Source organism: Portunus trituberculatus, chromosome 17 (genome assembly GCF_017591435.1).
Source record: "Portunus trituberculatus isolate SZX2019 chromosome 17, ASM1759143v1, whole genome shotgun sequence".
NCBI classification, from domain to species: domain Eukaryota; kingdom Metazoa; phylum Arthropoda; class Malacostraca; order Decapoda; family Portunidae; genus Portunus; species Portunus trituberculatus.
Window position 1 is genome coordinate 24,190,375 of NC_059271.1, and position 67,500 is coordinate 24,257,874.

A 67,500-nucleotide genomic window follows, 5' to 3' on the forward strand; every position below is an offset into this window, starting at 1 on the left:
GTTCATTTTTGCTATTTAGAAAATAAGACGTTTAAGAATACAAATCACAGAAAGGAGTCAAGCATTGTCAAGTGAACGAGAAATGGAACAGGCCAAATATCCAGCACGTATTCAGAAAGGGACGTGGGAGACAAAATATTTTCAACCCATAATAGCACACAGTACATTCATCACGTCTAGCACACTTAAAACTTTGTTCATGATTAAAAGCAATTAATTTATTTTACGTTGTTAGATTTTTTTCCTTTTTAGCAACGGAGATCAGTTTCTTTCTATTTTTAGCGTCTCTAGCTTAGTTGTAATGAGAGAGAGAGAGAGAGAGAGAGAGAGAGGTATTTATCGTGTCTAGCTTTGTAAAAAATCATTCGTGACTAATACTGCATATTATCTTATCTCGCTTGGTGACATTTTGTTCGCTAATAACATAAAATAGTGAAGATTTGTTTACTTAACTTGAGTGATGGATCGCAGGGAATCGATCTAATTTTAACTGTGTTGTATTTTCTCTATACTAACAAGAAATTTATCTCGTATCTATTTTGTTTAATAGTAACGGGAGGCAATGAACTCTTATCGTAGCAAGCTTAGTCAAATAGCGAGTCAAGTTTTGCTCATTCCTTACAGAAAAGAGTAAATTAATCCTATCTCACTAAGCATAAACATTTGATACCACAAAAAGTCATATGAAAAATACCCATGTATGTACTCCCCCCCCCCTCTCTCTCTCTCTCTCTCTCTCTCTCTCTCTCTCTCTCTCTCTCTCTCTCTCTCTCTCTCTCTCTCTCTCTCTCTCTCTCTCTCTCTCTCTCTCTCTCTCTCTCTCTCTCTCTCTCTCTCTCTCTCTCTCTCTCTCTCTCTCTCTCTCTCTCTCTCTCTCTCTCTCTCTCTCTCTCTCTCTCTCTCTTTCCTGTAAGATGCTACGTTTCACCTCATCTGATTTACTGTAAACATGAAATACCACAAAAGCTACAGAATAGATACTTAAATACATTTTTTTTCTTTATGGATGGTAGTAGCGTTTCATTTACTCCTGAGACAAAATGAATTCACCTCATCTGATTTTGTGTAAACATGAAATACCACAAATACTGCAAAGGAAATACCCAAGTACCACGTTCGTCTTTTTTTTTTTTCTCTCTTTTTTCTTTCTTTTTCTCCTGTAAGGTGGAGGACCAGCAGACCCCTCAACTCCCCGTGGGTCCGCCCTGCGAGTTTAGTCAGCCATTAGCGTGCAATTATTGGCACAAAACACCGCTGTTCGTGTGATGCATCGCGCCATGCAAGTCTAATAATTGAGGGAGGGGAGCACTTTTTTGTGACCATGAACCACTGTCCCTCTCTGAGCCCAGCGTGCATGCTTGGGATGTGTGGAGAGGCAGTCAGGGATGGACGTATGAGAGGCGCTGAAATCGTTATAAAAATATGTGACTCGTGGCGGCGTTATAGCTTCCAGTGAACTGTAAAGCGTGAAATGCGTCCGTGATGTGCGTGTCAATCCCTCCACTCCTGCTTTTTTTTCTCTCCTGTAATCACCTTTAACTCTTTAAACATTTCTTTTCCTACTACAGTCTCTTATATTGTTCCTTTAGCGTAAAAGACAAAATCAATCTTAAGTATTCTTTTTCTCTGCGTCCAGTTTCCAGTGCTCAGGTCAGGAAAAACGAGCTTAGCGGTAGAGTTGAGTAGAAAGTGAAAATAATCAAACATACGAGGAACAAAGGATAGACCAGCAACAGGCACAAGTGGAGGAACAAAGCAGGACGTGTAATACTCAAGAGAACCCTGAACTACGTCGCATCAGTTCGGATCAGTATTGAAGATTGGTTCGAAAGATTTCTCCATTCCTATCTTCATATTAGCCAGCAAAGGCATGAAAATATATCTCAGAAGCGAAGTATTAAAGTCAGATCTTATTAATATCTCTCTCATATGCATATTTGCTAGCATGGAGAGGAAAACGTATTCTTCAGAAACGAGGAAGTTAAATAAAAAAAAAATATCTCATCTTCCTTATTTTGGCTTTAAGTTTATAACCCATACTTTGTTAATCCTTATTTACCTATTAACTAATCGGGACGTTCTACACAACAGCAGCACACTGAAGTAAGGCTTATATTTTCCTCATTTGAATATTAATCCTTAATTAGTATTTATAGCTATTTGATTAGTTTTATATATATATATATATATATATATATATATATATATATATATATATATATATATATATATATATATATATATATATATAGAACTATCCATGCTTTATTTGTCAAGATTGTTATAGAGTATCATGTGGTCAGTAGAGCTGTCTATCTGCCTATTTATTTGTCTGTTTATCTAAGAGAGTTACTACGGAGTTTACTAAAATGATCTAATATCAGTCAAATTAAAAATATGAAAACGCTGTCGAACTCAGAAGGTTAACTGGACTCGCGGAGTGCTGCAGGAAAGCCTATATGGTACAGGGCCCTCATGTTTAGCAGAGCTACGCACCACGCACCACCACAAAGGACGCCGTTTGCTGCACTAACCAAAGCCCGTATTCTTGAACGTAGGCTATTACCTCCTTGCTATGACAACTTTTAAAGCGTTCTAGTGAAAATCATTGTGGTGCATTTGAATAATGCTATCATTCATCGTAGTGGTACTTTAACAAGGTTTCCTCCGTACGGACAGTAAGAAGACACCCACGAAAACCTGAATGATCAATACAAAGGCATTTATAAAGAGTCCTTACGAACAAGCAGAGTGTTAAATGCAAACTCAGGGACGTAAGGTAAGGCGAGGTGAGGCAGCGAGGGACGCGGTGTAGGGATGACTCTGAGGTTGTTTTGTCATGCTTTTTTAATAGATTCTGACGTGTCGCTGGGAGTGGCAGGATAGGCAGGGTAGAGGTAGCGGGAGGCGTGAAGGGAAAGGAAAATGAAACGTGTGTGTGTGTGTGTGTGTGTGTGTGTGTGTGTGTGTGTGTGTGTGTGTGTGTGTGTGTGTGAAGGAGAACCAGAACGTGTCAACAGCTCGCCTATAGGGCCGTATACCTGGTTTACCTGCACGCACCTGGAGGGACAAAGGGGTAGGAAGGGCCGGGTGGTGGGGTTGGGGGAAATTGGGGGAGTGGAGAGGTTAAGCAGGTAAGTCTTCGTGACTGGATGGGGAAATACGATAAATAAAAGAATAAAAGAATGAACAAAAAAGTAATAAAATGAACACGAGCGGAAAATCAGAGAAACTAGCAATGGAAATCAAACTAAGCACATTTGATATGGGCAAAAAAGGAATAAAAGCATACATCTCTCAATTTCCATCACTGTTGGCTAAATGGAGAAATACGAAAACTTAAAGAATAAGCAAGAAAGAAATAGAGAAAAAAAAACAGAAGAATCAAAACAAAAGTGAAAAATCTAAGTAAACAAATTTGACAAAAACAAGGATAATAGAAAAAAAAACACGGGATTTGTCAATGAAAAGGAGAGAGAGAGAGAGAGAGAGAGAGAGAGAGAGAGAGAGAGAGAGAGAGAGAGAGAGAGAAAGGCATAGAAGCAAAACCAAACACAGAAAGACCAAAATTCACTCGTATACAGAAGAAATGAAAAATAGCGAAGATGTTAAAGAAAACGACGAATCGGCAAAACAAAAACGCATCAAGCAGTAAAACATGGCGCAAAGCAAATGGAGGGCGGATCAGGGGCAAACTGAGAAGGTATGACCGCATTCATAAGCAACATAAAAGGAGGAGTTGAAATATGGATACCTTGGCCGGGCTCAACACTCCTGACACACGCTAGCGGGGAAAGGAAACGAGAGAGAGAGAGAGAGAGAGAGAGAGAGAGAGAGAGAGAGAGACTTTATATAGGCTTTCAAGTTATATTTAAGATTGTATATGTGAAAAGTGTACACTCGTATTCACAGTGCAGACATTGTTAAGAAGACGAAAGGGGAGAAGAAGGATAAGGAAGAGGAGGAGGAGGAGGAGAAAGAGGAGGAACCGGTAGTGTAAAGAGGTGGTGCATGTGTGTAGAAGAAAAATAGACAGTGGTGGAGATAGAAGTGGAGGGAGAGAGTAGTAGTAGTAGTAGTAGTAGTAGATGAATGAAGAGGAGAGAAGGAAAGGGGGAGAAGAGTCGATTACCGAGAGGAGCATATGTGTGGTTGTAACTTGATCATGAGAGAGAGAGAGAGAGAGAGAGAGAGAGAGAGAGAGAGAGAGACCCATACATGCACACAAACAGACGGACAGATATGAAAAAAAAACAATTATCAACTCCGAAATGTTTAGAAATTACATGAATAATAGAAGCAAGAGAAAGAAGAAGACAGTAACATATATCACCATCATTTCAAAGCATCATCATCACTTGTTATTAAATGGAACCGAGTATTGTATGCACCACCGCATTACCTACACCCTCGTTTATGTTTGATTAGCACATGCGATCTACCCATACAAGTGAACCATCTGCACAGCTTACAGTACCTATCATCTTATTGCCTGGCTTAATGCTGATTCTCTCTCTCTCTCTCTCTCTCTCTCTCTCTCTCTCTCTCTCTCTCTCTCTCTCTCTCTCTCTCTCTCTCTCTCTCTCTCTCTCTCTCTCTCTCTCTCTCTCTCTCTAAATAATGAGTCGAGTGAATACATAATACGAAAAAGAGAGAGAAAAATGTATATACACTTTAATGCATTTTCCGCTTATTTTCTGTTTTTTTTCTTCAGTTTTTCCCCACGTGTAGCCACCTGTACTGCCTCCCTGCCTGCCTTCCCTGCCTGCCTTCCCTGCCTGCCTTCTCCCGGCGTGCCTTCATCTTCCCCCTCAGCCCCAACACACCTGGCCGGTCAGGGAAGCACAGGTGTTGCCCGCTGTGAGGCAGCAACTTTAGGATAACATCGAAAAAAGACGAAAACGCAGAGAGAGAGAGAGAGAGAGAGAGAGAGAGAGAGAGAGAGAGAGAGAGAGAGAGAGAGAGAGAGAGAGAGGTGAAGGCAAATAAAAGATAGAAATACTCAGAAGCAGGGAAAGACAAGCAAAAACAAAGACAGTAATAAGCGATATAAAACACATAAGAGAAAAAAATAACCATTTAAAGAAACAGATAAAGAAATCAATACAAAACAGATAGAAAGGCAGAAACAGACGGAGGGACAGGTAGGCAGAAAAAAGAAGCAACCATCATGATAAAACAAAAAGGAAGAACAGCTCTAGATTCAAATTTAATCAATATGTAATACGGAACACATGAAAGTGACATAGATAAAATGGGAAACAAAGAACACAGAGATGAGTGTAGCCAGGAGCGGGATTTTGGGAGGACAGGCTACTGATAAGATACGACGATAAGAGGATTAAGATTACCACTGCAAAAAAAAGAAAAGATTAAGGGGCAGAAAAGTGTGTGTGAATCGAGAGCTTTTAAAGATGTTTCAAAGAGGAAAATATGAAATGTAATTGTTATGGAAGATAAATATTTGAGAGAGAGAGAGAGAGAGAGAGAGATTTCTATTCCTCGTCATTGCAAGATAAGTGCTTGATAAACGCAAACATTCTCTCTCTCTCTCTCTCTCTCTCTCTCTCTCTCTCTCTCTCTCTCTCTCTCTCTCTCTCTCTCTCTCTCTCTGTGCGTCACTGTATTGCTGGCGATGATGTAAGCTGTGTGTGTGTGTGTGTGTGTGTGTGTGTGTGTGTGTGTGTGTGTGTGTGTGTGTGATGGAAAGATGCTGACGTCATGCATGTAAACACACCTTCAATGCCTACGCCCACCTAGCCACCTTCTGCGCCCACTCACCCACCCACCCACGCACTCCAGCCACGTACAACAGGCCGCCGCACGACCTTCCTTCACCAGCCACTCACCAGCCATGACCCGCTATCTAATACTATCTGAAGTCACGATCCCCACAAGAAAGTATTCTAACGCGTTTTCTTTTCTCCTGCATTCCATCATTATCATCTTTTTTCACATACTTTTTCGTCTCTTTTATCTTACCCACCTTCTCATCCCTGCCCTGTCCTCCTCTTCCTTCCCCTATCCTCCTCCTCCTCCTCCTCCTCCTCCTCCTCCTCCTCCTCCTCCTCCTCCTCCCCAGATTCCAGCCATAACACTTCCTGGATTCTCTTAAACTGACACTGGAATCTCAGGGAACGGGCCTTGCTCCCTCGTGTTCTTTAAATATTCAGAACGGCGCCCGAACGAAAGCAGTGATGCATAATAACACGAGGAAGGTTTGCGGCAGAGACTCAAGGAATGGGGAGGACAGCGAGGGTGGATGTCCGGAAGCTCTGAGTGATCCTTTCCGCCCTCCCTGCTCCTCTTCCTCCTTTGCTGGCCGTCATGTGTGGCTCCCGCTGACACGAGGCACCTGCTGAAGCGTTTGTTGTGGCGCAAGTAGCGAGGGTGACGGAATGTATCGAATTAGCCTTTGCCAGTGCCTGTTTTATTTATGATTATCACGAACCGATTGATGTGCTCGCAACAGCTTTTTTTTTTTTTTTTCTTTCTCTTTGTTTTCATTTTCCCTGAAGGTCAATGTCAGTTTTGCGTGTATACGGAATGCTTTTTCCTAGTAATCCTCGGCGTGTACATGTGTGCGTAGGTCATCCATCATCCCCTTGAATATCGACGCGTGGTTAATATATCAGTAGGAGCAGAGGGGCAAACACTTAGCGCGTCTCCACACCAACAACCTTTGGCCTCTGGATGACCGCTCGTCTTGGCCATCAAAAAGAGGGTTTCGGGTATGTCATGACCTTCCTTCCCTAGTTGATAGACAAGAAGGGAGTCGCCAGAAAAGATCTGAAATTTCTAAAGTTTCGCTGTATGGCATTTATTATGTTTTGGCGCGTTTTCCAGTACGCGAACGATCGATAGCAGTCTTCCCGCGCTTTCTGTCCAAACGTAGTGGTGGTCTCAGCTCGGCCTACCCGTCCATCTCCTATACCTCAAAGTGCGCCACTTCTTGGGAATACTGAGTGCATATCAACATGGCTTACCTTTCAGAGTGAAGCAGACGTAAATATCCTGAGCGAGAAGGGCAGTGCCAGGGGCCAGCCACTACGCACGACTGATACTGACTTACGCGCACACACCACCAGGCACCATCCGCGGCCCCCAGTGAGGCGGCTGTGAGAACTCTTGCGCATGCGTCCTTTTGCGATTACCTCCTCCCCTCCTCTCTCTCTCTCTCTCTCTCTCTCTCTCTCTCTCTCTCTCTCTCTCTCTCTCTCTCAAACGGGAGGAGAGTTTATGAGAGACAAGAGATGGGTGTGGCGACTGTGCGACGCTCACTGAAGCAAGAGCGCCATTCCCTGTCTGTGGCACTGCCGTTCTTGTGTCACCGATCCGCCCCCATCATCCGGCCACAACCAGAAACCTTATTTTGGTAGGCTACAAGTATGCAGAACTGACACCATATAAACACACACACACACACACACACACACACACACACACACACACACACACACACACACTTAGCATAAAACTTTCACATCTACCATGCCATCAGATTCGTTTTGTGTGTGTGTGTGTGTGTGTGTGTGTGTGTGTGTGTGTGTGTGTGTTACTAAACAGTGTATGTACGTACTAGAACTAAGATTATTCCACTCCTTCCCACTAAGTCATGACTACGCGGACGTATTAAGGTAACTACAGGCATGTGTCGTGGCCAGCATATAGTGACCTTATTTTATTTATTTTCTTTTTTTTTCTATATATGGAAAGAATCAGACAAATAACCTGTAAATAACAACAATTCGATCTGGCACAACATGGAACAGACATTTAAGGAACAATGCCAGTCCTTGATACGAAGATTGAATTAATGAACAAAAACTCGTGCTGAGCAATAACTATAGACAGACCAAATAATCGCAGTTAGAACCATCATTTACAACTATTCCAAGATCACTAAATTGAACTAATGCTATCTCCTGATCACCTGTGAGTCACGGCTTTATGCTAATGCATGTCTAGGGCAGCAATTCAAGGGTTTTTTTTTAATATAATGTTATCTCTTCTCGCCTTGTCGTGTGCCAACTTTTGATTAATTCTACTTTTAAGGTTTTCTGTACTATCTCTCCTCTTTTCTCTGATTACTTTGTCTATGTATCTCTTATCTCTCATGGGTCCTGTCTGTCGTGCAGTCTTTTCCGTCGTTACCTGCTCCCGCCATCTCCTTTTTCCATTTTCCGTTTCATTTTTAATTCATACATCTTTTTATGACATTCATTTTTATCTATTTATTTACTTTTCTTTTTGTGAAGTATTCTTTTTTTAGTGTGTGTGTGTGTGTGTGTGTGTGTGTGTGTGTGTGTGTGTGTGTGTGTGTGTGTGTGTGTGTGTGTGTGTGCAGTGGCGGAGCTAAGGGGTGTCCGAGCGGGCGGTCCACCCCGGGCAACATTTTTTTGGGGGGACGACAATTTTGGTCGACACAGTTGTCAGTTTTACGTTAATAGGCCTGTACGTGTTGTTGATCATTAGGCCCAAGCTCATATTCTTGATATATATATATATATATATATATATATATATATATATATATATATATATATATATATATATATATATATATATATATATATATATATATAGTTGCAGCAAACTCATTCCTCAAAACATGGCACACGCAACCACCATCAGGAGCTGAAGTAGTGATGGTGGTGGTGGTGGTGATGGTAGTAGTAGTAGTAGTAGTAGTAGTAGTAGTAGTAGTAGTAGTAGTAGTAATAATAGTAGTAGTAGTAGTGTTGGTGGTGGTGATGGTGGTAATAGTAGTAGGAATAGTAGTAGCAACAATTATAATAATAGCAGTGGTGGTGGTGATAGATTACACACACACACACACACACACACACACACACACACACACACACACACACACACACACACACACACACACACACACACACACACACACACACATACACACACATCACATTTACCAAACCTTCACCACACCTGGACACATTTTGCAAATACCTAAAGACACTCCATGTATTACATATAATGCTGTTAATTGTTGCATATCGCAGGATTTAAAGGTATACTAAACTAAATATTTTCCTGTTCTGACGCCTAGTGGTTACGTAATATTTAGTAGTAAATATTACGTAACCACTCGTTCTTTAAAGTTTGTTGTATTTAGAAATTAATAAATAATCTTCCAGGTCTTGCGATGTCGTCAGCTGAATAAAAATAATCCTATAGGACCGATTCGTTGTCCTTTTTTTTCCGATAGAAGGAAAGATACGGGCATGCAGACACACTGTTTATGTTTGCTTGATGGTTGTTAGGGGAAGGTGGAGTAAGACGGACCCATGGGGTAAGACGGAACATCCCTTCCAAATCCTAGCATAAAGGGCAAGTTTCAAAATTTAAATCCTAGATGTCCTTCACGTCGCCCAACAATGACGTCATCACTGCCAGTATACAGGCACGTAAAGTTTTCCTGGCGCTTCACAGGGAAAAATTTGTCATTTTATACAGTGTTGATTTTATTTGCGCAAGGTAAGACACTGCTTGTTTTATATTGAAATAATTATCATAATGATTTAGTACTTATATATGTTATACATGCCCATGAGTGTATACATGATATATAGATGCCGTAAATTGGCATAGTAAACATAGATACTTTGGTAAAAACTTCGACATTTGAATATTTACTAATGGGGTAAGATGGACTCCATAAGAGGGGAAGGATGGGTTTCTTGTGCAAATTGCAAAAGCTGGGCTCATGAGCAATGTGCAGGGATAGATGGTTATGATGATGATGCTGAGGAAGAGGTTTATGTCATTAAGTTGTGCAGGGATAGATGCTGATGAGGGAGAGTTTTTTTTATTTTGTTTTTGTTTGTTTGTTCGTTTAATTTGTACCAATAAATTTGGCTCATGGGCAATGTGAAAGAATACAGTGATAACAAGGAAGTTTTTTTTTTATCTGTCCTTGATGCCAATAAGGATTTGTTTCTTCATGTTCAGTTTGCGGGGTAAGAGGGACCTTTGGGGGTAGTAGACACCTACCGAAACAATAACTTACTCCCAGTGAGATCTAATAGCACTAGTTCAGGAGGTGCTGTGAACCTTCCATTAAAGCTAGTTGTGATCTCGTTGAATGTTTCCCTTTGTGTCTCACAACTCAAGGGGGTAGTCACAGCCTACCCTCTAAAGACAGCTCTCCTTCTTCACACAAAACTACATGCACTTCCCACACATACACCCTTCACTCCAAATCAAAATTTAAAAGAAAAATGTGACCCAAAATAAACAACGCCTTGGAGTCCCCTCTGGGAGGGACCAAAATGTCCCCAGGTCGGACACCTCTCCTGTTGAAGACCACAAATGCCTTGACACCTCCCTCAACTTTTTCTACATTAACTTCTGCAACATTCGCGGTCTTAGATCTAATTTTCAATCTGTGGAACACCACTTCTCCTCTATTAAACCTCATCTTCTTTTCCTCACCGAAACACAGCTATCTGAGGCAACTGACAGTAGCCCTTCTCTGTTCCCTCCTACTTTCTCTATTCTCATTTTCATTCCAAAGCTGGATGTTGCGTCTATGTACGCAACGACTTAACTTGCTCTCGTGCCCACGCTCTTGAGTCTTCCGAATTTTCCACCATCTGGCTACGACTTAACAGTCACTCTCAAACTAAATTCATCTGTGCTGTTTATCTCTCCCCTAACTCTTCTGACTATAGTAATTTCTTCGACTACTTAACTTCTAAAGTGGAGCACATTCTGTCCCTCTACCCTTTCGCTGAGATTTCCATTCTTGGAGATTTCAATGTTCACCACCAGCTTTGGCTTTCCTCTCCCTTCACTGACCACCCTGGTGAACTAGCCTTCAACTTTGCTATCCTCCATGACCTAGAGCAACTGGTGCAACACCCTACTCGTATTCCTGACCGTCTTGGAGACACGCCCAACATTCTTGATCTCTTCCTCACCTCTAACCCTTCTGCTTATGCTGTCACCCTTTCATCTCCGTTGGGCTCCTCCGATCACAATCTCATTTCTGTATCTTGTCCTATTTTTCCAATCCCTCCGCAGGATCCCCAAAGCGAAGGTGCCTCTGGCGTTTTGCCTCTGCCAGTTGGGGGACCTGAGGAGGTATTATGCTGATTTTCCTGGAATGATTATTGCTTCCGTGTCAGAGACCCATCTCTTTGTGCTGAACGCATAACAGAGGTGTTAGTATCTGGCATGGAGGCGTACATTCCTCATTCTTTTCTCAACCTAAACCTTCTAAACCTTGGTTTAACTCAGCCTGTTCTCGTGCTATACATGATAGAGGTTGCCCACAAAAGGTACTTGAGCCTTCCATCTCCTGAATCTCATGCACTTTATATCTCTGCCCGGAATCATGCCAAGTCTGTTCTTCAACTTGCCAAACACTCTTTCATAAATAGGAAATGTCAAAATCTTTCAAACTCAAACTCTCCTCGTGACTTCTGGCATCTAGCCAAAAACATCTCAAATAACTTCACTTCTTCATCTTTCCTCCTTTATTTCATCCTGATGGCACCACTGCCATCTCTTCTGTCTCTAAAGCTGAACTCTTTTCTCAAACCTTTGCTCACAACTCCACCTTGGACGATTCTGGGCTTGTCCCTCCTCTCCTCCTCCCTCTGACTATTTCATGTCTACAATCAAAATTCTTCGTAATGATGTTTTCCATGCCCTTGCTGGCCTAAACCCTCGGAAGGCTTATGGACCTGATGGGGTCCCTCCTATTGTTCTCAAAAACTGTGCTTCTGTGCTTGCACCTTGCCTGGCCAAACTCTTCCAACTTTGTCTATCGACTTCTACCTTTCCTTCCTGCTGGAAGTTCGCCTACATTCAGCCTGTTCCTAAAAGGGTGACCGTTCTAACCCCTCAAACTACCGTCCTATAGCTTTAATCTCTTGCTTGTCTAAAGTTTTTGAATCTATCCTGAATAGGAAGATTCTCAAACATCTGTCACTTCACAATCTTCTGTCTGATCGCCAGTATGGCTTCCGTCAAGGTCGCTCTACTGGTGATCTTCTGGCTTTCCTTACTGAGTCTTGGTCATCCTCTTTTAGAGATTTCGGTGAAACTTTTGCTGTTGCGTTAGACATATCAAAAGCTTTTGATAGAGTCTGGCATAAAGCTTTGATTTCAAAACTGCCCTCTTACGGCTTCTATCCTTCTCTCTGCAACTTTATCTCATGTTTCCTTTCCGACCGCTCTATTGCTGCTGTGGTAGACGGCTACTGTTCTTCTCCTAAACCTATTAATAGTGGTGTTCCTCAGGGTTCTGTCCTGTCACCCACTCTCTTTCTATTATTCATTAATGACCTTCTTAACCAAACTTCTTGCCCTATCCATCCTGATGATACCACCCTACATCTTTCCACGTTCTTTCAGAGACGTCCAACCCTTCAGGAAATTAACAGATCACGCGGGGACGCCACGGAACGCCTGACTTCCGATCTTTCTAAAATTTCCGATTGGGGCAGAGAAAATCTAGTAGTTTTCAATGCCTCAAAACTCAATTCCTCCATCTATCAACTCGACACAACCTTCCAGACAACTATCCCTCTTCTTCAATGACACTCAACTGTCTCCCTCTTCCACAATGAATATCCTCGGTCTGTCCTTTGCTCATAATCTTAACTGGAAACTTCACATCTCATCTCTTGCTAAAACAGCTTCTATGAAATTAGGTGTTCTGAGGCGTCTCCGCCAGTTTTCTCGCCCTCCAACTGCTTACTCTGTATAAGGGCCTTATCCGTCCCTGTATGGAGTACTCTTCGCATGTTTGGGGGTTCCAGTCACACAGCTTTGCTTGATAGGGTGGAATCGAAAGCTCTTCGTCTCATCAACTCCCTCCTCTGACTAACTGTCTTCAGTCTCTTTCTCACCGCCGAAATGTTGCATCCCTTTCTATATTTTATCGCTATTTTCATGGTAACTGTTCTACTGATCTTGCTAACTGCATGCCTCCCCTCCTCCTGCGGCCACGCTGCACAAGGCTTTCTTCTTCCTCTCATCCTTATTCTGTCCAACTCTCTAATGCAAGAGTTTACCAGTACGCTCAATCATTCTTCCCTTTCACTGGTACACTCTGGAACTTCCTCCCTGCATCTGTATTTCCGAATTCTTACAACTTGTCTTCTTTTAAGAGGGAGGTATCGAGGCATTTGCTGCCCTAATTCTGGCTGACGGTTTTGGCACTTTTGTATTCTTTGGAGAGCCAGCGCTCAAGTGGGCTTTTTTCTAACTTTCTTTTTTTTTGCCCTTGGCTGGCCCTCTTCCCTATGTAAAAAAAAAAAAAAAAAATCTTACCCCATCATTCTATTTCGGGCCCAGTAAGAAATATTATTTTGTAAATTCTTGTGCTTCATTGTTTTCCTTTAAAAACCGTGACCCGGGTGTGGACTTTGAAGATAACATCCCAAAGCACCACAACAAACCCAGAAATCCCCCAAAATCATAAAAATGTACTTTCTAGATTCAGTTCTTTAAGTGGCACGTCTTACCCCACCTTAAGATGAAACAAGCGTACAGTAACAAGCCATAGCCTGGTTAAGACATTCCTGATCAAAATGTCATATTATAGTTAAAGCGCGCGTAACAGTGAGGAACCAGCAGGATTCGCATTATTTAATTAATACCTAATTATATCATTCTTATTAGTACGAATATAAGTATAGGTCAAGTTGTACTACCTATCTATGCAGTAGTATCAATACCACTATGATGGCAAACTTTCTTTTTCAAGTAATATGCTAGTTAATAAGTCGACTGTAGCTACACAAAGACAGACAGTGGCGCCTCGGTGCTATCCACCCTCCCACTCCCACTGTCTCCCACTCCCGAGTCCCAGATACTCCTCAGTCTTTCGTGACGGCAGGAGGTGTACGAATTTGCAAGTACTACCACATTTAAAAGCTTCCAGTTGATTTGATACGGTATTGTAAGAGTGTTTTTATGATTCTAGTGACATATTGACATTTCTACACTCAGACGGCTCTGATTGAAGTGACTCGTACGGGATTTCATGAGTGCACATGTTTTTAGGGTTCTAGTGACAATAACAAGACTGCGTTGGTGTTTCCACGTCTCCAGTTAATCTAATTACTGGACTAAGTCAGGAAACCGAACCACAGAAGCAGGACTACGTTATCAAAGTGAGTGTTTATAAGGCGAGCCACAGCCAAGGGATAACTCAGGATAAATCATCAAATGCCTTTCGTGCCATTTTTAAATGTTTTTATGTGAGGTAGAGGGGGAGAGTCTACCCGGCCCCAGACCCCGCCGCCATCTTCAATCTCTATTTATTCGTCATTTCAAGTTATATCACTCATTATTATATCCCTGTCTTGCTACAACATGCAGCCGCATTACTAAGCTTTCATATCAACTATTGAGATATACCCGCCATGGGCAGATTTTGGTTTGGTGAAGGTTCAAGTGAGGCCCCTCGGCCCTGCCGCCATCTTGGATGTGCCTATCCCGGCCTGTCCAGATTCCAGGAGTATTTTCTTTCATTCCTGGGGACAGGTTATTTGAGCTGAATAGTAAGATTTTATGCTTTCTACAAGTATTTGATTGTGTTTGAAGTGTTTTTATTTTTCCTTTCGTGTGTGGGTGCAACATGTTGTTGTTTTTGTGTTAAATAAGGCTGTTTTTTGGCGCCAAATTTTCAGGACCGTTCTTGGAAAATATTTGTTAGAGGCAGTGTCAAGTTGTTAAGGTTTAAAAAAAAAAATAGTTGGTGTGTTTTAAAGTGTTTCGCTTTCCTGGTCAGTGGAATTAGTGGAAAGTGGAATTGTTCTCTAACGGTTTTAATGTTTCAATAATAGTTTTGCTGTTACCCTTGTGAATTATTTATTTCTTGCTCAAACTCTCTCAAAAGTGTTGAAAAAGATTGTTCATATTCTTTAAAGTGTGTTTCGTTCCTTTGAAGTGAGAATGGGGGGATATTTTTTTTTTTCTAAGATGTGTCAAGGTTCCAACATTTTATTTATAGTTCTTTTAAAAGATCTTTGATATTTACTGGGATTTGGAATCTCTTTATATTTTTGGTATTAGTTAAAATATGTCCCTAGTCAGTATATATAAAGCATTCGGGTCTGGCAGCGTTTTTTCGAAAGGTTATTTTTCAAAATTATTTGTGTAACGTTTATAAGCCCACTTTATTTTCCTATTTTCTATTTTGTTGTAATTGACTATTTTGTTTACTATTTCTTTCTTTGTGTATTTGTTTATTTATTTATTTGTATTTATTTATTTATTCATTCATTTATTTATTTATTTATTTTGCTGCTACCATTACAGGTAGTTTATGGGTTAGGTAAATATAATTATGCAGCTTCTGATCAGCGACACACACACACACACACACACACACACACACACACACACACACACACACACACACACACACCGGCCGGGTGGAGATATTTGTGTGTGTCTCCTTTCACGTGTAGCCCCTGTTCACCTAGCATTGAGTAGGTACGGGATGTAAATCGAGGAGTTGTGACCTTGTTGTCCCGGTGTGTGGTGTGTGCCTGGTCTCAGACATATCCGAAGATCGGAAATAATGAGCTCTGAGCTCGTTCCGTAGAGTAACGTCTGGCTGTCTCGTCAGAGACTGCAGCAGATCAAACAGTGAATTACACACACACCCTGTTCACCTAGCAGTAAATAGGTACGGGATGTAACTCGAGGGGTTGTGGCCTCGCTTTCCCAGTGTGTGGAGTGTGTTGTGGTCTCAGTCCTACCCGAAGATCGGTCTATGAGCTCTGAGCTCGCTCCGTAATGGGGAAGACTGGCTGGGTGACCAGGAGACCGAGGTGAATTACACACCGCGTAGTGTAGTGGTTAGCACGCTCGGCTCACAATCCAAAAGGGCCGGGTTCGAATCCCAGGCGCGGCGAGGCAAATGGGCAAGTCTCTTCATGTGTAGCTCCTGTTCACCTAGCACCAAGTAGGTACGAGATGTAACGCGAGAGGTTGTGGCCTCGCTTTCCCTGTGTGTGCAGTGTGTTGTGGATCAGTCCTACCGAAGATCGGTCTATGAGCTCTGAGCTCGCTCCGTAATGGGGAAGGCTGGTTGGGTGACCAGCAGATGACCGTGGTGGTGAATTACACCACGCAGTGCGTAGTGTATTGGTTAACACGCTCGGCTCACAAACGAAAAGGCTCGGATTCAAGTCCCGGACGCGGCGAGGCAAATGGGCAAGCCTTTTAACGTGTATCCCCTGTTCACCTAGCAGCATGTAGGTACGGGATGTAATTCGAGGGGTTGTGGCCTCGCTATACCGGTGTTTGGAGCGTGTTGTGGTCTCAGTCCTACCCGAAGATCGGTCTATGAGCTCTGAGCTCGCACCGTAATGGGGAAGACTGGCTGAGTGACCAGAAGGTGACTGTGGTGAATTACACACACACACACACACACACACACACACACACACACACACACACACACAAATAGGGCTTATTGAAGTTGAAAAAAATTAGTATTCATACTTTAGTATGTCGACGCTAATCATGATGCTGTGTGTGTGTGTGTGTGTGTGTGTGTGTGTGCGCGCGCGCCTGCGCCCTTCTTGTAATGCAAGTGCATCCTGATTTCTTCGCACACTTTCTTCACTTGAATTTGCTATACCAGACCATAAAAATTATGTACATTTCGACATCTAGACGAAGAAAAAGATGGCAGCACTGTGCTCTCTTACAACTTACCACCTCGGGCGGATATTGGTTACACCTAGAATACCTAAAAATTCTCACTTAAGTTTCCACAAAATGTGACAAAACTGGTGGACACAGAGTAGCGTGATGAATCATTTGAACTCAGAGAGTGATCGAAAAAAAAAAAAAAAACCGAGTAGCGAGTACCGAAACCTTCAGTAGTAGTTGTTGACAGTGAGGCGAAGGGGAGGTGTCTTGCGGTAATGTGTGTACTGGAGGTGAGCTGTCATCCATACTCCCTGGTGCCCTGCCTTGCCTCGTGCTCCTTGACGCAGGGAGAGGCGCCTGAGCAGTGAACAGGATGGTGACTGGAGGAGGAGCATGTGGCGGGAGGTGATGCTCGGAAGCTGCTGATTTGCTTCCCGCGTCATGTACTGTGCTAGCCTGTTTTGCCTTCACCGCCCCCCAAAAGGCTCCACTGACACTGCTCCTTACTCTCCTCACTTATTTAGAGCAGAATTAAGAAGTTGTGGAAGCATTGTCACCCTTTGAAGACTATGATCTAACGGTGGTACTTTCACCGTCAAGAATTTTCATATTTGTGTTGTGTGTGAGTGTTTGTGTGTCAGATTGGTATGTAAAAGTAAAGGTATAATTCTTGCAGACATTAACTACCACTACTCCACAAGTCACTAACGAGCAGTATTCTCCAGTAACACATGGTCTATATATTCTGATGGTATCAAGATGATTCAAATTAATTCTGTTTTGACGACTCCGTCAAACCTTCCAATACAGTACTGTCGAAACTTCCATATGGAGAAAGATAAAGGAATGCGGTCTGTCTTGCCTGTATTACCGCAAATACAAGTCCTGAAATTTTTTACAAGAAGTCATGTCACCACCATTCTTGCCCCCAGAACAAATACTGATCACATTTCAAGATTTTTCAGGACCTTCACATCATCAAAGTTTTCACCAACTGCTCGAGTTTATGAAATCCACACGAATTTCTTCCTTCTGTATGTCCTTCATCTTATTGGGGTATATTTGGTGAAGTTATTAGAACAAACAGTATTGGAGGAGTGGCATAATGGCTCAAAGAAATGTTGCAACAGGGCAGGAAATGAAAATTACATCATTGTGTACAAATTAATTGAAGTCCTTCACCATGAATGTGGACTGATAGCCACCCAGTGCCAGCTGGTCACAGGGAAAACCATAACGATGCCAGTGCACCACATTTTGTTGCTACCAGGAAAAGATATTTGAAGCGTACAATGCAAAATCAGTTACCCCAGGCCACTCAGCCAGGTCCTGGAGCAAGTATTAGCTTTAAAGAGTGCAAGCGATGACAGTGACAGTTGATCAAAATAGTATTTTGAATATTCTATGAGTTCATAGATTACATTTAGTACATGTTGCCATAATCTCATTTTTTGATTATCATACTTTGAGTTATAATAAGGCATTAATATACTTAAAGAGCTAACATTTTATATTTGTGAGTTTGTGTTTGAATTTTCATATTAAGTATTACCTATGAGTTAGTAATAAAATATTAATGATACTTAAGGAGCGAGCATTTTATATGTCTATTTCCATCATTTGTATAAACCGTGGAAAATGTCCATTGGAAGTTTCGATGGCATTTGAAAGTTCCATCAAGACCTACAATTTCCACCATCAAAACTATGCACTGTCGAATCTGCCTGTATTCCATTCTGACATGTGGATTACCATTATGATTCATTTCTAAGTCATTTATACAAATTTGGAATTGTTTGTGAGATTTTTGTTTTTTGTGTATCCAGATAAATGGTATTTATCGTAAGGCAGTGTCATTTCCCTGATGAGCCATTACATTAATCTCATATATTAGATTAGAGATAGAAGATTTATACAAGAAAAAGAAATTTATTGACTCTTCTGTATCTCATTTTATAGCTGCTGTATATATCTTATGGTTGTTTGGCTTGAGTTTATTAGTAAGTATTAACGCAACTTTGTGCTAGTGAACCATGTGGACCAATTTTGTATGTGACTGTTGTGATCTAACTTTTACTAATATAAGGAAAATGTGCCTGAAATCAATACAAAACTGGCATTTGCACTACTACAATATTATAGAAGCCAACTCTTGAATTACTACCTGTGATATTGTGTATATTCACAGAAGAAAGTCCTTAAATATATATATATATATATATATATATATATATATATATATATATATATATATATATATATATATATATATATATATATATATATATATATACACACACACACACACACACACACACACACACACACACACACACCGTGTAGTGTAGTGGTTAGCATGCTCGACTCACAATCAAGAAGGCCGGGTTCGAGTCCTGGCGCGGCGAGGCAAATGGGCAAGCCTCTTAATGTGTGGCCCCTGTTCACCTACCAGTAAATAGGTACGGGATGTAACTCCAGGGATTGTGGCCTCGCTTTCCCGGTGTGTGGAGTGTGTTGAGGTCTCAGTCTTACCCGAAGATCGGTTTATGAGCTCTGAGCTCGCTCCGTAATGGGGAAGACTGGCTGGGTGACCAGTAGGCGACCGTGGTGGTGAATTACACACACCCACACACACACACACACACACACACAGTAACATATGACTCCATTCTTTACTGAAAAAAGGGCAATTCAAACTGTTTGCAGTGCAATAAGTAACAAAATAGACATGCTTGTGGTTGAGTTTGATAATGTCAATGCAGTAAATTGTGACATAAACAAATACATTTAATGTACTATATTTCAGCTTCATGAAGTTTGGGTGATACATTTAGTGAAGAATTTTAGACAAACCTTTGGTAATTTGTAATGGTTTACTTTCAGATGATGAGAGTGAAGTGAGTCATGCTTTCCATCCTGCTTCTGTACTTTGTAGTTCAGGGAGCAGGTGAGGCTACAGCTGACAGTAAGGACATAAAACTTATGTATTTTGATATTGGTATATATTTTCTCAGTTAATCCCAAATGGCAGTAAATAAACTGTTTAAGTGGTAGTAATTGAAATAACCATCAGGTATACAATACTATTTTTGCATCTCAGTGCTAGGGTCTCCAAGCACATGGGTTCGAATCGTGTCCATGGTCCAGGTGTAGGTTGGGCTTCCTCACTCGGGGCAATGGTTCCCTAGCGGGTGGGCTTTGAAATAGGAGGTACCCCAAAAAGTGTCCCCTTTAGCCCATAAATTTCCATGAAAAGTCTACATGGTATAAAAGAAAAAAAATTAATTTGGTGATGTATGTATTCACCTGAGCAGAAATTATTTAATGCAGTCTTCTTTCACATTTTAACACCTGTGTATCTAGCAGGACAAGAAAAAAGATGTCATCTACTGCATTCCTGAATATTGATATGGGATCTGATGTGCAGGTGGCAAGTCATCATGGGAGTGTGTGGCCATAGATGGGGTGCGGGTGGCCAATGGGGAAATGTTTGTCCCCGGTCCAGACTACTGCACTGTATGCCGCTGTGAAGAGGGCAAGTACAAGGAGTGCCAGTCAGTGCTCTGCCAGCCTCCTCAGGTCAGTCGCTCATTTGATGTCTTTATGTAGAGTTCAACAGTTTTTTTCTTATTTATTTATTCATACATCTAGACTTTAGAGATTGTTATTATTTTTATTGTTATTTACTTATTTATTCCTTTACTACATGATTTGTTTCAATGATATAAATAAGTTAGAGTCAAAGACCTCTCTAATGTTTTCATTAGAGGAGGCATAGACTCTACACTTAACCTTTTCTATGGTTTTAATCATGATACATTGGGTGGAGGCTTTCATGTCAGCCTCTTGAGTATTTGTATGAGCATTTATGAACTCCAGCTGTCATGTGTACCTTTTTGTTAATAATCCAGTCCTTATATAATCTGAGGGATTGAATTATTCTGTTACATTGACTCATTTCTTTTTTGGAGAAGTATGACCTAAGAGATGAGTTCATCCTTATCTGATCCCATCAGGTGTTGCCTCTCATCACCTGTGTTTCCTTCATTTTCACCTGGGTTGGGTGAGGGAGAGGCATCTGCACTAGAGTCTTATTTTGTATGTTACTGCATCCTCTGTGCCGTGTTCTGTATGCAGCTCTTGTATATCGCTGCATATGTATGCATCTTGGTCATTGATGTAGGCAGAGTGGCAGAATATGCAGTTACTCCTGCCTGCACACCTTCCTTACTCACATGTCACTCATTCTTTTCTTAATGTTTTTGTTGACCTGAGATATTTTTCCCCAATGTTATCTTTTCTACACATGCACTGTCACTAATGGATCTCACTGGTATAAGTTACTTGGCAGTAAGCACCCCTCAGTCACATAGACCTGATTGTTTTTTTGGAGGAGCTTCCTCGTGTATCTCTCTCTCTCTCTCTCTCTCTCTCTCTCTCTCTCTCTCTCTCTCTCTCTCTCTCTCTCTCTCTCTCTCTCTCTCTCTCTCTCTCTCTCTCTCTCTCTCTCTCTCTCCATAGAGTATTTTCTTCATTAAGTAAAGGGAAAGGGAGAACTCTTAAGAAAATTGTGATAATGCTCAGTAGCAATATCATGTCAACTGAAACTTGCATACAGGTTTAATATTTGAAATTTCTCTTATCCAACAGAATTGCAAGTCATTCCGCCTGGGTAGAACTTGTTGTGACTTTATTTGCCTGGATGACAAATTGCCCACATTACCTGATGCCGATGGCCCGTCCACTGACCTGGGGCTGCGCATGGTAGCCTCTGCTGTTACTGCCATCCTTTCTCTAGCCCTTCTGCTTTTCCTCATTCATAGACTGAGGCAGCGTAGACTGAGAGGTGAGTCTTCATTATCTAATTTCATGCTTATTATATCAGTTATTTACTCAGGAAATTTATATATGATGAATATGATATTTCAACTTTTCTCTCTCTCTCTCTCTCTCTCTCTCTCTCTCTCTCTCTCTCTCTCTCTCTCTCTCTCTCTCTCTCTCTCTCTCTCTCTCTCTCTCTCTCTCTCTCTCTCTCTCTCTCTCTCTCTCTCTCTCTCATTGGATGGACGACCTACTTGAAATAAGACGATTGGGTAAATACAATATAATAAATAAGGAACAAAATAAGAGACCTATTAGAGTGAGATTCAATACAGAAAGAACTGCAAGAGAAGTGCTAGCAATGGCGAGAAAGTTGAGTAGGTCCGAGAGTTTGAAGGGAGTCTACATTAATAAAGACCTGCTGCTGTCAGAAAGGATAAAGGACCAGGAGATGAGGAAGAGGGCAAGGGATCTAAACCAGGATAGATCAGAAGAAGCCAAACAATATTTTTTTTGCGATAAGGAGAGGAAAAGTGATGAAGGTAAACAAGTCAATGGAATCAGAAGAAGTGGTAGGAGCAACAGGAGGGGAGGAAACTCCCAGATTTTAGCGAGTTGTGTAGAGGCAGAGAGAGTTTTTGTGGATCTAAAAGGGATGTACTCCAATGTAGATGGTTTATATTCTAAAAGACCTGAAATAATGGATTTGCTTAAGGAAAAGCAACCCATGGTGTTTTGTATGGTAGAAACAAAGGTGAAGAGAGATATAAACTTAGAGCTATTTGGTTGGGAAAGCTATAACATATGGAAAAAGGACAGAATGGTTAAATCAGGAGGTGGAGTATGTTTACTGGTCCACAACGGTCTGAGGGCGAATGTGGTAGAAACGGGGACAGAATTGGCAGAGGTTCTAGTTGTCAAGGTTGTAACCGAGGAAAATGAAAAAATAACGGTGATAACAGCTTACGTACCACCATTTACTGGTGCATGGACCAGAGCAAGTCACGAAGATATGCAATATGAGACACTGCAAACCCTGGAGAAGCTAACCAGAGGCTCAAATCGCATCCTGCTTTGTGGTGACTTTAATTGTAAGGAAGTGGATTGGGAAGGAATAGAATCTGGATGTGAGGAAGGCAGTTGGGGAGCTAAAGTATTTAATCAAATGACTGAAAATGCGTTGTACTAACATATTAGGGAGCCAACGAGGGTGAGAGGTGAAGATAATCCATCAAGACTGTACCTGGTTTTCACCTGGAAAGAAGAGGAAATAGACAACATCACAATGGAGAGCCCACTGGGTAAGAGTGACCATGTTGTGATAGCTTGTGATGTGTGGCTTAAGTACGGGAGAGAGAGTGGTTCCCAATCAGCGACAATAACAAGATACAACTTTAAAAGGGCGGATGTAGAGAATATGAGAAAATTGTTTGGCGAATGGAAATGGTTTGAGAACGTTCCAAGGGCAAACTCCGAGGAAATCCTGGAAGAGATCCTGAGGATATATGAAAAGGTAGTTCAAAAAACGGTACCACTAATCAAGCCAAGAAGGAGGGACAGGAAGATACGGTTCAATGAAAGATGCAGGAAGGCAAAAGAAGAGAGAGACAGAAGGTGGAGATGTATGAGACGGAGAAAGAACGAAAGAACAACATAAAATTACCACAGAGCAAGAAATATATACACCAAGGTCAGAAGAGAGGAAGAGGCTAAATATGAGTGACCCCAAGCTTTTCTATAAGTATATTAGTGGTAAAACTAAGATTAAAAGATTGAATATGGATGGAGAGATCATAGAAGAGGAAATGGAGATAGCACAGGTTCTGAACAAGTTTAAAGAAGTATTTGTGTAGGACACGGACTAGCTGGAGGAACAAGAAAGGCAGGGTAAATACTGGGCACACAAGTTGGAATCAATTGATTTTGATAGAGAAGAAATAGTGAAGAGACTCAAGTTGTTGGATGTTAACAAGGCACTAGGACGGGACCAGATGTCGGGTTGGGTGTTAAAAAGTTGAGCTGAAGAATTGAGCTGGCCAATTTATCAACTATATATGAAATCACTGGAAGAAGGATATGTACCGAAAACATGGAAGGAGACACAAATAGTAGCTATTCATAAGGAAGGAAGTAAGGAGGCACCATTAAATTATAGACCTGTCTCACTATTGTGCATATTGGTGAAGGTGCTGGAGGGAATGGTACAGGATAGATGGATGGAGTTTCTGGAAGGAAAGGAAAGTTTGTCAAATAACCAGTTCGGCTTCAGAAGAGGAAGGTCGTGTATCACCAACCTGTTAAGTTTTTACTCTAGAGTAATTGATATTGTGAATCAGAAAGGAGGATGGGCTGATTGTGTTTATCTCAATCTAAGAAAGGCATTGATAAAGTATCTCACAGCAGACTGATCTGGAAGTTGGAAAGTTATGGCAGTATAGGAGGGAAGCTATTGGAATGGATGAAAAGTTATTTGACAGGGAGAAAAATGAAGACAATGGTAAGGGGTGAGAGTTCCTTATGGGCTGATGTAACAAGTGGAGTTCCACAAGGATTGGTGTTGGCACCCCTAATGTTCTTAATACATGTAAATGACCTACCAGATGGAGTGGGAAGTTATATTAATCTGTTTGTGGACGATGCTAAGATGATGCGACAAGTGATAACACCGGATGACGGTCTTAGGCTGCAACGGGACTTGGATCTCCTGCATGAATGGAACGTAAAGTGGATGATGGAGTTTAATGCTGACAAGTGTCATGTTCTGGAGATGGGAAGAAGTATCCACAGACCACACGCAAGATACAATTTGGGCGGGACTGATATTAAATGTACAGAGAAAGACAGGACAACCTGTCACCAGAGGAACATATAAACAAAATTGTGGGAGAAGGGTTGGTAATAGTAGCTAATATAAGAACAACTTTTGTTCACCTTAGTGAGTCTCTGGTAAAGAAAATCATTGAAGTGATTCTGAGGCCAAAACTAAAGTATGCCCAGGTAGTGTGGGCACTGCACCTAAAGAAGCACACAAGGAAGCTAGAAAGGGTGCAAAGAGCTGCAACCAATTTAGTACCGACCCTGCAAGATATGGATTACCAAGAGAGATTGCATGCCCTGCAGCTGTTAACTTTGGAAGAAAGAAGGAAGCGAGGAGATATGATTCAGATGTTCAAATGCGTGAAGGGGGTGGACAAGATTGACCGAGAGGACTTCCTCGAGCTAGACACTGAGAGGAGAACGAGAGTTGGTCATGAGTTCAAGCTGAGATTGCCGGGATACACAACTGATATCGGGAAATATAGCTGTTCACGCTTGGAATGAACTACCTAGAGAGATAGTGAGAGTAAGTATTATTCATAGTTTCAAGGAAAATTATGATGAGTGGATGAAAGTGAGCGGAACATCACGAGTTTAAGTCATCTCCTGCAACAAATTTATAGGTAAACTCTCTCTCTCTCTCTCTCTCTCTCTCTCTCTCTCTCTCTCTCTCTCTCTCTCTCTCTCTCTCTCTCTCTCTCTCTCTCTCTCTCTCTCTCTCTCTCTCTCTCTCTCTCTCTCTCTCTCTGGGAACCGTCAATAAGTGGATCTTTTTATGTCTTCCATTAAAAGTTTTTGTTCCTATTGGCCAATGGTGCTCTGACATAAAAAAACATTCCATACTTATCTCTCCAGTTATTATCTTTTACATGACACAGAAGTTGCATTTTTCAGTGATTTTATTGATGGAAAGTGTAAAATATTTACATATGAATTTTATTTATTTGTTGACTGTGTATTTCCTCAATTGAAATAAATTCTGAGGTTTTTCTCAGTCTTTATCCTCATACTTTTATTTATTTATTTATTTTGTTTTATTTATTTATTTATTTATTTATTCATTTATTTATTTTTTGTTACAGCTCAACAGCAATATTATGAAGACCAGTTGGATTCTCCTATTGGACCCAATCCAGATTCTTGCCATAGCAATGCTTGCTGTCACAATGCTGCATACTGTAATGGCAATGATCATGTGGATTTCTTTTTAGATGGCCAAACACCACCATATTCTCTCTGGAAACCACCTTCATTTTATTTTCCACATGAAGATGCTCCCCCACCTTACAGTGAAGTAGTAGAAAGTTCTTTTAGAATGCCACAGACAAGCTCCTCCTACCCAGCTTTGGGCCCACTTATGGTGCAGCTTGGACCTGCAAGAGGTGAATCCTCAGAAGGTAATGAAGGAGGAGCTCTGGCACTTATTGGAGCTATTGGTGGCAGCTACAGAAGTCCTTGCACATCAACTCAGCCAACATCTAGAGCTGCTTCCAGCCCTGCCAAACATTGGGATGTGACATTGAGGTCAGATGAAGTGTATGAGGATGTTGATGTTGATGATGTAACTCCAGAGGATCTTCCCCCACCTTACTATCCTACCATTCACCCTCTCAACAACCTGGATCACAACACTGAGGTGACCAGGGATACAATACAAAACAATAGTGGGAGGAGCTCTGAGGCAGGTGCTCAACCTCAGGACCCTAATTGTAGGTTGTGTGGACCTGAACAACACCCACTTGCCAGCACCAGCACCAACAGCAGCAATGTGGAACAGAATCAGCGTGGAGCCTCTGCCACACCCACCAGGTTTGTTTCATGTGTCAAGTTTTGTCTTTTATTAGGCCCTGTGTAATGCTCTCTTGCATTTTTTTTTTTTCTTTCTTTCTTTCCTCCTTTTCTTTATTATTTTTATTTGGAACATCTTGTGTGGAATTGCAGGATTGCTTTATAAGTAGATGGATTGCTTTCATCATTATTATTATTATTATTATTAGTAGTAGTAGTAGTAGTAGTAGTAGTAGTAGTAGTAGTATTACAATATTATTATTATTATTGTTATTACAGTATTATTTTTATTATTATTATTATTATTATTATTATTGTTATTGTTATTACAGTATTATTATTATTATTATTATTATTATTATTATTATTATTATTATTATTATTATTATTATTACTATTATTATTATTGTTGTTATTTTCATTATTGTTGTTTTATGTTTTCTCTTTATTTATATAGGTATAATTTTCTATCTCAGGTTGGTTATAGGAATTATTTACATTTTAATTGATGTCTCCCTCAGATTTATTTGGCATGCTTGTGTGAAAAGGATGCTGAGGAAACTTAAGTTGCTAAAGATTGTGCTCTTAGTTTCCTGTATACGTACTTGCGAAATGCATATATATTTCTATTACCACCGCCTTTCAGCTCTAAATGCCGTTTAATTTTTACTAATCTTTTATTATTCCCTTCTTTTACATCCTGCCCTTGCAGGCCTTATGTTATTTTTGTCATTTTTAAAATCTGATACATTAAAGATACATAATTAGTTATCTCTGTCTTCCTTGATGCTCTGCATTTATGCATTCATTTACATGTCATTTTCTGTTTTCGATGTCCTTTTTTATTATCCAGCTTCTCTTAGTTATTTAGTTTCTAAAGGCTACTTTGTTGCCTAGATATATTTGCACACAGTAAATCCCCTCAATATAATAGATCTCTATATATTTGATATCGGCTATAACAGACAAAATATCCCGACCGGGCAAACCCTCACTATAACGGATGAACATCCATTATAGTGAGGGCGTCGTCCAATGACATGTCGCAGGAACTCCACTTGGTGTGCTGCAGGAGCGGGGCGGCGGCGGGTATAGATACCAGACAAACTTTGGGATATAACGGATCTGTCCAGTATTCCATCAGAGATAACGGATCTTCGGATATAATGACAGACCTGTCCCTATATAGTCCATTATATCGAGGATTTACTGTACTTCCATTCCTAATTCATATGTCGTTATCAATTGATCAGTACGAAGTAAAATAGAAACTATGGCTGAGAATATATTTATGTACACAGATTACGCCCCAAAGAAGGACACTCCTCAGCCAGTCACAGGGATGCTGGCCGTACAGCCACCATGGAACAGTTTCAGCTGCGCCTCAGTATGGACATGTCTGACTCCTCACTTTCATCTGATGTTCCTACAAGGACATTTTCCTCATCTTCTGAAGATTCTACCTCGATGGATATGACTTCTGAGATGCGGTGAGCATCTTTGCAATATGTACTACTCTTCTCATAGATTGGAATAATAATGTTTTTTTAATCCATGCCCAATTTCTTTACCTGCTGAGCCACTTATTTTCTCTATCAGTTCAATCACAGTTTCTTGATACCTTGAATTATAGATGAAATTCCATTCTTTAGGTTTCTAATAGTTTTTATTATTGTACTTTCTATGTTGCCTATCGTTCTTATACATTTTGTAATATCTGTCTTTTTTTCAATCTTTCTTTATCTTTTTTTTTTTTTTTTTTTTCATATGGATAATATTATATACAAGGATATGGGTAGGCTAGATATCTAGCTTCAGAGAAGTTTTAAAGGGTAATCAAAATTTTATGGTTGTCTGTATTATCTTGTCATTTCATAGTCAGGATTTAGTGTATGTAAGCTTGATATGATATCCCATGATCTCATACACATTTGCTAATTTACAGACCCCCAAGAACATGAAAGCCAACCATCTGTGTGCAGTACATCAATTTTTTGTGTTAGTGTCTAAATCGTAGAAATTTTAAAATTTCAATGTTGTTTTTTTTATTTATTTATTTATTTTTGTTTTGTACATTATTTCAGTTAATGTCTTTTTTCTTTACATGAAATCTAAATGGTAGGTTATAAGTACTATGAATTATGTATTCCATCTTACATTACTTCTTAACTAGACAGTGTATCATATGCATGTATTGACTGTGGGAATTTAGCAATTTCATCATCATTTTATATCATTGAAGCTAAGAAGCTCAATAATTTTTTTAGATAAGGTTTGTTCAAGAAGTTTAGTGCAAAATGCATCTTTATGCATAACTATAGATACAAGCACTAATTTATTAGTTACCTTTATCATTATCCTCTAAGGCCAGTCTAAGTGAAAATATCACAAAATTTTCTTCAGAAAGTATGAATACTAATTTTCATACATTGTGTTAATCACTCCTCACAGTACTATGCTTTTTTGTCACGGAATGCTGTGTTGTGGGAGATACACTCTAATTTAAGGAGGACAGCTTTCACTATTCCATTATTTTGAAAGGCAGGTTTCATGGGTCAGCCATTGTCACCTTAAGGTAGCTTGCCAAACTGTACATCAATGTGTAACTTGTATATCAGGTCCTTTATTTTAGAGGTCCTTCCTCAGGAGTTATCCCATGTCTTCCTTAGTCTACCCACTGGCATTCTGCCTTTCCACTCAAAAAATTTTATTACACCTTCTATCATTCATATTCTTCCTCTCTACATTCCATATCATTGCATTATACATGTTTTCAATACTTCACTAATGTTTTAAGTTACAACTAAGCATCTCAACTCATTCCATAAAGAAAATATTTTGTCTAGCAAAAAGTAAATATTTTATCACAACTAGCCAACACTACATAATTTGTTGGCTGATATATCATAAAAGTATTACTATTGTATTTGACTGTATCTTCATGCATCACTGTACATTAATTGTTAATTTCATTTAGTTCATTACCTGACTGACATTCTCTTACACAAGATCAATCTCATACAAAATAGACAAGTTTTTGGAGATCAGCTAAAAATTTTTGGAATAATGGATGAATCTTTATCAGCCATCCAGCTGAAGTTTGATGAGTCATCATTGAGCTCTTCAGGAATATTTTTTTTTAGCCTGGTTGGATTGGTTAAGTGTGGACAGTTGAATTACTCCATCATGTATTCTTTCTCCTGTAAGTCAAGTATTTCCAAGTGTTATATGCCTTTACTTTTTAGTTGGCAACCTTATTTATCATTACATTATATTATTTTGTCATCTTTCTACTTCATCATCATCATCATTATCTTTAATGCCATTTCAGTTTTTAGGTAGCTTCTGCAAGGGGTAGCTATAGCAGAATTATCTTTTGGATTCTTGTAATTTTATTTATGTAAATACCATGTTACATTCTTTCACGGTTTGTTATCTTATGTAATGTTTCACTTTTTAATATCCTTTCTCTTATGTAATGCTATATTTGTGTCTTGTTTTGTTAGTTTTTCTTCATTTGCCCTTTGCTTAAGTTTTCCCATCTTTTCCATTTTACAGTTCTGCAGTTCATTCTTGAATCCCACTTTGTTTCCATCATTTCTTATCTTCCTCTGTAAGTTTGTCTTTGCATTGCATGTAAACTACATCTTATAAGGCATAAATAATTTAGATAAGATGTTAAGAAAGGAATTCTATTAGTTTTATGATTTTGCAATGGTTATGAAGACAAGTCATAGAATACATTGTGATGAGAAAGAAAACAAATTAAGATGAATTTTTAGGAGGTAGCAGCAGAAGAATCTTTGCTTATGTACTTCTATCCTATCAATCCTTTGCTAAAAGTCCTATATATTCTCTCTCTCTCTCTCTCTCTCTCTCTCTCTCTCTCTCTCTCTCTCTCTCTCTCTCTCTCTCTCTCTCTCTCTCTCTCTCTCTCTCTCTCTCTCTCTCTCTTATTGTTCAACATCATAAATATGTGTCCACATTTTTTTCTTTTAGTACTTCAAAGCTAAGTATGAGTGGTGACAAAAAATTAAGATCTGAAGTGTGTGTGTGTGTGTGTGTGTGTGTTTTTTTTTTTTTTTTTTTTTTTTTAAGAAGTGATGATAATTTTCATTTTAGAAAATTCATTATATTTGTCACTTTCAGCTCCATAGACTTAGGCTACAATTGTGATTCACATGCTACTGAAACTTCATATCAGTCCAGGGCCTCCCATCCCAATCTTGCAGCCATCTTTTATCTCTCCTCTACATAACTCTTATTTCTTTTCTTTGTCACAAAGTTGTAATGCTTGCTCAGAGATTCTGTGGTTGATTACGATTTGCCCCTCCTAGGAATTTTTGTGTATGTGTATGTGGGTACCAGAATGTTTAAAATATGTAAACAGTATTTATACTTTACATATACAGTATTTTACTTAAATCTATTTAATTATAAAACCTTATACAGTAATTATACATTTACTCTCTCTCTCCCCCTCTCATACGATACGTAACACTCACCCTCTTCTCCCCTCTTTGATCATATCCAAAAGTTTCACTTTTTCACTGATGGTCATCATCTTCCTCTTCCTCTTGGGCTCACTAGAGGAAGCTTTCGCAGGAGCACAGCATTTAGGCAGCATTGTAAGGGCTTAACGAATTACTACTTAAACAAAAAAAATTATCGCGAACACAACACTAAGATACAGTATGCGAGACAGTCAACATCGTGGACGAGATACAACAAGGAAAGATGTTGGGTGAGGCTGCGATGAGGTGCATTCAATCAACTCATGGGATAAATCCACTTGTGCTCTCATTGGTCGATCTTGTGCCGGGAACCAATCACACATCTTGTATGAGTGCCCGTGGGTATGTACAAAGCCTCTGAGTCAACTCATCTCTTTGTTTGGCATGCTGGGAAACCTTCTCTCTCACGCATCAACATGAAACAACGTGTTTTTCCACAATATGGCTGCATTTTTTCATTTCTATCTTTTAATGAATATTTTTAAAAACCCCACGATGCACTGAAACGCGAACCATGAAGAGTGCTGTAGGTATGAAAGTTAATAATGTTCACATAAGCATCTCGTTAATAGGTTGTTTGTTTGATCATGTCATCATATATGCATCAACAGATGGCACGCTTATGTCATGTGGTAAGAGTCATCAGTAATGGTAAAAGATATATTTATGCCTGCTCAATAGAGCCTACTAATGAATATATCAGAAATATCAGTTACAGTAAGAAGACATTTTTGTGTATCTTTAATATGGTTGTATGTAATCAATGTCATAAAATTTGATAGATGGGATGGAGTTGGAATGTTTACTATGATCTCTGTGCTATAATTGAATATTATCTTTTGTATTTGGTAATTAGAGATGCCAAGACACTCATTTACTGATTATGTTGGTCACTATTGTCAAAGACCACTCATGAATAATTACCAAAGAAGAAATTGAAGTGTTCATATATTTATATCTATTTGTTTATCTATCTGTCTTTATCTACCTATCTATCTATCCATCCATCTATCTATATATATATCCATGTGTGTGCATGTGTGTGTGTGTAAAGAAAAAAAATATATATATATATGTATATATATATATATATATATATATATATATATATATATATATATATATATATATATATATATATATATATATATATATATATATATATATATATATATATATATATATATATATATATATATATATATATATATATATATGCATTAAACTAGGTATGAGAAAATGTAAGAGTACAAATGTTTTGGATGAGAGCTGCTATTTTATTGGTGTGATAAGAATTAATCTTTTGTAATTGTATCAAGTGTGAAGAGAAAACAACTTGCCTGTCAGAAATTAGATGACAATCTTGTTTTTTGTGCTAAAAAGACCTCAGCATTTTATTATAGTAAATTATATGAAGCATCATAGGTTTAATTTTTCATCTCATTGTACAAAAGCAAGAATGTAATGTTAATCTTATCCTATTTTTATTTTATTTCTTTTTTTGTAAGGTTTTGCTAAGACAGTATAATCTCTCTCTCTCTCTCTCTCTCTCTCTCTCTCTCTCTCTCTCTCTCTCTCTCTCTCTCTCTCTCTCTCTCTCTCTCTCTCAGGAATAATGTAATGTAAAATGGATTAATCCATTCTCATCCACCCTGTTTTAGCAGCTCATGACAGACACTTCCACTACTAAAATGGCTGCTTCACAACCTCAGTTCAGAAATTATTTATCTAGAAAAGATGCTCCGAATGAACTTAGTGACACAAAGCTCATGAAAAGATACTTTTTAGACAGAGTAAGTGTTCTCTGTATCATTGATCTAGTGAGGGAAGCTTTTCAGAGTTAACACAGAGATGCAACCCATATATGACCAAAAGAAAGGTGATCATAATGCTTAGACATCTTGTTGTTGGGAAATGCTAGTGGGAAAATTCAGTTGTACATTAGTGATGACATCAAGAGGTCAGTGAGAGAGCCGTAGGTGGCTCAGGATTACTCCTGAGCTTGCCAAAAACTGTTTGTGTACATCATGGCTCTTCAACAGGATCACATTCAACTTACATATTTCAAGGATTGATGTAGTGTCTTACACTCTGTCTTCCCTCTAAATATATAAAGAAGAAAATATTCAAAGAAGTTATAGATTAGTAATAAATGGCAGCTTTTGTTTTGTCTTGACATTTGAAATCAGTAACTTTGTTCGAGAAACAAATTATGAGATTAAGATTTTGTTCGAAAAGGGTTTGCTAACCAAGTTTCCACTCCATATGTGTGTGTTTTTGTGTTTACACATTCACACACACGCATGCATATATATTGACACACTGCATAGTTTAGTGGTTAGCACACTTGGCTCACAGCCAAGAAGGCTCAGGTTTGAGTCCCGGGCATAGCAAGGCAAATGTGTAGCCTGTGTTCACCTAGCAGCAAGTAGATACGGGATGTAACTCAAGGGGTTGTGACCTCACTGTCCTGTTGTGTGGTGTGGTCTCAGTTCTACCTAAAAATCAGTACGAGCTCTGAGCTTTTTCTATAGTGGAAAGGTTGCCCAGGTGACAGTACACTTAACCCTCTGCTATTGCATCCATACTTGAAAAGCTGCACATATTTCTATATCACACATGAAAATTATTGCTGTTGCACGTCCGTCATTCAAAAACTTCCAGGTTATGATGTCACGTGATAGTTGAATTTCTGTATATACTTTTATGGAATAATAGTTCTTCATATATTTCCCTAATCTACCCATCCACCTTAGCTCATAATCTTCCAAAATGAGGTAGAGTATTTGATGGCATATATGATGCACCTTATTCCATTGCTTTTACCTACCCTAACTCTTGCATCATTATTTTATTGCTGGTATTATTATCATTACCAGTATTGTCACTGTAAAAATTAATTATCATGAAAGTAAAAGGAATCTAACCTACAGACTATAAATGGTAGATTATGCTAAGGGACACGGCAATAGAGCAACAGCAAGAAGCATTTTATTCATGTTGTTATGATTGTTCTTATTATGTTGTTCTTGATTAGGTAAGCTTTTTCATACTATTTTATTTCTTAATTTTTATACTATTATATGGTATAATAACTGGGCAAAAGTGACAAAAAATGACAGCTTGGAGGTCCTAGTGTCAATTTGAATTATTACCATAGGTTCTTCACTTCAGCTATCACGATTTTGGCTATCACTCAGTGTGATAGATGCACCAAGTAGGCACAATAGCATAGGGTTGAATGTAGTGACTGTGGTGAATTAAACTTGCATACATATACACAAACAAAGACATGCACACTTGTGTTACCTTATCAAGTAGCTTTACAAACCATAAGATGCTGCTGAAATTCAGTTAATCTCCCTCATGGTTTAATGTTCATAAATCATCACTAGTAGTAAGAGTCTGGAATTGATGAAACGGAGTTATTTCATTTGTTAACATTATTTTGCATAATTCATTTTTTTTTCAAAATTTTAGTACATTGTTATAGCACAGTTAGTATGTACAAAATATGTACTTCATAGCAAAGAATAGATACTTTGATGTATAATTGTAAACTTTCAAAATAATTTAGTCTGAAGTTTGTTGATATATGTGTAGATTATACTTTCCATGAAAATATGCATGTTATTTTCATAATCCAAAGGTATCAGTAAATTTTAAATCCTTTATTTATTTCAGTGCTACAGTACCTAAACTTTTGGGAATTATTTCTCTTAGTATTTGTATGATATATTTTTGTTATGAAATGGAATTCTTGCATGAATGTTTGGTGTGGTGTTTAGCTGTACATATCTTGCTACTTTCTTGAATAGCTCTCTCTGTTGATTATGTAAAACCAAACTTATCGTCTCTACCATTCCATGTCCACATTCTATACTTTGAATAGTTTGTTACCTTTTCTCACCAATCAAATTGCCTATTATGATCAAATTGTCTTGAAAATGTAACACAAATTAATTAGGATGCAAGAACAGGCCTTCAAAGGCTGTCACTACACATAATAATAGTATTTTATAGGCATTTATGTGTTCCATTCATATTAACAGGCATAAATGAAGCTGCAAATTTCAGTTCTTGATTATTGAAAAAATATATATAGAAACACTTCTGTATTTTGGTTGGAAAATAATTATTTTGTTAGTGAAGTGCACATAAAGTACACACATGAAAGTAAATCAATTTTGTTTTCAGTATTAATTTTTATACTTTTATATTATCTTTCTGATGAGTCTTCTTTCCTACTCCCAGCTACTAATGGAGAGCCATGAGTGTAGAGTTGTTGATGAGTTATTTTAAGAGCTGGCTGGGATTATTTGAGCATCACTAAAATCTGTTGCTGGTGGTCTGACTTCTTGGCAGAACTCTTGGTGAGGTGCTACCTTGGAGGCTATGGTTCCTGGATTTTGAATGGTGTGAAATTATGTGTCTTGCTTGGTTCATTTAAGTATCTTTTACCTATGCCAAACTCTTCCCTTTCTCTGTCTCTTCTCCATTTAATATTTATGCAAAAACTAAGATTATTAAGCTGGCAATCCAATTTAGGTGAAGAAATAAACTGATGAAATTAAAGTAATATGCTTAATTTCAGAGTTGACCTGATGTGTTCCATTTAGAAGAGTCAAGATGATGTGAAGGTGAAAGTTTTTAATTAATTCATTTATTTATTTGTTTTATTGTTTGTATTTCTTTTCTTATATATATATATATATATATATATATATATATATATATATATATATATATATATATATATATATATATATATATATATATTGTTGCTATTATCATTATTATTATATTAATTTATTTAGTTAGTTATTTATTTATTATTTATTTATTTATTTTTTTTTTTTTTTATTTATTTATTTATTCATTTTATTATTTTTTTTTCTATATATTTTTTTAAGAGGTTTTCAAATTTCTGTAGGAAAAGATGATTCACTGGTGATTAGAGTGAGTGCTTGGTGTGACGGGAGCCCTTCAAGTGGGAGAGTTGTGCACAATAATCTGTGTGATTGTATCCATTTTAAAGAAATCTACCATGTTACTTTAGAAATAAGAAGTATAAAACAATAAATGGAATGAAAAAGTAGTTAATTTGTTTTCTACAGTTGAAGATAGAAGTCTTCTAGGGTCTTCCTGCTACATCTATTATGCATATGTTTCACTACAAAAATATTACTGATAAACTATAGTTGCTCCACAAAGACATAATACTACTCTTGATTTTCCTCAAATATGTCAGCATTTCACATTGTTCCTAGTAAGTATGCATGTTATTGGACTAAACTAGTGCACACCAAATACAGTATAATATCTTATGATCAACTGAAACAGATATATGTATGTAATTATTTGATTCTGGTAATGTAATGTATCACGTATGTAATTCAATATAGTGAGTGCACAAAGTAATCTCAAATTAGTGTTACTGTGATGGTGATAGAAGCAATTACAAAAGCAAATATATTTGTTCAACATATTTCTTAGTTAATTATTCACGTTACCAATTATGACACCAGTATTTCAGAATTCATAATAAGAATGTATGAAAAGTATGAGTTAAGCTGCATCTGAGAATTGCAGATTTGCAGACATGATCAAAAGTTTCTTATTGTATGGGCATTGGGTAAGAGGGAAAGAGTGATTTCTTGGTTGTATAATATGTCAGAGATATACAGACAAAGGGATATTTACATGTAAAAGATTTTTTTTTTTTTTATGTAGCGAATATTTACAGCAATAATTTGAGAGAGAGAGAGAGAGAGAGAGAGAGAGAGTGTGTGTGTGTGTGTTGTGAAAAAAGATTTAGCTAAATTACAAAGACCAAACACACACATATAGATAATCTCACTAGATCATCACCATTTCTTTTAACACGCGGTTCTCATTCAGCGCGGTCGCCACGTTATATATATATATATATATATATATATATATATATATATATATATATATATATATATATATATATATATATATATATAAAATATCTTTGAAAGCATTATAATTATAGTTTTCCTGCGAACAACAGGCAAGCTACAGGTGATATGGTTAATTGATTGGTTCTCAACCTTTTCTCGTTGAGGCGGGCTCACACGTGCTAATTTGCAACTGAAATTGCAAGACGCAAGAAGTATCGACTAGGTGGCGCCTTAGTGGGAAGTGAATGTAAACAAACATCAACCTGCAAAGATGTCTTCCTCGAGAGACGATGCTGAAGCTGTGGTTGCTCTTTTGGCATACCGGAAGAGTCAACAGAAAAGATGCCTGTGGATACGTCCCTGGCTAAGTAGAAGGAAAGAAAGGAGTGTCTACCACACACTAATCTTAAGAAGACTGCATAATTGCGATCAAATTAAATCCTAACAAGTCTTCAATCCTCATCAACAACAATACCTTGCACTGAGGGAAACGGTTCTTGGAGACAATGGAGTGACGCTATTTCGTGGAACGACGATTTGTGCTTTATATATATATATATATATATATATATATATATATATATATATATATATATATATATATATATATATATATATATATATATATATATATATATATATATATATATACAATCTCATTTCTGGGGTTTTTTTTTTTTTTTTTTTTTTTCCTCGCCAACTCTAACAGCTCAACATCGACACCACATCTTCAAAGTATACTCCGTGACATCACAACGTAAATAAAGTCGCAAACAAGACCAACATGTTGGTCTTGTTTTGCGACTGGTTTCTATAGTCGCTAGGCACCGATATTCAGTCGGAAATTCGACCGACTTGCAATTTCAGTCAAAAGTTGGCGCGTGTGAATCCGCCTTTAAGAAGGCCCCGAGTTAAAGAACCATTTACCCGAATTCCAGTAGTCTGATAGCAAACAATGTTGATTTAGTGACTGACACTAACTCAATATGCAATATGGTACAGCAAAAAATATTGGATCAGCCAGCTATAAGTACCCCTGGAAATCTTACAGAATGTTAATTTAGTAAGTGACAGTCTGACACTAATAATTCAATATGCAGTAATAGGCTACTACAAAGGATATTAGATCACTATGTAAGTACCTCAGGAAATCTGGTGAACTGGTTGAGAGCCTTTGCCGTACATAATACGTCGTAGTACGCAAAATACTTACTTTTGTTAAAGAATATGTAGGTGCACAAGCGTGTCTATATAAAATTGCCCTCTTTGCGTACTGCAGCATAAGATGATTATATATCAACTGTAGATAACTTACTGTTAATGGCTGCTTAATTCATATCAACTTTAAAGATGCTGCACTAACACATACATTTAATTGTCACACCTTTTACGTTTTAAAGTATCTACTTTTTTTTTTGTCAAGAATTGCAAATATACTGTAGTACTTGCTTTGTATGGTTAAGAAAAACGTGTAAGCTCTACCTGTGATAACTTGTACCCAAAATTAAGTCTTTTATTAATTTTCCTTATCGATATTATCTCTAACCCTTACAACAGTATACAAATTTTTACATCCGACTCTTAACCCTTGTTAATGTAATATATTCATACGTATGAGCCTTGTTTTCTGAAGCAGGAAAAATCTAAAGGAAACCAACAGACCGGCTGCCAAACGTACGATGTTCGTATTTCTTTCTTATTCATATTGAGGTACTTACCACAATATTGAATGCACCAGATATTACATAATTAATTTCAACGTAAACAGTATTAAATCAATCAGTGTATCATGTATAAAATCCATCTTTGGCATTTGGCAGTAAAGGAGAGGCCGAAAGAGAGATGAAAGTGGGAAATAATGCGCAGTCGCTAGATTAAGTATTGGTTTCCTTTGCACTCGTTGCCTCAGTTCCTCTCACGTCCTTGCTACGGCGTGATTACTACCGTGTGTACACAGCATATAAAGTAAACAGGTAGCATCAGGTGAACAGCAATCTTATCAGTGAAATTTGCGGTATATCAAAAGGACGCTTGTCAGAAGAGTGGGAAAGTCGGTGGGAAGCGAGGAGTCAGCGTCAGAGGACAATCCATTAATACGTTGCAGAGGGCGGGCGGCGGCTTTTGAGGATGCTGTAAAATATTCACACGGTATGTCTAACGACAAGTCCCTTCAGGTCCGTATCACTGAAATGTTATTGCCTACGTGCTACTTTTCAATCGTTATAAATGTAATGCACGTAATTGGATATGATAACCCAGCTTGTCACATAAACTGTTTATTTTTAGTAAGAAATTTCATAACATTTGCTCCCTCGTGATTCTTGGTTTGTTAATGCTGAGCTGGAAGAAGATATTGGCACGGCGGGGAAAGGAAAGGCAGGAAGGACTGAGGGAGGGAAGATGACTGGAGGCTCAGGTATAATGATAAGGTTGACTGATGCCTCAGAAGTCAGAAACATTCTGAATGTACAGAGCAAACAGAGTTGATGAATAGAGTTTGTACAGGACTGACGAGCGCTAATTATAACCCAGACTGGGATTTAAATAGAGGGAAGGGAGAAAACAAAGAGCTATGAAGGACTATTGGAATGAGGGTAGAGAATTAACGTCCGGTTTGTTGATGGAAAGGGACAATATACGGTTTTGAGATTTATTTATATGGAATAAGTAGAGGAAATAAGATATATCGAAGGGGCGGCAGTAGCAAAAGCAAGCCAGTTTGTAGTATTGACAATGATAAGGAACATGATCTCGAGTGTAATGATTAGGATACGTCGATGCATGATCTTTAGTTGATTTATCTGACAGATCATCAAAGTGCCAATAACCTGTTGGTTATTGGCATTAAGCAATCCAGTCATCTTAGGCAATCATGAACACACTTTAGGTGTGAGGCTCATCCATTAGTGGTGCGGGAACGGGTAACTATAAGGTGTTTAGTTGCATGTAGTACAGTACATACTAAAGACACAAATAGCCGAGTTATGGGCCACGCTAACATTGTTCGGTGTATCCATTGGCGGGGTAACTTATTTTGAATTATTATAAAGATATCATGTAACATTCATGAATATATTTATGAAATCATTGTTATTATTTGTGTTATATGTATAATAAAAATAATAGTAATGTTCTACAATAACTAGCGATCAGAAATATGTATTATATCATCTTTTCTTCCTCCTCCTCCTCCTCCTCTCCCTCCTCCTACTTTCGCTGTGATGTTTTACCGAAAGACAAATAAAGCATATAAATGTAATGAGATCATGAAAAACAAATAAGATAATAGTGGAATTTTAAATAAGAATAAATAAATAGAATAGAATACCAAAGATCAGACTTTCAGATTTGAAACCCATTTATGTAAAGTAATAATATAAACAGGACAGTGAATAAACAAATAAGAATTTTCTGTTACATGTCTGAATGTTTCGCATGACATGGAAAAACACCCCGTAATTACCACACACAGCTCAGCGACCCGCATAGAAGGAGCCTCCATGCCACAGGTGGCCCACGAGACGCAGATTTTTCTTGTTTGGTTCAGCCTTAAAACTGAATTATTTATCTCCTTGTTTATATTCCTATCTGAATATCTTGCAAGGAAGGGTTTTCGTGATGCCTCGATTCTTAAGATGTTTTCTCCAGGCCTGCATAATTCTGCTGCTAATAAAAAAGTACAAATGGGGGCATCTCTGCTGTCCAATTGTCTTTCTCCCAGAAAAATGATGAAGTACTACGTACATATAATTTCTCTCTCTCTCTCTCTCTCTCTCTCTCTCTCTCTCTCTCTCTCTCTCTCTCTTGAAAAATAATTAAATCGTCAGGGTTTTTTTTTTTTTGTGTGTGTGTGTGTGTGTGTGTGTGTGTGTGTGTGTGTGTGTGTGTGTGGTGGTTGGGAAGGGTACAGTTCTCTTTGTGTGATGAAGATTGTTATCGTCGGCAGCATCAGGATGAATAGTCACCAGACAAGGACACAGTTCACAGTTCACTGCAGCTGCATCCAGCGTTAAGCACACGACACTTGTTCCGCTGCCTTAAAACAGACTTTTCCCTTATTTTTGTAAAAAAAAAAAAAAAAAAAGAAAAACGTGAGTAACATGGTCGTGTTGGATCGTTTATTTGCTATTCACAATAATCCCATTTTGAAAAAGACCATGAAAGCATATACTGTATTACTGTGCATACGTATATTAGTTAATACCTTTAATGTGTACCGAAATACGTAAGAAGCTGCCTTTGCTGGTTATAAGCCTTATTGCCGCTCTGTATTTGCGTGGACTGTGGTGATCGCGGTGGTGTGCAAATTCCCGTCAGAAGTTTCATTTCCACTGGCTGCTCCTTCTCATGACTAACCCCTTTAGATCAGTGTATCTCGAAATAAGTACAATTAAAGTACAGTTAATAGGTGTATTGGAGAAGGAATACAAAACATTCAAATATAGATCTTTTGATTTCAGAAAATGACCATGCCAAAAGGTGTTCGTTGTCTGCCGGTGTTGCTGTTGTTCCATTTTTTGGCACTGGAGAAAGGTGAGTAATTTGTTGTATTGGTGGTGATGTAGTAACTTGTCGACTTTGTCATTCATTAGTAATCCTGTATTTTCCTGTAGACACCAAATTAAGAACATATAGGTTTTTGTTTCGTTCACCTAATTCATTTCATGAACGACGAAGATTGTAAACTTCATTTTTATAATTTTTATCTAAGTCTGAAATAATTTTGTAGTCATAACTTAGACACACACACACACACACACACACACACACACACACACACACACACACACACACACACACACACCAAAAAAAAAAGCAACATTCTCTTAAAGTAAAAAAATATTGAAATAGCATCCCTCATGAACATTCTCTCTCTCTCTCTCTCTCTCTCTCTCTCTCTCTCTCTCTCCACGTGTCGACAACAGGTGTCCGGGGCATCAGCTGCTATGTGTGCTCCTCCAAGAATGGGTCAGACGTGAACTGCGAGGACCCCTTCCACCCCGCCCACTCTGTGTTCTCCCAAGACTGTAAAGTGCCCAAAGAAGGTCACATCGGCCAGTTTCCTGCCAACTACTGCGTCAAAATCATTGGAACTTCAGGTCAGAGAGTGGATTGTTGCTGATTCTCTTGTTTTGTTTTGATGTGAATGCTCCTCCACCCACAGAAACACGCACCGTACCTTTTAAGTAGTAGATGTTGTGGCAGCATGGCCTATAGTATATATATATATATATATATATATATATATATATATATATATATATATATATATATATATATATATATATATATATATATATATATATATATATATATATACAGGGTGTTTCACGAGTTGTGGTACTTACTCAGGGATATGATAGTTTGGGTGATGCTGAGTAAAAAATACTCCATACACATATAGTGGTTTTTGCTTTGTTTTATATATATATATATATATATATATATATATATATATATATATATATATATATATATATATATATATATAAAAAATGGTAAGTGAAAATTAAGTGTGGCGAGCGGCCGGGTATGTGTTGTGGGGACCGCTCTCTCAGGCGGGACAACCCGTGCGGCGATATCTCTGTCTCTAGAGAAACATTAATTGAAAGTACACACTTTGGGACTTGAAATCTTTAGAAAGGCTGCATCGAAAATGTTTCAGTAATTTCATTAGCATTTAGAATACATTAATTATGATGAAATACATATACTCTAATATCAACTTCATATTCTCACACCACCCTCCCTCAGCATGGTTCTCTGATGCAGGTGCATGGAAAGAAAAATAGAATAAGTATTGATAGGGACATCAGGATGCCATCAGCCCAGTTTTTATGTCTGTTTGTAAGGAAATAAAAAACAAAACAATAAAAATGATAATATACCATTCATGCCCTGACATTGCATACCTTTTTATGAATTGATTCTTTCTTCACTGTGTCCAGAATAACTATGTGAGTTCATCAAAACTTTGCCCTGTGTTGCAGTGAGGACGAGTGAGTCGTTGATGATCCGGACGTGCGTGCTGGAAAACATGGACTCCCAATGCGGAGTCTTCAAATTCGGAGGCGAACAACTAACCGGATGTATCTTGACGTGCACCTATGATGGCTGCAACGCCGCCCCGCCCGCCGCCATCTCCCGCCTATCTCTGTTGCTGCTGCTGCCCCTTGCCTTACTGCTCATTGTTTATCGTTTGTGTTAATTGTTCGTTATTTCTGAGAGTTGATTATTTTGTTTTTGCAATTGTTATTCTAAAGTGGATGAGTGTTGAAAATAAGGAAAAGGGCACCTCGGGATAGGGTAAGAAACAAAAAACAAAAAATATTCAGTATTTTGTTACTTTCTTAGCAAAGCAGTGAGAAGTCTGGTGAAGTTATTGAAAGCAACTTGTCATGCAACGTATTAAGTTCAAGTAGTGATGTGCTGGTGGCGATATTTCTGACAAATTTCCAATACGATCGAAATGTATGTGTGTGTGTGTGTGTGTGTCGTGTACACCAGCATGACCTCTATGAATAGGTTTAATAGCTCATTGAAGCTTCAGACTTCGAAACAAAAGATTCATGGTCTTTCGGCAAAGCTTCGGATTTTTGTGTGCAGACTTCATTATGAATTAACGAAAGTATTTTACAGGGAAGTATTGTTACTAACGGTGCCGTAGGTAAGAAAAAATCATGTAATTCTCATGATTATGTTAATACAGTATTACATAGGTGACATTTAATTATTCATTACATTTAATAACTAACAATAGTCTTTAGCGTAATGGTCAAGCTGTTTGGTGAGAATATGCAAAGCGGAGACGGATTTCACGGGAGAGTAAAGGAGTCATTGCTTGAAAAAAGAAAATGTGGAAAGGCCCTGTCACTCATGTAATTTTCTCAGCCATTCCTTCATCCCCTTTGCCACTTTACCGTTTAAAATTCATCTTTACACCATTTCAACGATACTCTTTATGTGTGTGTGTGTGTGTGTGTGTGTGTGTGTGTGTGTGTGTGTTTGTTTGTTGTAGTTATACTAGTTGTTAGAATCAGACAATATACAAACACATAATTTTGATCAATTGCCTTGTTCTGGATTTTTTTTTTTTTTTTTTTTTTTTTACTATTATTATCTTATCGCACCTGCCATTGATTAAGTGCATCATTACTTTTTTTTTCTGTAAGACCACCAATGGGAAACCGAAGGATTCAATGTTTCAACTAGGCTTTAAATGCGGTTGTCAATTATCGTTTATATTGAAAGTATTTAACATTAAGCGTGAGTATCTTACAGGAATCTGTTGCCAGTAGAGAGGTTATAGAGCAATATTACGTGTGTTGCATACGAGTAATTCATTATTTAGCATGTACATCAAGTCCTTACAACGTCGTTATAATCGTTCTGGTTGTTAACATAGTAATGACATTCAGCAAAGAGTGAAGCAAAGATTGAGATAACCCTGCAGTCTTCGAGTAGTGGCCGTGGAAGAGAGGTTGAGAGAAGAATGTGCACTTCCACCACCATGTTGAAGGTAAGGGAGAGTTTTGCTGAAGGAATCGACACATTAATGTTAAGTTTTGTCCTATTTCTTGTTATGCCACCGTATGTTACTTATTCTTAAATTGCTTGGTATTCACTCGTGCAAATTTTAACAAGTTACAGCGTAGTTATCTTACATTTGTCACTTTTTTTTGTACGGCGACAAAATGTATGAATATATTAATGATTGAATGATACGGACAATAACGAATAAGGCGATAAATGTTATTAGATGAGTGATGTTGTGTTTGTTTTAAATGTAACCCTAGTTATAAAGTTTTCATTTACCATTTTAGATTTTTTCTTTCACCGAATTCCAGTCACAGAACCTTTGACTCGGTAAACTGGTAAAGTGGTACTCTGATGAAGTGAAGCAGAATCAATTAAACTTTTGTGTAATAACATGAACCTACTTTCACTTGTTATTACTGATAGCTTTCGTTAGTTTGTATTTGATAGAATGTTAATAAATCTGTGATATATGAATTTATTGATATCTGATAACTGTCTCGTAATTTCTATGATGTCAAGATGTACGAGAAAGTGGAAAAAAACTTCATCTATCTGAAGTACGAGAGAGAGAGAGAGAGAGAGCAGGGGATGAGGGAGTCAAACGGCTCGGGATAGGGATGGGGTGAGGGAAATATCTATGCATCTATATCTATCCATCTATCTATATCTATCTGTCTGTCTGTCTGTCTGTCTATCTATCTATCTATCTATCTATCTATCTATATCTGTTTACCTATCTATATCTATCTATCTATCTATCTATCTATCTATCTATCTATCTATCTATATATATATATATATATATATATATATATATATATATATATATATATATATATCTATCTATCTATCTATCTATCTATCTATCTATCTCTCTCTCTCTCTCTCTCTCTCTCTCTCTCTCTCTCTCTCTCTCTCTCTCTCTCTCTCTCTCTCTCTCTCTCTCTCTATATATATATATATATATATATATATATATATATATATATATATATATATATATATATATATATAATAGGAAGTGCAAATGCAATTCCAGCACGAAACACAGGTTGAGGTATAAGTGGCACGGTTTAATTGTGGTTTGTTTTTATCAGGTCTTGGTTGTTTGGACGATTGCCTAGCACAACAGAAAAGCAGACAGTTAGTGTTTAAGGCGGGTTCACACGTGTCAATATGCAACTGAAATTGCAACTCGCTAGAAATATCGAGTGAGCCCTTCTAGTCGGAACAGGTTCACACATAGCGACTGGGAAGTATCAGCTGGTTGGCGGGAAGTGAATGTAAACAAACTACTCAACAAGATGTCTTCTAGTGACGATGACGGTTGCGAAATCATCACAAGTATTTAATCCTCACCTCTCAACACCCTGCATAGAGGGAAGCATGAAGTCATCGGAGAGTTTCAGCTATCTCTTCAAACGCCTATTTGCGTAAGCTTTTATTTATTTATTTATTATTTTTTTGTAGAATTACTTTTAGGATCCCAGATGTGCTCTTTTTCCCTCACCAACTCCAAAATCTTCTCTACATCGGCACCACATTTTCAAAGCTTACTCCATGACGGCACAACGTAAACAAAGTTGCAAATCAACTGAACAAATATGTTCTTGTTTTGCGACTATATAGTTTTTTTTCCAGTCGCTTTGCGACTAGTTTTTACCCAGACGCTAGACACCGATATTCAGTTGGAAACTCTACCAATTTGCAATTTCAGTCGCAAATTGACACGAGTGAACCCGCCTTTATTCATCACGGTCGTCTGCTGATCACCCAGCCAGTTTTTCCCCAACGGAAAGAGCTCAGAGGTCCAGACATTCCTTTCTTTCCTTCCTTCTACTTAGCCAGGGACGTGTCCACAGCCATTTTCTTATCTGTTGACTCTTCCGGTACGCCAAAAGAAGAGCAACCACAGTTTCATGCATCATCACTGGAGGAAGACATTTTAGCGGATAGATGTTTGTTTGCATTCACTTCCCGCCAAGGCGCCAACTAGTCGATACTTTCCAGTCGCTATGTGTGACGTTTTCCGACTAGAAGGGATCAGTCGATACTTCTAGGGACGTGCAGTTTCAGTCGCAAATTGGCACGTGTGAACCCACCTTAATTAATTTCTGGGATCCCAGATGTGTTCTTTTTCCTTCACAAACTTTAACATCTTCTCTATACCTAGAGACCACATTTTCAAAGCTTACTCCGTGACGTCACAACGTAAATAAAGTCGCAAATTGACTACGCAAATTGAATCGCACACAAACGGTGTTTCGTCTTCACTTCCCGCCAACACAGACAGACAATGTTAATAACAAGACCAACATGATGATCTTGTTTTGCAACTGGTTTCTCCACTCGCTTGGGATGTTGATTCGAAAACTCTACCGACTTAAAGTTTCAGTCCCAAATTGGCACGTGTGAATCCGCCTTAAGAAGACTATGCACAATTGCAATCAAATTAAATCCTGACAAGTCTTCAATCCTCACCTCTAACAATTAACACCCTGCATTGAGGGAAACAGTTCTTAGAGAGTGCCATTTCGTCGAACGATGATTTGCGCAAGCTTATTTCATTTATTTATCTATTTATTTTTTACTGCATAATTCATTTCTGCGGTTCTAAATGTGTTATTTTCCCTTACCAACTCCAACATCTTTACACCTGGAGACCACATTTTCAAAGCTTACTCCGTGACGTCACAACGTAAATAAGGTCGCAAATCGATTGCACAAGACCTACATATTGGTCTTGTTTTGCGACTGGGTTTTCCAGTCGTCAGGCACCGATATTCAATCAGAAACGATACCGACTTTCAGTTTCAGTTAATACGATACAGACTTTCAATTTCAGTCGCAAATTGACAAGTATGAACACGCCTTTATATGAGGCTCGCCCATTGCCTCGTCTCTCCCGGGATGGACTCGAATCCGTGCCCTCTCGGTTGTGAGCAGACGTGCTACACTACGCGGTGTGTTATTATTTTGGTTATACTTAAGGTAAGTATAATAAGTAAAGTAAGGTTCCTGATACCAAGATGGCAAGAACATAATGGCCCGTTCTGCGTACCAGACAAGTGTGATACCTCCTTAAGAGTCTTGCTTACCTTGCTATTCTGGCATAGATATTAGACCATATCTCGCGATCAGAGTTTCCGTCATAGTATATGTGTGAAGTTATACGTGTTTCTCTGTGCCATAATAGTAATTACTAAAATCCCTGTCCATTGTTATTCCGAATTGTTTCGAATGTCAGGTGTATGGCTCGAGCGTAAGTCTGGAACCTTAACTGAAAGTGCGTGTGCAAGGTAAGTTTTTCATAGCCAATGAAAAAGGAGAGAAAAATATCAGTCAATGAAATGGCTCTTCTTCTTCGTGTTGAGGGCCGTGAAGATCCGCTGGATCCTATGAGCCCTGGAGGAGTCCCGTGATGTTATCACAGGCGTGACAGCTGATCAGTCTTCCTGAGGAAGGCACAGGTGAGGCGGATGACGGTGGGTTGCCGTGACGGGTGAACGCCAGCAGGGTGGGCAGGTCGAATGTTGCCACGTCCAGGGCAAGGAGTCGGGAACATAGCACAACACGGTGAGAGTGAAAGCGTGGGCAGTGGAGAAGGAAGTGTTCGATGGTTTCAGGTACAGTCACTGCACCAGGGGCAGTATGGGCAGGGGACAGATGCAGGCGATGCAGGTGAGCAGTGAGTCTGGTGTGGCCCAGGCGGAGACGGGTGAGGGCGACGTCCAGGATACAGGACTGCTGTCGCATCCAGGGTTGTGGGGAGGAATTATACCTGTACTGGCCCAGAAAAGTGATAAGGAGAGCGGTGTTGAGGGAGGTGTCCCAAGTGGAGTGACATTTTCGGGAGATAATGCACTTGGCGGTGGAGAGAGGGAGCGGGGTGATGTTTACCTCCGACAAGCCATCTTGGCAGCACCATCGGCGACCTCGTTTCCTCGGATGCCCGAGTGGGATGGAACCCACTGTAGGGTTACCCCCCAACCCATAGTGGGAAGCTGTAGCAGCGTCCGCTGGATGGAGTGAACGAGGAAGGTGGATGAGGTTGGATGGCGGGATACAAGGAGGTGCAGGGAGGAGAGGGAGTCAGTGTAAATAACTGCTGAGCCTGTAGAGGAGAGTGTGGTGAGGTGGTTCAGGGCTTGCTGAAGGGCATAGAGTTCCGCTGTCAGGACATCGGTGTCTGGTGGGAGCCTCCACGTCGTGCAGGTAGAGGATGCAGGTAAATAGATGGCTGCAGCTGTGGAGGGAAGTGGGAGCCATCAGTATATATTATGAGGTGGTGGTAGTATATGGTTCTGTCCAGCTGTAGAAAGAGGGTGGGAGCTAGGACACCAGCAGAACCATGAGTGGGAGGGAGGCCAGGAAGGTGCAGGTTGATCTTGTCTGAGATGTCCAGTCAGGGTGGTAGTGATGAGTGTGGGCTGATGGGTTGTGGAGGTGGTGGAGGCAAGTCTAGGATGGCATGAGCTAGGAGAGCTCTCACAAGCAGTGGTTGCCTGGCACCAGGAAACCATATAGGTGAGTGCTGATCCACTCCAGAGGTGGTGTATAGAGTGATGAGAGGATGTGAGGGAGGTAGGCTCATGATGCGGTGGTATTGGTGGCAAAGAGCTTGTCTCCTGTAGGCACTTAGGGGGAGAATGCCACTCTCTGCATGGATGGAGACTGTTGGTAAGGAGCTCATGGCACCCAAAGAGATCCTCAGAGCAGCATTCTGAATGGCATCAAGCTTTGCAAGGGTGGTTGGTGCAGCTGACCCATAAAAACAGCACCCATACATCAGCTTAGATCGGATGGCAGCCAGGTAGTATTTGATGAGGAGGTCCCTGTTGGCACCCCAGCCTATGCCAGAGAGCCTCTTCATGACATCTACACGTTTGGAGCAGGTAGACCGGAGGTAATCGACATGGGCATGCCATGACAGGCGTGGACCCTCCAGACGAAACCCGAGGAAGGTGTGGATGGTGGAGTAGGGGACAGCCTCCCCCCGGATGGTGACTGTAGGGTGGGTGCGGAGTTTTTTTAGCGTGAACCACATGAGTGTGCTCTTCTGGGCACTGACTGTGAGTCCCCAGATGGTCAGCCAGCTTCCCAGTGATGTGGCAGCTTCCTGGAAATGGGTAGAGGACTAGTCTAGTGTTGCTGCTCTGCTGACGATGGTGATGTCATCTGCATAAATAAGTAGGTGAGTATGGGGAGGAAGGTGGAGGTCTGTCAGAATGATGTTGAAGAGGAGTGGGCTGAGTACAGGCCCCTGGGGGACACCTCGCTGTATGGAGTGCAGGGCAGACTTGGAGGCACCCACTGCAACCTGGAAAGAGCGACCAGAAGTAGTCCTTCACCCATGTTGGCCAGTTTGTAGAGGATTCCCGTGTGTGGTGCTGAGTCAAATGCTCCCTCGAGGTCGATGAAGAGGGATGTCATGATCTGCCGCTTGCGGTAAGTGTCACAAATGTGATACTCCATCTGACCCAGCACGTCCAGGGTACCCCTGTGGAGACGAAAACCACACTGCTGATCACTCAGTAGGTGTTTCATCTCCAGCCACCAGGTGAGACAGGTGGTTACCAGGTGCTCCAATAGCTTGCCTATGTTGGAGAGGAGGGCGATGGGTCTGTAGGAGGATGGTCGTGTTGGGTCCTTCCCTGATTTGAGGATAGGGATGAGAATGGAGGACTTCCAACTTGTAGGGAAGTGTCCTGACAGCCAACTGGTGTTGAAGATGTGAAGGAGGCTAACTTGTAAGGGAGGAGTGAGGTGGGTGAGGAACTCTGATGGGAGCAGGTCTGGGCCCGGAGCCTTGCCAGTCTTGAGAGTGGAGGTGGCTGCTGCCAGTTCTTGTGGTGTGAAGGGCTGGATAAGGTCTGGGATGCCAGGAGTGGTGACAGCTGTGGTGATGACGGAGTCCAAGTCTTGTGGAGGTTGGAGAGTTGGAGGAATGCCAATTTTGTGGTGGTAATGGCATGCCAGCAGCTCAGCCTTCTGCTGATTGTCCAGTGGTGTCTGGGAGTGACCAGTTAGGGGGATGGCTTGGCGAACCTGTTTACCTTCCATGATGTGCAGGAAGTCCCAGGTTTGTTTTGAGGAGGAGGAGAAGGAGAGAGGAGCAGTGTGCCCTCCAAGCACGTCTCTTGGCCTTGAGGATGGTCTTGGCACAGATGGCATCGAGGCGGCGATATTCTCTCCCTGCCTGTGGTGTTGGGGTTCGCCTCCATTGAGACCAAGCATGTCGGCGGTCTTGGACAGCCTTGGCACATGCCTCGTCCCACCACGGTTTCCCAGGACGACGAGGAGACTGTCTGGTGGAAAGGGAAAAGGCTGCCCGTCCTGCTGCTTCTAATGACTGGCTGAGGGTTAGAACTGCTTGGTCAAGTTGGAGTGTGGTGACGTCAGGATTAGATAAGGTTTTTTGGAACCGAGGCCAGGCTGATGGTGTCAGGGTCCAACGAGGTAGACGGCCAGGGTGGGGTCTGGGACGGTGTGTGGTAAAGTGGCCAGTAGCGGGAGATGGTCGCTGCCCATGTAGGGTCCTGTGGAAAACTGTGAGGACTAGAAAGTTGAGTCACCCAGGAATAGGTCAAGGACAGAAGAGGCTCCTGTGTGAGGGTGGAGGTATGTAGCCAGGCCAGGTGGACTGAGGAGGGAGAGGTGAGGAGAGTCCAGAAGGGTCTGGAAGAGAGGAGTTCCTGTGGGGTTGTGGTTGCATGGCAGTAAGGAAGGATTCCAGCTTTGGTGGTGTGCGTTGAAATCCACCATGATGAGTACTGGCTGTGGAAGGGTGGAAAAGTAGTGGTCATACTCCTGTTGGGTAGCATTACCGGCAGGATTGTAGCACGCCACCACAGTGAGCCAGTCCAAGTGGAGGCCGACCTGGGCAGCAACCACCTCCATGCTGCTGCCCTGCCACTGAGGAAGGGTAAGCTAGGTGTGGATGAGGCTGTTGCGAAAAGCGAGGACACTTCCACCGTGTCCTTGAGGGTGGTCCCTACGGATGATGGTGTATCCGGGGAGGGTAAGAGAGATGTAAGGGGGCAGCCACGTCTCACATATTCCGATGACAGATGGAAGGGTGTCCTTTAGGTATGTCTGGAGCTCATGGGACTTGCTGAGGAGAGATCTAGCATTCCAGAACATAACTGTGAAGGCCATTATTGGAAGAGAGAGGTCAGGAGTCTGGAGAGAGTGGGCCACAGAGAGGTGAGTATGATGGGAACAGGAGTGCCACTCTGGTAAAGGTGAAGCCCTTTCCAGAAGAGGGTGAGCAGTTGGGAGATGGGTCTTCCTTGGGGGATGCAGAGGACATACCTTCAGGTGACTGAGGTAGGTGAACAGGAGCAGCAGTATGACATAGAAGAGGTGCATGACCGGTTGGTGTAGGTAGGCGGGGTGGTTGGGGTGGGGGAGCAATCTCTTTGATTAGGTGAGTGGGGCTGGCAGAAGGTGGATGGACGTCAGCCACTGTGAGAGAGTGCATGAAGTCACAGTCCAGGGTTTGTGGAGTGGGAGGTGGCGGGGCTGGTGGATGTCGCTGCCACCTGGGAGAAGGATGTCGTGAGCGGCTGCACCTGCTGGAGGAGTGGGTGGCTGTACTGTTAGGTGCAGGGGCCAGAGCAACGTCTGGGGCATTTCCATCTTTGAGGTCCTGCAGAAGTGCGAACTTGTTCCCTGTGGTGACTACTGTGGAGTAGGGTACACCTGGCTGAAGTTGTCATGGAGGCTGAGGGTGTGATGGTGGCAGTGCAGTGTTAGGAGGGGCAGGCTTGGGGTGGCCTGCTGCTTGGATAGCTGTAAGGACCTCAGGGGCCTGTTGATGTCAGTGAGAGTGTCCTTCCTGAGTCAGATTGATGTAAGTCTGTTGGGCCTGGCGGTTGAGGGGCAGTAGACTGACCTGGGTCCGTGTGGTCCACCACACTGAAAATAGTGGAATGGTCGGGTGTATGTGATGTCGTCTGTCCGGGAGGAATGAGGGCCACTGCACCTGGAGCAACGGACATTTGACCTACAGGTGTTGATGGAGTGGCCAATCTTCAAGCACCCCGGACAGCGAAGCAGAGGCAGGAGGTAAAGTATGGGCCTGTATACCAGCTGATGTATGGCTACACGAGTGGGAAGGGTCCCGCTTACCTTAAGGCGCAGCCACCTCCCTATGGTGGTCCGGGGCAGACAATGGGGAGGGAGCCAGGTGATCTCAACCACCTCACCTCCATCAAAGGTATTGAAGCCCTACCTCACGGCCTCCAGTGAACCAGGTCAACATCATCTGCCAGCGGCCCCACCCTGGCGTACCTGAAGGTGTCACCTTTGTCTGTCTGGCGGCTGGTGACTGTCCAGTCTCCTAGTTGGAAGGTGGATAGCTGGAGTTCAGGAACCTTAGAGATGTTGGATTCCCCGATGGCGACGATGAGAGCAGAGCCATTACTCAGTGAGCGAGTTTCCCCCTCCAAGATGTATTTGCCCAAGGTGGAAGCGTGGAGGGCCTGGGACACCTTGCTGGGATTGGAGAAAACTCGGGTGCCATTGGTCGCTCTCAGGAGGAAGGAGGCTGTGGTTGACGTAATGTGAGGAGGGTCCTGGTCGGGAAGGGTGCGAGGGGTCTTGCAGGAAAACCTTCTAAGGATGGGGATGGGGACAGTCCCCGCTTCTGGGAGGCCAGGTCATGGTCCATGGCCACAGGGCCGGTAGGGCCAGGTGGCATGGCCCCGAAGCGTAAAAGCACTAAAATAAGCGCTGATGGAACACAGGATAGTCCCAAAATATGTGCCACACAAGCAGGTAAGTAGAGTTCCATGGGAGAGGTGGAGAGAGTACCAGCTGCGATCACACGTCCTCTCCGTGTCCTAGCTCCTTGCAGATTCTCATGAAATGGCTCACTTTCTGTAAGTAAAACCTGCACGGATTGAGAGTCTTTGAGACTGACTGTCCGCCATGATGCTCTTGAACTATGTCTGGTTGTGAAGGGTGTTCATTGACTGGCCTTTGAAGATATAGCAGCATTGTTAAATAAATAAATAAATAAATAAAAGAATGACGCAGATATAATTTCTAGATAATGTGAAGTGCCTGAAATGACAATCGGAGAATGTTAAAGTGTTAGGCGGTGCAGGAAAACTTTACGGGTTGGACACACGAAGACGAAGCAGTACTACCCACAGTTACAGCGTAAGTCAAACAGGGTTAGGTTTGGTTACATTAGTATCCCTGAGGGATGTTCAGGTTAAATTAATAACCTTCTGTGTGTTAGGCTAGGTTAGATTAGTGTCCCTGATTGAGGTTGTCTTGTAAACCTTTTGTCATTCATGACTTCAAAAATTTTCTTTTGTTAACACTTCAGGAGTTAATTCCTCCCAGAGGATAACTTTCCCCCATCCATTCTTTTCCACTTCAAACATATTTGAATGCTGATCTGCCAACACAGGCATGCCCAGAACAGGCACACCATGGTACATGGACTCTAGAGTGCTCAGCAACCCTCCATGTGTAATGAACAACCGCAGTTTAGGGTGACCTGTTAAGAAACATTTTTCTTTAGTCACTACAAGCATGTGTAAATATTTGTTAATGACAGCTCAAGATGAAAATAACTGGAACAAAGCCTACTAATTCCCAGTACAATATTTGCATATCTCTTTGCATGAGAAAGAAGCATTCAATTTGTGAGAAGGAAGATTCTCAGTAGTAGAACAGTCACTCAACATATGAGTCCCCATCTGACTTCACCCAGCCTGGTGTTGCATGCATGTATTGAGAAGTAAAGAATTGTAAAGAGGCTAATTCAGCAAACCAGGGAGGGAGAGTGTTATAATAGTTTAGGAAGAAAATAACTGGATCTGATGTGAAATAATGTGGAAGAACTATTGAATATAAACAGAACTCTATACCAGACCAACATCCCTCCCAAAGGAAATGTTGTTTTACAATTATAACCAAAAATATTCTCTTATATCTCAGCATCTTAGCCTCTATGGAGTAGAACACACTGAGTTAGGACTTATTGTACAGTACCGCTAGTTTTTTTGGGGAACAGCAGAATTGGTTTGCCATGTTTAAACTTACACCCAAGGCAGTTTCACCATTTGTGTATTCATGATTATCCTTCATTCATCCCTCAACCCCAAGGCACTCATTAGATAAGTTATGATCACCAGTCAACCATAGAAAAATTCTCTCAACATCCCTAAAAGTATATAAATCTTTCTGCTATGCCTGATCAGCTAATGCTTTACCATGATGATTTTATCTATACTTCCACATTTTCTCATTTCAACAAAAATAATCATAGAATATCAATCTGCTTCTTTATTACAGAAAGAATCTTTAAATAGAACAAATTCATCAAGAGGTACATGTTGCTAGTGTAAGGATATCAGCTGCCTGGTTTCTATTTAGAGGAGGTTCATGGTTTTGTTTCATCAGCCCATATATATAATTTATTGCTGTTGTGATACAGTCACTGTTGTTGTCATTAAAGAAGAGGGGATAACGTCCGAAAGTTGTGTCAAGTTGATAAATATAGGAATTAAGTTTTGAGGCATGGAATATTTCTGACTTTGCTATGCCCCAATTAAATCTTAGATAGTAGATCTGATCTGAAGTCAGGCATTCTATGGTTTCTCTGCAGGAGCTGTTTACTTGAAGGATTGTTAATCTACACAGATGTAGAAAAGTGAAGGGTGGTATCATACTAGTAGGAATGGATAGGACACACAGATTGATTAAGATCAATAATTAAATAATAGGAAGAGATGACAGGATCACTAAACACCACTCTTAATAGACTCAGGACAAAAAATATAGCCCTGTATCATAGCAGCAATATTAAAACCAGAGAGAAAACTTGAGGAAGGGAAGTCATAGGAGGATAGATTAGGATTTATATCCAGCATATAGCAGCATTGTTTGAAAAAATTACACAGAGCATTTTTAAAATCCTATTTTAATCGAAATACTGTGTGCCCCAAGTGTCAATCGGAGTGCAATTTTCGTGGAAGATAAGGTATTAAGTGGTGCATGAAAACTTGACGGGTAGAACACACGAAGAGACAGAAGTACTACCCTCCGTCACAGCATAAGTCAAATAGGGTTTGGTTTGGTTACATCAGTATCCCTGAGGGGTGGTCGAGTTAAGTTAATAACTGTCTATGTTAAGCTAGGTTAGATTAGTATCCCTGATTGAGGTTGTTGAGGCTGCTTGCTCTATCTCTAGGATTTTTTGGGTAGCTAGCTATACGAGAAGAATTAGCTGTTAATGCTTCTCTAGGAAATTCTTTTACCTAGATATCTAGAGAAAATCCCTAACCGTATCTGATTTCTAAGCAATACGTATTTATCACCAAAAATCAGCAGTTCAGTTTGAGCTTAGCTGCAACTCTCACCTCCATTCCAGAAGAGTGAGTTTTTCCTTCACAGGGATCTCACTACAGTACTAATCAAGCAGTCTGATTATTAGTTGTAGCATCATGATAGTGTAAATTTTGTACTAGTATTAGAAAATATATCTGCATTCCAATTCTTTATTTATTTATTTTTTTTTTTTTTTTGTCTTGATATTGTAATTATTTCAGCCATACCTTCAATCTCTACATTATTCACTGTTATATTTTTTTGTCCGTAACATCACTCCTCTATTCTTACTATTCCTAGATTTCATCCACACATTACAAAGCTACCATCTGCAATTCCTATATTTTCTTGTGGCTCATTCAGTTTTATTTCTGTAACACTCCTGATTCTGTCTCTTTTATAAGAGTAGCATATAGTTCTTTATCTTCTTTATATTTGTGTATGCCATGAGCCACTTTGTTTCTTCTTTCATTATTTAGATATCTCTCCTATTCTTTGTTTGTCAGATATCCTCTGTATAGGCTCTTGCCTTTGATCTTCCAGTGGATCTTTTTATTCCTTTTTATCTCTTCACATATTTTTCCTAAGCCTCTTTTATCAGTTTATATACATTATAAGTGTTTGCACTTTGTTCTTATCCCTTTATTATCTAAACTTTTTTATCATTCTATCCTTGTACAGTTTGTGAGATATTACTTTTGACTGTTGTTTGTGCTCTAAATATTACATTTAGTGGTCTTGCTCTTCCTTCTTTGTTTTCCTAGCTTATATACTACTTTAATTTAATTTAGTCAGTTCTTTCCTTTCAGCCTGAACATGTTTCACAACATCTACTATCTTCTTTTGTTCCATTTCTCTTAACTCATGAGTTTTGTTTCTTAGTTTAATCTGTAAATAACTACACATTTGTTTTCACTATATGATGTATAACTTGATTCTTTTTTTTATTTCTGTAGTAAGTTGGCATTTCTTGAAATTCCCATGATCTCTTTGAAACTTTTCTCTTTTTTAGGATTCATCTTTGATATTCATAACACTTTTCCTACTTTTCAATGTTTTTTTTCTGATTTTCTGTTAACTTTGTCTTCAATTCTTCACACTGAGCCTTCAGGGATTTGATTCGTTTATCCTTCCAGTTCATGTATCTTTGCTTCCAGCTTTTTTTTAATCTACAAATTAAGTCAATGAATATTTTATCCGTTTTTATTTTCTGGTCTTGCATTCTTTGATTATGTTCTCTATCTTCCTGAAACCTGTGGAAGAGTGTCTGAAGTGTTTCCATATTCTTGGCCTCTGTCATGATTTTTTTTAAATATCAAATCACTTTGTACCACGTAAAAATATCCCACGAAGTACTGCCTTTGTTTTGTGTATGTAAATTGAGACTTTGGACAAGAAAAGGATAGACAAAAGTTACTATTACCATAACAAAACTGTTATTAAAAAAAAAAAAGTGTAGTTGGATAATAGAAGCTAGCCAACTTTATGAAGAAAACCCCTTGCTTGAGGCTGAGTCATACCTGTAATGTTCTTTATACCTTGTCCTCAGTTACCCATTGAATTGTCATGTCATTGTGTTCTTTTCTGTTTTCCAAAGTGATTTTGATAATACCCATGTTTCTGTTTTCCAGTGTTTTTTATTATACCCATGCTTTAATATATCCCATCTAGCTACATCAAATTAGTTTTCCAGCATCACTGTCGTCAATTCTCCCAGGCTTCTTGTTTCAGAAGTGTTAGCTCTTACTTTCTCGTTGTTTTCTTTCAGAAATGCTCACTTAAGGTCTGTGCTGGTCACCTATCTACATTACTGCTCTTGGAACTCTTTGGTCTAAATATGCTAATCACATGTGTATGTAAATTGAAGACAAGAAGAGGATGGGAATGGTGTTGAAGGATAGTAAACAACAGCCAGTTTTGAAAAGAATATTCTCCTTTGTTTGATGTAAGTCATATCTGCTCTGTTTACAAATAATAGTGGTAGTTGTTAGTAAGATTATTGAATGTCTTACCACAATGACAGAAATATAACCACATTAAAGGTACATGTGTAGTACGGTGATGTGGGGGTATATTGTACTATTAGTGGAAAAATATTAGTGAAAAATCTTATCTAAATCCTGAAGATAAGATTGGGTCAGAAATATTCTTCAAGGAATAGGCTACCTCTGACACAGCTAAAATGAGCAGGATGAAATTAGGGACCTTCTCTGGCCATTTAACAAAAAATTTCCATTTTGTATGAATAACCCCCATAGTGGCGGTGATTTGTATATACTATAGGAGTGTTTCATGAATGCTGTTTTCATCCCCTAAGAGATATTGCTGTCTAAAATAAAACAAACTGCCGTGGTACAGTGGAACCATGCGTGCTTTGGGGTCTGAGGGGTCTTCAAGCGTACGGGTTCGAATCCTGTCCACGGTCCGAGTGCAGGTTGGGCTTCCTCACTTGGTGCAACGGTTTCCTAGTGGATGGGCTTTGAGATAGGAGGTACGCTAAAAAGTATCCCCTTTAGCCCATAAATTCCCGTGAAAAGTCCACATGGTATAAATAAAAATAAATAAAAAAACATTATTTAAATTGTTCTATTAATGAACAAACAACAGAGAAGGAGCATCTATCAAAGTATGACTGCCTTGTCTTGGTGATCAGTATTACAAGTCTATTTTTATCCCTGCAATACCAATAAGAAGTAGTGTTACAAATGATCACATACATCCACCTAATATTCATATTCAGTACCTTACCAACAGGATCACATTACATTCAAGGTTACAAAATAATAAGATATATATGTCTGAAGTTCCATCGCATTTAAAAAAAAAATTAAATTATTCTCTCTAATCCACAAGCAGTGCCCTAAGAGAAACAATAGCAGCCATCTTGGTTCACTGGCATCATGTCTATTCTGTGTTGCCAACACAGCTCTCCTATAAATTCTCTAATTTTAATGGAGCTTGTACAGTCCACCTCTTATATGATGATCTCCCACATCAACCTACACATGTTGCTGTACACATCCACTTCCACTGCATTAAATTAGTAGTTCACAATCATTCATTAATTCATTCAATCATTCTTACAAGTAAAATACTTGGCAGTACTGGTTGGTTTTAATCATATTTCTGCTTTTTATTCCTGCCACAAAACAGCAAACGACACAGGAAACGGAGAATTTTAAAGGACACGTAGAAGAAGACCAGCAGCACCGCCACAACGGTGATCCAGACGTCTACATTGTACAGCTGATACCTGCAAAGAAACAAGGGATCATGTTGCTGAAACTCTTTTGCTTTTCTCATGTTGCTTCTTGCTATTCGTAAGTATTTTACTATAATGTGCTCTAAAATTGAATTCAAGATTTAACCTACATGTATGATCAAAGAGAATTATCATTTCATTTTAAGCACAATGATATGAAGAATATGATTATCTACACTTAATCAGCTATGAGAATATATTGTTAGAACAGCGGCTGATCACTGCTATGTCTTAGAGGTGAAGAATGATGTGTGGTCCTGTATGCATGAACAGGGCAACAGCTCCTGGCATTATACTTCAGTACATATTAGATAAACTGGCTGTATCAAAAACACTTAATTGCAACTGTAATGGGTGTTACAAGTCTTTTACATACTATTTTTTAGAATAACTCTAATTAGCAAATTAATTGTGATTATAATTTTTAATACAGTAGTGTGTTTTAGACACCACTAATTTTCGTCACTATGGTTGAGTACTTGTCTTTATAAATTTGGCATGTATAAGATCTACACAGCTGCCTGATGCATGAAGATCTCAGGATGTCATCACAAAACCACACTCTACCCCAATGTTACTCCTACTACTGCACCACCAGCATTACTGTGAATCAGCCTGACTATTTTTCATGCAGTGTTAGCAAGCTACTATAATGATATCTGATAACAAAGTCTGTCATTGGATTTTATTTGACATTGTAAAATATCATGAACTTGTTATATTTATATATATATATATATATATATATATATATATATATATATATATATATATATATATATATATATATATATATATAATTTATTTATTTATATATTTATTTATTTTTTTTTTTTTTGGCCAAAATTCTGCTTAATGTAAATATCATAAGTTCATGATATTTTACAATGTCAAATAAAATCCAAAGACAGACTTTGTTATCAGATATCATTATAGTAGCTTGCTAACACTGCATGAAAAATAGTCAGGCTGATTCACAGTAATGCTGGTGGTGCAGTAGTAGGAGTAACATTGGGGTGGAGTGTGGTTTTGTGATGACATCCTGAGATCTTCATGCATCAGGCAGCTGTGTAGATCTTATACATGCCAAATTTATAAAGACAAGTACTCAACCATAGTGACGAAAATTAGTGGTGTCTAAAACACACTACTGTATTAAAAAGTATAATCACAATTAATCTGCTAATTAGAGTTATTCTAAAAAAAGTATGTAAAAGATCATTGATCATAAGAAAGTAGTATGAGATTTTTTCTCTCATTTTATTACTGGTAGTAGTACCTATAGTTCATTATTGTAACTACTGCTTTCATGGTCAAAGTATGTGAAGCAATGCACCATGTTCATGTAGGCATTGTAAGTAAAAGGATGGGAAACAAGATGGATGTACAAATTATGTAGACATAATACTTGACATGCTGTATATTTTCTTCCTTATCATCAAGAAACAAATTCTCCTCTGTAGGATGGAGCTGAGAGTGTGATGATACAACAATGTCATGATACCTTCATGCATCTGGCAGGGTCTTCTTCTTACATGTGTTAACTTACTAGAATAAGTCTTTTGTCACTTATGGGGACCGTCCGGTGGCCATGGTATCGAAAATTCCCAAAACACCACCAAAGCATCCCCAAACATATGGCAACATAGTGATGGAGTATTTGGGGGAAATACACTAAAATACGTGGGATATTTAAACTTTAAAGGACCCCTGCCACGCCCACCACAGCCCGGGGCTTCCCCCTCCTCCTCTGTACCATGATGATGATAAGCACGGAAAAAGCCATGGAAAGTGGTTTCTTTGGTAAGGAAAGGTGGGCACTGGCAACTCAGTACTATGGCGTCCACAGGAACACACCCTCTCCCCTTCCATTTCAGTGTCAATGTGATTGCGATGGGAGGAGAATCTATTGAGTATCTCGCCCGTTATTTCACACCTTCCAAGCCACAATCCAGCCTATTTTACCTGCCTTTTTTGCCTTACAATATCTAAACAAACGGTGCAAGTGGAAATTACAAGTTGTAACGACCATGCATAGATGGGAGACACCCTCGCCTTCGAGCGACTAATGACTACAATTATTGTAGGGGCAGGCAGGTGCCATATGAATCATACAGAATATTCTAAACATGCCTTAAAATTTAAGGATATATGATGCACATGGTGGTGTATGAGCACCAAATATCCAACCCAAATAAATGTACAGGGTTATAGAGGACGAAAATGACATCTCTGGGGTTTTTTGCCTTTTTCTGAGTTTCCAATTTTTATCATTCAAATCGTATCTTCTCCCACAACATTTCTCACAGGATTTTCAATTTTGAGGTATCATTTTGAAGCTCAATGAAGCTGCTACATTTTCACTTCATAGAATTTGGAATTTTTTTTTTTAAGTGCAGCAACATAATTTTATATAAAAGAAAAAAAAATAAATAAAAATAATAAAAATTCATAATGGCCATCAAAATAAAAAAATCAAAATTCTATGAAGTGAAAAGTTTTGGTATACGACATACTTCATATCCACACTGGCAAAATTTAAATATGTCCTCTAGTGACAAAGTTTATAGGAAAAATATATATTTTTTTTAATTGATTTTTTGGCAAAATTTAAATATGTCCTCTAGTGACAAAGTTTATATAGGAAAAATATATATTTTTTTTAATTGATTTTTTATTTTTCATGCTGTTATTTATGGGTCAATTCGCTTGTAACTACTAAACTAACATCGTGTAATAAACATCTATCAGTGAAAAAAAAATTACCCACATACCTCTTTACTTTCGATTTTTCAAAAACCTCACCGGACAGTCCCCTTAAGGGGACCATCTGGTTGGGTTTTCAAAAAATTGAAAAATAAAGAGGTACGTGGGATTTTTTTTTTTTTTCAGTGATAAATGACTATTACACGATGTCAATTTAGTAGTTACAAGCAAATCGAACCGAAAAATGAAAAATAATTTCTTTGAAAAGAACATTTTCCCTATACACTTTGTCACCGGAGAGCAGATTTCAGTTTTGCCAGTATGTACATATATGAAGTATGTGGTATAACAAAATTTTTCATCTCGGATTTTTTCAAAATTTTCCATCTCATAGATTTTTTTATTTTTTATTTTGATGGTCATTATGAATTTTTTTATTTAATTATTTATTTATTATTATTATTTTTTTTTTTTTGTATAAAATTACATTGCAGCACAGAAAATAAATTTTTCCAAATTCTATGAGATGGAAATGTAGCAGCTTCATTGAGCTTCAAAATGATATCTCAAAATTGAAAATCTGTTGAGAAATGTGGGAGAAGATATGATTTGAATGATAAAAAAGTGAAATCTGAGTAAAGGCAAAAAATTCCAGAGATGTCATTTTCGTCCTCTATGACCCTGTACATTTATTTGGGTTTGATATTTCGTGTTCATAAACCACCATGTGCATCATATATGTCTTTTAGGCATGTTTAGAATATTCTGTAAGACTCATATGGCACCTGGCCCCCCCTACAATGACTGTAGGTACTAGTCGCTCAAAGGCGAGGGTGTCTCCCATCCGTGCATGGTCAGTACAACTTTTAATTTTCCTTTGCACCGTTTGTTTAGACATTGTAAGGCAAAAAAAAAAAGCAGGTAAAATAGGTTGGACTGTGGCTTGCAAGCCGTGAAACAATGGGTGAGATAATGAATACATCCTCTCCCATTGTAGTCACATGGACACTGAGATGGAAGGGGAGAGGGTGTGTTCCTGGGCATGCTATAGTACTGAGTTGCCAGTGTCTGCCTTTCCTTACCAAAGAAACCACTTTTCATGGCTTTTTCCATGCTTATTATCATCATTTATGGTACAGCAAGGTGGGGGGGGAAGCCCCGGACTGCGGTGGGCATGGCAGGGGTCCTTTAAAGTTTAAATACCCCACGTATTTTAGTGTATTTCCCCAAAATACTCCATCACTATGTTGCCATGTGTTCAGGGATGCTCTGGTGGTGTTTTGGGGATTTTCAATATTTTTCAAATTTTTGGTACCATGGCCACTGGACAGTCCCCTTAATTAGAGACAAAAATTAGTGGAATGCCCATGTCATGTCATGTGTTCCTTAAAACTGATGTAACACACCTATCTTTCACTCACAACACAGTAAAATTACTTTATTATCAGGTAATTTGTAGTATTATTAAGGTAATTTGTACTCTGCCTACATGCTGAATCATGGTTACAATTATACAATAAGACCTTATGAACTTAACCCTCCATTGCTTAGAACCTCAACAGCTAGATTTCCCAGTCATTGTTCATGTTCTACACATACCAGACAAGAGCATTAATAAGTGCGAGTGAAACAACAGACCAATAAGAATGTAGGTTGTAATACAACCTTACTTTGTGCTTTGTTTACTGATGATGAGTAACTAGCAGTGACCCTCTGCTACTGCCACTATTGTAATAACTAGTAAGTTGGACTGCAGATCAGGTATTAGAGCTCTTTTTTAAAGTAAATACATTAGAAATTGAGGCCTTAAAGCTCTTAATGTAGTATTTTATTTATCATAAAAAAAAGCTATGGACCATGTCATTTTTTTTGCAATGAGTTCACACTGTTAGTTAGCCAACATTGTAAATAAAAACCAACAAAAGGATTGTACAATAATACCAATTTTTTTTTTGCTCAGTCCTATTAACTTTGAAGGTACCATATATTGTATGATTATGTATTGTATTTGTAAAACAGTGAATATGAGAATGTATATTAAAAATGTCATCATCACCAACCATGGCATTGATCGAACAGGACTAACAAGGTGTGGTGCTCCGTGGTGACGAATTACATACTCCAACCAGTACACGGCAACATCCTCTGGTCTCTGAGCTTGGTCCATCATTAGCATTGATCTTTGCTGTGCTTCTTTCTTCAAGCTGGTATGTAAAAGGCATATGCTTTTGTGAGAATGTATGTAAATATATATTTGCTAGCATGATAAGTATATTTCATTGTTTCTAATTTCAAAGACACAATGTAACAATTTTGACATCATACTTAACTTACCCTTCATCATTCATGACTTCAAAGATTTTCTTTGTTAACACTTCAGGAGTTAATTCCTCCCAGAGGATAACTTTCCCCCATCCATTCTTTTCCACTTCAAACATGTTTGAATGCTGGTCTGCAAACACAGGCATGCCCAGAACAGGCACACCATGGTACATGGACTCTAGAGTGCTCAGCAACCCTCCATGTGTAATGAACAACCGCAGTTTAGGGTGACCTGTTAAGAAACTTTTTTTTTTTAGTCACTACAAGCATGTGTAAATATTTGTTGATGACAGCTCAAGATGAAAATAACTGGAACAAAGCCTACTAATTCCCAGTACATTTCTTTTTTAGTCACTACAAGCATGTGTAAATATTTGTTGATGACAGCTCAAGATGAAAATAACTGGAACAAAGCCTACTAATTCCCAGTACAGTATTTGCATATCTCTTTGCATGAGAAAGAAGCATTCAATTTGTGAGAAGGAAGATTCTCAGTAGTAGAACAGTCACTCAACATATGAGTCCCCATCTGACTTCACCCAGCCTGGTGTTGCATGCATGTATTGAGAAGTAAAGAATTGTAAAGAGGCTAATTCAGCAAACCAGGGAGGGAGAGTGTTATAATAGTTTAGGAAGAAAATAACTGGATCTGATGTGAAATAATGTGGAAGAACTATTGGTCTGTAAAGGTATCTGGTTATTTAGTTATTATAAAGATAAGTAGATTTTTTAGAAGAATGAAGAGTAAAACAATTTTGTTGATGGCTCCTGATATGAAGAGACCTTGGTATACATAAGAACATAGGAAAAGAGGGAAGCTGCAAGAGGCTGCCAGGCCTACACGTGGCAGTCCCTGTATGATTGAATCTATCTAATTCCATGTATCATCCCCATCCATGAACTTTTCTAATCTTCTGTACATGTAATCTGCATTTATATTGTGTGATTAGCAAGATCACCCTTCTCCTTAAAGAATAAGCTATTGTTTCAGTTTATCTTAGAATGTTTATGATGATGATTGTGTGCAGGTGGTCTTGTCTTGGCTAACCCTATTTACAATGGATGTTGTTCTAGCATATAAACAGAACTCTATACCAGACCAACATCCCTCCCAAAGGAAATGTTGTTTTACAATTATAACCAAAAATATTCTCTTATATCTCAGAATCTTAGCCTCTATGGAGTAGAACACACTGAGTTAGGACTTATTGTACAGTACCGCTAGGTTTTTTTGGGAACAGTAGAATTGGTTTGCCATGTTTAAACTTACACCCAAGGCAATTTCACCATTTGTGTATTCATGATTATCCTCCATTCATCCCTCAACCCCAAGGCACTCATTAGATAAGTTATGATCACCAGTCAACCATAGAAAAATTCTTTCAACATCCCTAAAAGTATATAAATCTTTCTGCTATGCCTGATCAGCTAATGCTTTACCATGATGATTTTATCTATACTTCCACATTTTCTCACTTCAACAAAAATAATCATAGAATATCAATCTGCTTCTTTATTAAAGAAAGAATCTTTAAATAGAACAAATTCATCAAGAGGTACATGTTGCTAGTGTAAGGATATCAGCTGCCTAGTTTCTATTTAGAGGAGGTTCATGGTTTTGTTTCATCAGCCCATATATATAATTTATTGCTGTTGTGATACAGTCACTGTTGTTGTCATTAAAGAAGAGGGGATAACGTCCGGAAGTTGTGTCAAGTTAATAAATATAGGAATTAAGTTTTGAGGCATGGAATATTTCTGACTTTGCTATGCTCCAATTAAATCTTAGATAGTAGATCTGATCTGAAGTCAGGCATTCTATGGTTTCTCTGCAGGAGCTGTTTACTTGAAGGATTGTTAATCTACACAGATGTGGAAAAGTGAAGGGTGGTATCATACGAGTAGGAGTGGATAGGACACAGATTGATTAAGATCAATAATTAAATAATAGGAAGAGATGACAGGATCACTAAACACCACTCTTAATAGACTTAGGACAAAAAATATAGCCCTGTATCATAGCAGCAATATTAAAACCAGAGAGAAAACTTGACAAAAGGAAATCATAGGAGAATAGATTGGGATTTAGATCCATTAGGACATTCAAATGGCCAGAGAGAGAAAACTTGAAAGAAGGAAGTCATAGGAGGATAGATTGGGATTTAGGTCCATTATGACATAATTGTAAAACCACAAGACATTGTGGGATATTGTTGGTCATTCAGGAATTGCTTTCTCAGATTGTTGGTGGCGTAGTTGGTTAAGGTGACTCATGTTGGGGCCTCTGGTCTAGCTGGGTTTGAATCCTTGCCAAACCTAGTTGCCCGGTGTGAGATGTAGCATTCTCCCATTAACTCTTGCAGTGCCATATGACATAAGCTGTTGCAAAGCCTAATTGAATAATTTCCATTTTTCTCAGATTGTTCCTAGTATTTCTCCTTCACATTAACTGTATTCTGTGTAGCAGAAAACTGGCACAAACCACACCCCCCTGCCTTTTCCTTTGTTTTCATAGGCTATGGACAAGGTAGTGAATAATGTTGGGTTTCATAATTTTCTTTCAAAGATAGTTACCTTGAGATAACTGAAAATATCTTAATAAAATCAACAAAGGTATTTTCATTTATCTCATCAAGGTAACTATCCTTGAAAAATTATGGAAACCCAACATTATTCACTTAAGTTGTCCATATGACTTGACACAAGCCACTGGAGACTGTCAACACCCATATGATACATGGAATGAGTAAATATTTGCCCATGATTACTTTTTATCTATGAGTATAGAGATGGTGACCTGGAACTGATAACACCCTCTGACATGACAATCTCACCAAGTATATCCTGTTGTGGGAGCCATTTTCCAAGACGCACATTTGGTGGAAGATCCTCCATGGTGTCTTTGTCCCACTTCCACAAGACACGCTGCTTAAGTGATCCAAACACTTGCACCAAAACCTTTCGGTATCTATTAATATGCAAATTTCAATCAATATAAAAATAATGCATTGGAAAGACATTTTGTTGAATATAAGAATAAAGCATTTAGAAAAGACAATTTGCAAGGATTTTAATATGACTATTTATTCTGTCTCCTGTACTGACCTTGAGAGTGCCATACAATCAATTTACTTCCATCCATCTATATTTCAAGTGTATTACTAAGAAGTCTCCAAGCAGATGGCACGCAGTACAATTACTCTATCATAGAGACATTTATGCCACCTATTAAACCACTATTTTTCATTACATTAAATCCATTTTACAGCTGACAATAGACTGTCATAGTAATATAGGGATTTCTCAAAATATGCAAGAGATACATTCCTCAAGGGATTGAGTAATGTAAAAATTGCATAAAGTGAACATGATTACTGACCTAACTGTACTAAATTGGGCAGGAACCAGTTCTGATCCTTAGAGCCAGTACCACTTTAATGGTTCCACATGAATATAGATGGTAAATAAGCATGAGTTATAAATCATAAACAGTATATAGTGCTTACTTAGAATATCTATGTTATCATTAACATTATTTTAGAATTCTTGCAAATGCCATGCAGTATTTACTGATGCATGAAGTACGCTTAACCCTCTGCTATCGTGCCTTCCGCTGCTGCATTTCATTACATACTTGAAAAGCTGCACGTATGTCTATATCACACATGAAATTACTGCTACTAAGCGCCTGTCATTAAAAAATTCCCGGGTTATGACGTCACAAGGTAGTTAAGTTTCTCTATGTACTTTTATTGAGAAATAGTTCTTCCCATATTTCCCCAATCTGCCCATCCACCTTGCC

At 39.2% G+C, this 67,500-nt stretch overlaps 3 protein-coding genes across 18 annotated transcripts in view; 2 read left to right on the forward strand and 1 right to left on the reverse strand.

Annotated features, from left to right (window-relative positions):
* Positions 1-16,863: 16,863 nt before the first annotated feature.
* LOC123505238 lies at positions 16,864-35,224 on the forward strand. Of its 8 annotated transcripts, none has more exons than XM_045256432.1 (7): positions 16,864-16,940; positions 19,534-19,597; positions 20,078-20,229; positions 21,301-21,496; positions 25,371-26,097; positions 27,378-27,566; positions 35,185-35,224. In XM_045256432.1, exons 2-7 carry the CDS (start codon positions 19,555-19,557, stop codon positions 35,207-35,209), a joined length of 1,332 nt encoding a protein of 443 aa, XP_045112367.1. In that variant the 5' UTR covers positions 16,864-16,940; positions 19,534-19,554; the 3' UTR covers positions 35,210-35,224. The 8 variants fall into 8 exon arrangements, with proteins under 8 accessions (XP_045112367.1, XP_045112361.1, XP_045112365.1 ...); XM_045256426.1 differs by having other exon boundaries at positions 16,873-16,940; positions 19,534-19,615; XM_045256430.1 differs by lacking the exon at positions 35,185-35,224 and adding an exon at positions 28,022-30,555 and having other exon boundaries at positions 16,873-16,940; positions 19,534-19,615.
* A 3,177-nt stretch (positions 35,225-38,401) lies between these two features.
* On the forward strand, positions 38,402-44,339 carry LOC123505239. 7 transcript variants are annotated; one of them, XM_045256434.1, is made up of 4 exons: positions 38,402-38,694; positions 40,981-41,053; positions 41,446-41,619; positions 42,511-44,339. In XM_045256434.1, the coding sequence occupies exons 1-4, from the start codon at positions 38,671-38,673 to the stop codon at positions 42,726-42,728; spliced, it is 489 nt and encodes a 162-aa protein (XP_045112369.1). In that variant the 5' UTR covers positions 38,402-38,670; the 3' UTR covers positions 42,729-44,339. The 7 variants fall into 7 exon arrangements, with proteins under 7 accessions (XP_045112369.1, XP_045112370.1, XP_045112371.1 ...); XM_045256435.1 differs by having other exon boundaries at positions 38,402-38,668; positions 40,966-41,053; XM_045256436.1 differs by having other exon boundaries at positions 38,405-38,668.
* A 12,984-nt stretch (positions 44,340-57,323) lies between these two features.
* The window catches only part of LOC123505240 (UDP-glycosyltransferase UGT5-like), a 38,230-nt gene continuing 28,053 nt past the window's right edge, over positions 57,324-67,500 (reverse strand). For all 3 annotated transcript variants that reach the window (XM_045256444.1, XM_045256443.1, XM_045256442.1), the window contains exons 8-11: positions 66,533-66,666; positions 63,711-63,930; positions 63,437-63,580; positions 57,324-58,661 (exon numbers count right to left, since the gene is read on the reverse strand). In XM_045256444.1, the coding sequence (XP_045112379.1) occupies positions 58,523-58,661; positions 63,437-63,580; positions 63,711-63,930; positions 66,533-66,666 (637 nt within the window). In that variant the 3' untranslated portion in view covers positions 57,324-58,522. The remainder of the gene's footprint in view (positions 58,662-63,436; positions 63,581-63,710; positions 63,931-66,532; positions 66,667-67,500) is intronic.

Bases quoted from the DNA above. Each gene is read 5' to 3' on its own strand.
- LOC123505238 (XM_045256426.1), top strand. From the start codon at position 19,555: ATGCTTTCCATCCTGCTTCTGTACTTTGTAGTTCAGGGAGCAGGTGAG. The intron at 19,616-20,077 runs GTAAGGACATAA...TCTGATGTGCAG, and splicing joins AGGTGAGGCTACAGCTGACA to GTGGCAAGTCATCATGGGAG. The intron at 26,098-27,377 runs GTTTGTTTCATG...TTATGTACACAG, and splicing joins GCCTCTGCCACACCCACCAG to ATTACGCCCCAAAGAAGGAC.
- LOC123505239 (XM_045256434.1), top strand. From the start codon at position 38,671: ATGTCTAACGACAAGTCCCTTCAG. The intron at 38,695-40,980 runs GTCCGTATCACT...TTTTGATTTCAG, and splicing joins CTAACGACAAGTCCCTTCAG to AAAATGACCATGCCAAAAGG. The intron at 41,054-41,445 runs GTGAGTAATTTG...TGTCGACAACAG, and splicing joins TTTTTTGGCACTGGAGAAAG to GTGTCCGGGGCATCAGCTGC.